This window comes from Suncus etruscus, chromosome 9 (assembly GCF_024139225.1).
Source record: "Suncus etruscus isolate mSunEtr1 chromosome 9, mSunEtr1.pri.cur, whole genome shotgun sequence".
In the NCBI taxonomy this organism is placed as follows: Eukaryota; Metazoa; Chordata; class Mammalia; order Eulipotyphla; family Soricidae; genus Suncus; species Suncus etruscus.
In genome coordinates, this window is record NC_064856.1 from 52838973 (window position 1) to 52911061 (window position 72089).

Here is a 72089-nt window from a genome sequence, read left to right on the forward strand (position 1 = left end):
GGTTCAAATCCCAGCATCCCATATTGTCCCCTGAGCCTGCCAGGGGAGATTTCTGAGCATAGAGCTAGGAGTAACCCCTGAGCACTGCCGGGTGTGACCCCAAGACAAAAAAACATAAAAAACAAACAAACAAAGATGAACCCTGAGGACAAAGCCAGAAGTATGCCCAGAACAGAACTGGGTATGACCTTACATGAAGTACCCATGACTATGCTTAGCTATCAAAATAATCCTACAAGGTTAGAATCCACAGAAGAATAAAATAGTGATTAATGACAATACATAGCCCAATTCATATATGAATTTAATGGTCAAATTATCCCACTGTAAAGTCAAACAAATGAATCAGTGAAGTCTACCAAGAAATTCAACTTGTATTAAGATGGTAGCAATGGTATTCTAGGTGGTCTTTGATAAGATATCTTCATATAATCTCCTGAGGACCTTTTGAGTAATTACTAGGTGTAGAGCTAGGAGTAATCCCTGAGTATCACCTGGTGTGGCCCCCAAACAAAGCAAAACAAATCTGCATATGCCTAAGAAGGGAATTAATCAGACTAATTGGTCATAATATTTTTACTGAAAATAGAACTTTAGGACTGATACTTATCTGATACTATAGAAGTATAGGAAGAGAGTATTAAAGACTTAGAAAAGTTAAGACTGGAATAAAGAAATGAAAGAGTCAGGGTTGGAGCAGTATGGCTGTGGAGTAATGCAGTGTATAAAACAAAATAAATAGGAATATATGAGACAGACAAATGCACAAAAATTATAATATAAAGATTTAATTTTTCCTTTTTCTACCCTGTTTGATTCTTGAAAAAAATCTTTGTTTCAAGGACATCATTTTTCTCTGATACCTCCCCAGAATTCAAGGAAGCATCCTGTTCACCCTCTATCTCCATTTTCAGTTGTTTAAATGACCATTGCTCATTTAAAAACACAAATTCACTTTTGACCATGTAATGCAGATTCTATGATATAACATATATAATTTAAAATCACATTAAAATATGAATGCAATAAATTATTAGTTAACATTTTAGGTATTAACAAATATGAGAAATGACTAGATGTCACTCTATTAGTCCTCTTAGAGTAAAAGTTGGAAATTTATATTATTTAAACTCATAACCTTACAAAGTACATAGAATTAGGGATTTTTGAGGTTATGTATTTTTTCTTGTTGCTATAATAAAAAATAATATTTTCTGAAAGTAAATAATTGAGTTCAGTTGGTTTATTTGTGTTATTTATATCTTGATACTATAAAAGTAAAAATAATCTCATTTTGTCATATTTTCTATTACATGTAATATTTATGTTATGAATGTATACTATATAATATGTGTGTTAATACAAGTTGGAATATCCTTAAAATTCCAAATTAGATGAATATCAAAGTATAACATTAAGAAACAACAAACAAAGCATTATGTTTCCATTATGGTAACTAGAAAAATACAAATGCAAAAGTTGTGTGATACCATTAGAGAACTAAGGAAAGAACAAAGACTAAGGATGTGTCTGTCCCTCCCGTGGGACTCTGAAATGATCCAGCAGGGCAGTAGATTAAGGCCACTTTTTCTCTTAAAAAGGTAAACATAGATTACTAGGAGGGGTTTAGAATCTTTTCTAAAAAGGGGATGATGGGAATGTTGCACTGGTGAAGGGAAGTGTTCTTTAGATGACCGAAACCCAACTATAATCATATTTGTAATCAAGGTGTTTAAATAAAGATATTAATCAAAAAACTGGGGGGGACAATAGATTAAGTACGCTTGTTATTTTTGAGAGAAAGGACGACCATTCAAAAGCAGGACGACAATTATCAAATACTTTTCACTCTTTATTTGCCTGAGTCAAGATGAATCCTGAATACATTTGCAGAATCAGCAAAAAATTTATGAGGGAATGAGAAGTCATCAGAGTTTCGAATGGTCTGGGATGGAGCGGGACTTAAGGGGTAGGACGTTTATGTCTTGCAAGTGCTGACCTAGAACAGACCTCGGTACGATCACCCTCGATGTTCCAATATAGCCCCCCACTCAAGGAGTGATTTCTGAGCTCATAGCCAGGAGTAACTCCTGAGCGTCACCAGGTGTGGCACAAATAACAAAACAAAACAAAACAAAACAAAACAAAAAATAGTTTCAAATGGTCAGGACAAAAACAAAAATGTCAAAACTTGGTTTAGTTCCAAACATCTAGTGCAACTCACCGTATGTAGCAAGTGTCTTGGAAGTCTCCAAATTCATAGGTATTTTTTCCCTTGAACCATTATTTTCCCCAATGAACCATTATTTTTTCTTTGATGTTTTATTTTTTATAAATAAATTCTAATAGAATCACCATAAGTTACACAGTTACAAAGCTGCTCGTGATTGAGTTTCAGTCATATAATGTACAATACTCTTATCCAGTGCACATTTCCCACCACCATTGTTTCCAGTTTCCCTCCTGCCCTGCCCCTGTCCTCTTCCCTGCCTGTCTCTGGGGCAGACATTATTTCCTCTTCCTTTTTCTCTTTCTCTTTCTCTTCTTCTTCCTCTCTCTCTCTCTCTCTCTCTCTCTCTCTCTCTCTCTCTCTCTCTCTCTCTCTCATTCTCTCTTTCTTTTAGACAGGGTGGCTTGCAATAATTTTAGTGAAGGAATGTCATGCATATCATTTTATCTCCTATCCTCACAAAATTCTTTCCAGAGTGATCATTTGCAACTAATATTGTCACAGTAGTCCTTTCTCGCCTTAACTGCACTCCACTATTTCTTACCAAAGAATGGTCCTTCTTGTCTCTATTGTTTTTGGATATTATTACCAAACTGTCTCTTATTTATATATAATAAAAATAAGTGTGATCATTCTATTTCTATCCCTCTCTCTGCAATGAGTCATTTTAGAGGCTAATTTATATTATATCCTGGGTGAGACGGCCTGACTAGTATTCTGAACTCTCATTTGTTATTTTTTCAAACATTTTATTTTCATGTGGTATTCAGAATTAAGTTAAATTGTAAAGAAAACGGTTCTTATCTAAAGAGAACATTTAAAAATAATCAAATAAATTTATCTAAACGATAAAAAACTAGAAAGATAAAAGACTGGAAAAGAGGTTTATAGAAAATTGAGTTAGTTACCCTTCTCATACCATGCACAAAAGTCACTTCAAAATGGATTAAAGAGACTGTTCCTAGCCCCCAAACTCTCAGGGACCCTCTTCACACCATATCCACACCCCACCATAGAGACCTGAGGCAGCCAACTCTAAATCCAATTAGGCGCACTAAGGGAACCTGGGAATCTGCCCTCTGTGTTTTTCCCAGTACTCTGACAATCAGAAGCACAGGGCTGTTTTATTTTACCCTCACCACACTCTATTTTCCACTTCAGCCTTTATAGTCTCAATTTTGTCTGGGCAGAAGTCTCCCTCTAATCATATAAGCAATTGATAGACAAAAACAGCAGCAACAACAACAATACCACCAACAAAACTCAGCTGTATTAGCCATACTTATATAAGACAAAATAGCTTTTAACTTGAAAAAAGTATAAACAGGCTTGGAAACTGGTTAAAGGACAACAGATCAAGCTATACTAACTCTTATCAACATATATACAACAAATGAAGAGTCAAAGTTTATAAGGTGTCTATTCACAAACTAATGAAGTATCCCACTGCTATTGTATTTCCTTCAATGTATTTTTAACCATGGATATATTTTAACATTCCACTAGGCAGAATATATTAGTAAATATTAGGGCTAAAAATTGGGATTAACTGACACATATTGTGCCCTTCATTCCCCAAAAGACAAAAACAAATTCTTTGCTAGTGCATAGGAAACATTCTTCAGGTAAGATCATATACTAGATATAGTTAAAATACTTAATTAGGGGCCGGGAAGGTGGCGCTACTGGGGCCGGGAAGGTGGTGCTACAGGTTAGGTGTCTGCCTTGCAAGCGAATGGACCGAGGTTCGATCCCCCGGTGTCCCATATGGTCCCCCAAGCCAGGGGTAATTTCTGAGCGCATAGCCAGGAGTAACCCCTGAGCGTCAAACGGGTGTGGCCCAAAAACCAAAAAAAAAAAAAAACTTAATTAACAAATATAGAAAACATATCAGGCACCCACTCAGACCACAATGATATGAAAATAGAGTTTCTCCCCCATCTTTCTATAGTTAATTTCTAACATGTTGATCCAATTATTTAATAGTGGTTTGGCCAGCATTCAAGATGAAATCAAGAAAGAAATTAAAAGATACTTGAAACTAATGAGAATGAAGAAATTAAAAAAATCTAAGTACAGGGGCCGGAGAGATAGCATGGAGGTAAGGCGTTTGCCTTTCATGCAGAAGGTCATCAGTTCAAATCCCGGCGTCCCATATGGTCCCCCGTGCCTGCCAGGAGCAATTTCTGAGCATGGAGCCAGGAATAACCCCTGAGCACCGCCGGGTGTGACCCAAAAACCAAAAAAAAAAAAAAAAAAAAAAAAAAATCTAAGTACAGCCTTTGTTGTGTTCCAAAGAGGGAAATTTATAGCAATACAGGGCTACAGTTAGAGAACAACTCTCCAATCACTTCAAGGGGGACATCAAATTAGCATTACATGAAATAATAATGGAAATTATAAAACCACTGGAAGAAGACTTCAGTAAACACAAAGAATTCAGAGTATGAAAAAAATTCATAAAAATAGAATTGAAATAGCTAAAGAAAACAACAGCATGCCACAGTGAGGAAATCAGCCACCTAAACACGAATCTTAACTGGAGAAGGAACAACAGATGATTTTTTTTGTTTTTGTTTTTGTTTTTGGGTCACACCTGGTGGTGCTCAGGGGTTATTCCTGGCTTTGGGCTCAGAAGTCGCCCCTGAAGGGCACGGGGGACCATATGGGCTGCCAGTATTTGAACCGCCTTCGGTCCTGAATCAGCTGCATGCAAGGCAAATGCCCTACCACTGTGCTATCTCTCTGGCCCAACAGATGATTTCTATATTGATTTCTGCTCTAGTTTTTCTTTCCTTTATACTATTTTTGGGATTTAAGAAAAGAAAGTAATTCAGAGTCAATAAAATTAGGAGCTGGTTCTTCAAAAGAATGAAGAGATAATTTTTTAGCTAGATATAATAATAGGAAATAAAGAAAATGCCCAATAATTACTATTGAAAACTTTAGTTGTTAAACTTGGAGAACCTAATGGAAACACGCAAATAGTATTGGATTATTTAAATCATTAATATATAAATTATTAACTAAAATGCTGAGATGAACAAGAACATGAGACAGACAGAAATCATGTTCAAGAAGAAAATTTTCCAAAGCTTATGGGATTTTTCTCAATGTTGGAGTTTCTACATGCCAAGAAGTTTATATGAGAAAAACATACATGGGCACAGTATATTAAGGAAGAATAGTGAAAAATAAAGTGAATTTTAAATATCTAAAGACAACATGGTGGTAGAAAATGTTAATTAACTGCTTTAGAATTTTCAGTTAACTGTAATTTTTTCCAGAACTTTTCAGAAAAGTGAAGACAATATTAAAAGGCAAATATATCTGACAAACAAAACCTGAGATAATTTCTCTCTTGAATCCATACATAGAAGAATATTACTTAAAAACAGGTATCAAATACTCTCAATTATATTTGCTATATAATATATATAGTTATATATAATCTATAGCTTGGCTATTTATATATCTAATATAGTGGTATGAAATATTTAAAAAGTCAAAAGTTTTTTATGATGGTAAGTGACAAATAATCATTCCCAAATATAATTGCAATATCAAAATCATCTATAAGGCAGTGAAGTTGGGTATTAATTTTATATCTAAAACTTGTTTTTACTTGAGCATAAATTACATGATATATAATAGACAATTCAACTAAAATTCTTACCAAATATTTGATGAACATGTGTGTTGAAAGATCTGAGTTAAATATCCATTAATATATAAAATTTCTCGAATTACCTACAAACATATAGGGCAATATTGCATCATGTAAAATAAATTAGACCACATACTAAGAAATGCATACTGTGGGCTTATATCTTTACTGATGAATATGTTGATATATAAAAAATTTAATGCGTATTAGCCAAATATTGTATTATTTAATATATTTATTTTCTTGTTATTAACAATGTAAATGAAAGTGCCACGAACATAGATTTTTGTTCCATTTTGTGTTCCATGAAATAAACTATAATTATATATAAATGTATATATATACATTTATATATATAAATGTTACATATGTATATATTTCATATATAAGATGGGATATTGTAATAATGGCAATAAGAATAACTGCAAAGAAATATTCATATCAAGTATAAATATGCACAGCTCTAATTTAGCTAGTTTCTGAAAGTATATTTTTCTGTTATATTCTAAAATGAGATACTAGTTCCATTTCATATTGTTCCAATAAGAAGTCTTGTGTTTTAGAATGCTTTGTATTTTTATTCAAGATTTGATAGCTATATCAAGTCACTTTAAGTAACTTAAATCTTACTAATGACTGAGCAGAGGTTTTGGAAAAAACAAGAACCAAAACTGTCTCAGAGTGAACAAAGGCACAGCTGGACGGAGCCTCCGCAGGCCAGAGAGCTCAGCTTATTGGACAGCGACCCACAGCCAGAGTTTTACTCACTGGGCAGCTTCAAAATGCAGTTTTTTGGGGGTGCGCTCCCTAGGCCTCTGAGGAGACCTTCAGGTATTCAGAACCACAGACAGGCACAGGAGAAGCAAAACTGTCTCAATGTTATTGGTGTATATGCAGGGGTGTGAACCTTTTTTCCACCCTGACAATAGCCACTTGGATATTTATGGTACATGAGTCAGTGAATATAAGCAAACAAGGCAATATGGAGTCTACAGGGAGCATTAGTATCTCATCCATCACCTATCACAGCCAGATCAAAATGGGTTTTCAGGTCTTAGATGGTTGTTGGCTAGACTTTCCTACCCTGATTAGAAAAATGAACACTTGGGCGAGAAAAATAGCCTGAGCATATTTATTTGAATGGGAGAAGCTCAGGTTCTATCCTATTTATAATGTGGTCCCCAAACCCTACAGTTGGGAGTATTTTCAAAGCACTGCAAATGTGGCCCAAAGAGAAAAATAGATACCAACACCTTTAGTTACTAAAATAGTGTCTCAGCTGTATATTCCCACATTCCAATGATAAATCTTACCTCTAGTATGGAAAGGATTATTGAGAAAAGTATGTTAACTTCTATCATTATATTCATTTTTGTTTCAAAGAGAATATATAAACCACTTGATCCCAGATCTGTTTTGTCTTGATCCCATAAATGATAGGGTTCAGCATAGGTGGAGCCAGAATATAGATATTAGCCAGTAGGACATTAATATGGGGTGAGATATGACGTCCAAACCTCTGAGTAAGGACAGAGAAGATGGCAGGTGCATAAAAGAGAAAGATAACACAAACGTGGGAACCACATGTGTTGAGAGCTTTGTGGCGAGCATCTTTAGATGGAATGTGGAAGACAGCACGGAGAATCAGAACGTAAGAAATAAAAATTAAGATAACATCTACAATCAAAGTTGACATTAGGACAAAAAAACCATACCAGACATTTACTCGGATGTCATTACAGGAAACACGGGCCAAGACAATATGCTTACATGCAGTATTTGGGAGAATATTACTTTTGCAGAAATTCAGTCTTCTCAGAAGAAATATTATGGGAAATATAGTACCGTAACTTCTCAGAAAGATGACCACAGCAATTTTTCCAATTAGCGCATGCGTAAGAATAGTGGTGTATCTCAGTGGGTAGCATATGGCAATGTAGCGGTCAATAGCCATCACTAGTAAGATCCCTGACTCATACACAAAAGTGGAAGAGAGGAAGAATACCTGAGAAATACAACGATCAAGAGAGAGCTCCCCAGCATCGAACCAGAAGATGGCCAAGGCCTGGGGTACAATGCAAGTTGAGAGGACAACATCTGTTCCAGAGAGCATGCAGAGGAAGAGGTACATGGGCTCATGGAGACTTCTCTTTGTGAGGATAATAAAGATGAGAAGGCTATTTCCAATTACAGAAATGACATAGGATATAAAGAAAGGGATGGAAATCCATTTGTGCTGATCCTCAAGGCCAGGGATGCCGAGTAAGCGGAAGACAGTGTGACTAATGCTGGTGTGGTTAAACATAGCCATGGAACTCCTTTATCTATGCTCAAAGAAAGAAAAATTAAGATTACATTCAAAGATTTTTTTTTAAATTTCATCAACTCATTGGGTACCTACCTAATTTTTTGCCACTGAGATGTCAGGACTTTCATAAAAATAAATATGAAGGGCCAAAGCAATAGCAGAGCAGATAGAACATTTGTCTTGCACATAACTGATCCAGGACTAAACCAGGTTTGATACTGACATCCTGTATAGTCCCCCAAACCTGCCAGTAGGGATTTCTGAGCCCAGAGTCAGGAGTCAGCCGTGGGCACCCCTGGGTGTGACTCAAAAACCAAGATAAAAATAAATAAATAAATAAAAATGAACACAATTTATTTGTTGCCAAAATAATATCTTAAGCTCAAATCAGAGTTGAATCTTACATAATTAAACAAAACAAAATGAAATAAAAAATTTGGTACTAATCTAATAAAAAAGGCAGATTTATATATGAACTCATTTCTAATAATTTAGTTTAATAACAATAGGTAGAGTGAGAAACCTCAATTTCTTATGGCGCTTGTGGGATATACAGAAGAGTTAAATTTAAATTTTGTTTGTTAAACCAAGTTACATGTATCCATTGTTTATGAAGCTTTTCAAATATTTCATGAAGATTTTCACAAAGTGATTTTATATTAGGAATTTTTTTTGACATTCAAGCATTTTAATATTAGTAAACCTTAAATCTTAGTGTCTCAAATATGCTTATTTAAAATGTAGCCTTGTTTTTCTCAACAAATTCCTCCCAGATATGCCAAAGAATGGCTTTATCTGTATAATGCTGCATACGACTATAGGTTTTTCATATAGGTATCAATACTTATAGGAATCTTACATACGAATTATTGTACTAGGTTTTTAGGCTGACGTTGATTTCCTGACTTTGACTCAAGGCTTCTAAACAAGGTTTGTGAATAGATTATGAAATGCAGTTGAGTACCATCTTATAAAAATGAATCAGTTATTATAGAGAATATTTCTATTCTAAACTCACTAAAATCAAAACATGAAGCAATACCACTATAGATAGAATTTCTATCAGAATGACAAAGACTCATACTGAATAATTTGACCACATAAACATAAAAGACTGTGTGTGACAAAAATACTATTTGCAAAGTTGAAAGAAAAATGACAGGTTATAAAGACTATTTATTGACCTTCTATATAAAGATTAAATTTCCAATAATTATAAATTAATAAATTAATAAAAACTGAATCTGAGCAAAAAAACCCAGAGACAGTTCATTTCAGAGAAAACTCTGATTGCTCTTAAAAGAGTTAAAATATGTCAACTTAATTTACATAAATAAAACTATAGATTGATACTGTTTCTTACCTATTAAATAACAAAACACCCAAAAGATTGCTAACACAGTATTTGGGAGGCTGTAAAAAAAGTGACTTTCACACATTATTGATAAAAGTACAACTAACAAAATATCTGCAGATGGCAACTTTGTATACCAAAACTATATCTAAAACTATATCAAGACTGATATGAATTTCCTTTTAAACCAGCAATTTATTTTTAAAAATGAATTGCCACAGATCTGTAAAATGACATATATATGTATATAATTAGTAATTGCATTACTTCAGGACCAGTCATATGAACATGTAGTGTAAATAAAAAATGACCAGACTTGGACACCAAACAGAATAGATACCCAACCTATAACAAGCTGTAAGGTGGAGACCAGTTGCACTAGGATTCTGGGGGGGTAAAGGAGGGATATGTGGGAGACATGCTGGGAACAGCAGTGAAGGGAGGACAACGTTGGTGGTGGAAATGCCCTTCATTCATTGTCACTATATACCATAAATAATTCTGTGTAATGAACTTCAGTCAAAATAAAAAAATAGCAATAGAGAACTCAAAGGCCTTAGTATTCTAATATATTAGGCAATCTTGATACAAATATCTTCAGCAGAAAAACAAGAGGATTAAGACTAACTTTAAGGGAGATATGTACTTCAGATTAGATGTGCCCAGAATAAAGGTACTTCTTAGCATCCTAAATTAATCTTGTTCTTGCTTTTACAAGGAATCTAATATGATTCCATCTATGAGACTCACACTGTGACATATGATTACTTTTACCAATCTCCCAATTTCTGTGCTTTAACTAGCATATTTTTAGTTGTGTATTTTCATAATTTAGTAAAACAAAGCAGCACTCAAAATTGAATAGAACAACCCAAAAAAGCACTGGGGGGAAATGATTGATGATCAGAGTAAGGAAATCATGACTGGATTAAATAGCTTTGATGTTTACAGTAGTCAGTAAATATGAGAACATGCTCTCACTATATTGGCCCCAGATCCTACTAAAGAACCCCTTAAATTTAGACTTAACACACTCCATCATGATAGCAGAATTTACCTCTTAGTACATCTTTGGATCACAATAATAGCTATGGTATTTCTGTTAAACTACAAATCAAGCTTTGGCTCATAAAAGGTGAAAAATCAATGAAGGAAAACATTTCTTATACTCTAAAGGTATTTTTATTATTTATTTTTAATTTAAAAATTATTTTGCTTGTTTTTGAGCCATACTTGACAATGATCAGGATCAGGGGTTGCTCCTGTATCTGTGCTCAGGAATTACTCCTGGCAGTGCTTGGGACACTTATGGGATACCTGCAATTGAACTCATGGCAACAAAGTACAAGATACTTGTACCCACTGTACTATATCTCTAGCCCCTCATTATTTAAAAAATATGAACCATTTCCCACTGTATTCAAAATATCAATAACGTATCACAGAATATGGAATTTAAAAAAGGTAAGTAGTATTTTTAAAGGTTAAAGGTAACCTGAAAAAAGGTAACAAGTATTTTTACAGGTTATTAAGAGTTTTGTCCAGCTGCTGCCTCGTAATATCTGTTTAGGGGTATATCTTACCTCAGAGCAAAAGTAATTTAGTCATGGCTTCCACTTCAAATAGAACTCTTATAAGCTAAAATGATATGTGTTACAGCAGGACTCCTAAGAGTAATTGTGGCAGGGAGCTTAGATTTTATATATTTGCCTCAAGCAAGCCCCCAAGGACAAACAAAATTACCCTAGGGAGTGCATACACGGAACTGTTCTCTATTCTCAGTTATAATTTAAAACAAATTATTTATAAATACTTAAAGCATATTTAGTTTCAAATTTAAGCATTGAAATATTATATCAGAAGCCTGAGAGATAGTAAGGAGGTCAAGTACTTGTCTTGTATGCAATTGTCATGGTTACAATCCTGGTTTGAATCTGCATCACTGCAAAAGGTCCCCTGAACAATGTGAGAGGGTCACAAGCACAAAATTAGGAATACACACTACTGCTAGGTATGGCCCCAAACCAAAATATAAAAAATAAGTATGTGTCTTAAAAATCTTTAATTGATGCTAAACAAAAGTGCTAATATTTACATGAGCTATATGGCCTCAACTTTTCTTATATTGTCTATGTGGGTAATGACCTTGACATGGGACAGAGCATGTGCTGCATATGCAGAAGGACCTAATTCATATCCTTGGTACTACATGTATCTCAAGCACTGCAAAAAACCCAAGCACAGAGGCAGAAGTAGCCCTTGAGAACTGCAGGATGTGGCCTCAAATAAAAAATTAACATAATAGATTAACCAATGTATATAACTAATGTTTTTCATTATTTTTCTTTTTATTTTATTCTCTTTTGCTTTGGTTATCTAATGGCTTCCATTTAGTTTTCAGTATTTTTTCCAGTAAAATTTCACTTGAGTGAATTTTCTATTGTATTTAATATCTTGTTCAAATATTTAAAATTTTATTTCTTTAGCTTAAATAGTATAGATTAAAATAAATAAATTGTACATATTAATATTTATGTTTGAGAAATGGTATCTTACTTAAATCATTGTACATGTTTAATATAATCCTCATCAAAAGTCTTATGATATTCTTCAAGGACTTAGAATGAATTCAGTTATTCAGGTGCTTTATGGTTCAATACAAATTTTATCAGTGATTATTTTTAGTAATTAAAAACGATATGTATTGTATTTCTTGTTTTGAAACTAAAACCATAATAATCAAAACAGCATCATAAGGAGTATATTATAAATATAGACTATCAGACCAAAGGTTTAGAACTGAATACCTAATGATAAACCTGTGCTGTTAGGAATGAAAGTAACTTTCATACAGGCTGAGCTAAATATTCCAACCAGCAGTTCATGTAACTAAGATTAGACCTACCATATGACTTTGTGATCCTTCTGCTTGACATCTACCCACAGGTGCAAAAACATTTATTTAAAAAGATACATGCAAAAACATTTATTTAAAAAGATACATTAAAAAAGATACAATATTCATTGTAGCACTAACTAGATTGTTGTTTGTAAGTTATAGAAACAACGTTTGTTCCCAAGGACAGAAGAAAATGGATAATGAAGCTGTGGTATTTGTCCACAATGGAATACTACTTAGCCACAGGAATGAAGAAATCACGCAATTTGCTGCAACAAGAATGGAATTGGAAAATCTTAGGTTAAGTGAACTAAGTCAGAAGGGCTAAGTTAAATAAATACGGAATATTCTTGGTATATAGAATAACATGTTCAGGAAATGGTAATTAGCAAAGGTGGGCTACTGGCTTTAAATTACAGAAATAGGGGCCGGGGAGGTGGCACTAGAGGTAAGGTGTCTGCCTTGCAAGTGCTAGCCAAGGAAGGACTGCAGTTTGATCCCCCAGCATCCCATATGGTCCCCCCGAGCCAGGGGCAATTTCTGAGCGCTTAGCCAGGAGTAACCCCTGAGCATCAAACGGGTGTGGCCTGAAAAATAAAAAAAAAAAAAATTACAGAAATAAAAGCATCATAGAAAGAGAAATGAGGGGCTGGTGAGGTGGCAGTAGAGGTAAGGTGTCTGCCTTGCAAGCACTAGCCAAGGAAGGACCGTGATTCGATCCCCTGGCATCCCATATGATCCCCCCAAGCCAGGGGAGATTTCTGAGTGCTTAGCCAGGAGTAATTGCTGAGCATCAAATGGGTGTGGCCCAAAAACCAAAAACCAAAAAAAAAAAAAAAAAAAAAAGAGAAACGAAGGGGTGATAAATACAAAAAAAGGTCTGGAAATAATAGAGGCAAGAGTCTTTCCTGTACGCAAAGCCAATTAAGTGAGTACTTCGGGGTGTGGGCCAAAATCACACACACACACACACACACACACACACACACACACACGATACTAAAATATACCTTTATCAAATAAAAGAGATCCAACTCTGAAAAGAAAGCATTTTCTATGGAAAGATTAAAGACTCCACTTAAAATGAGACATAATGAACAAATAGTGGAGGCTTGTTTTTGAATATTGACTATTGTAGTCTTTGTATTTATAAATACTTAAAGATGCAAACAAATAGGATTGTTCTTCTAATTCTAATGTAGAAATGAAGAAGGTAAAATGCTTATACACAGATGAAAAAATGCTACATGCTAATGGACTGATTAAATAAATTTATAAATTCCAATTGTATGCTTCAAGGATATAGAATAGCCATTGCTAAACTGTGTATGTAACCAACCACAAACTCCCTGAACTGTTCATAGCAACCTGGAGAAAAAAGAAAGTAGGAGATCTTGCATTTTCTGACTTTAGGCTATTCTGTAAAACTACATTTATTAATCATAAGTGTAATATTATGATAAAATGGGGCACCCAGAATAATGAAATGTGTTCCAGAATTTGCAGACAATTCCTCAGATATATGTGCATTTTCTCACAATGATCAATGTGATTAAAATTGGATCACATTCCTTTACCAGTCAAATGGTACTGGTAAAACAGAACAAACGTTAACTCAAAATATATAAAATAATTAAATTTTAAACTTGAATCCATAAAATACTTTAAATAAAACATAGATAAAACATTCTTTTATATTGTTCTGTGGACAAACTCCACTCTTCTGTGACTCAACTCCAATGTCAAGGAAAACTAAGTAATATATAGCAAACGATGAACTATTTTAAAGTTGATAATCCATTTATGAAGTTTCTTGCCTCCTATCCTCTTCCTCCTTCTTCTTGTTTTTGTGTCACATCAGGTGGTGCTCAGGGGTTATTCCTGACTCTAGGCTCAGAAATCGCTCTTGGCAGGCACTGGGGACCATATGGGATGCTAGGATTCGAATCACTGTCTGTCCTGGGTTGACTGTGTGCAAGGCAATTGCCTACCGCTGTGCAAAATCTCTGGCCCCAAGGATTTCTTTATATTTTGTTAAGGGTCCATGAAAGACTACAGCCTCAAATAAAGACAATGAATCTTCAGAGAATGCAAAAGCAAACAGGTTTATTGATCTCAGCTAGCTGGGGAGCAGGCCTTGCCATGGGGACTGAAACCTGAAGCCCTGGACAATCTAGGGAAATGTCTTTTATAGTTTTAAGGATCTTTAGGAGGAGGGCCGATATGGAAAGTAGGGCTTGTAGAATGCACCAAACCCTAGTTCAGGTTCAAACACAATGCCCAATCAGATGGTGAACTTGTCCTTTTCCAAATAAGGCAAGAACCTTAGAAGGGGCAAGCAGAAGTTCTTTTGCCCAAATATGTCGAATTTCTCTTATGAGGGGTGTTAGCTAATAGTTACCAGGGCAGCAGGCCATTGACATCTCAAGGTGAAATTCCAGAGTGAGAAGAGAGACAAGGTGGGGGTGGATTGTGGCAAAGATTTCCTGCTAAAGGTGAAATTCAAGAGGATCAACAAGGTGGGGGTGAAGAAAAGCTTAACAGGTGTCTATATCTGATCACCTATCTGAATTATTATGAACATCTAACATCTAGTTTCATAAATTTTCCCTTAACAGATTTTTATGAGTAAAACCATTTAGTAATTGTGGCTTTCTTAGTTTTCTTAGCATAAAATTCAGTTTCATTTAGAACATTTCATGCTTTATTTAAGGACAATATTATTTTATTGAGTATATATACCCAGTTTTTTCATCTTGTTGAGACGTGTTGAGACATTTATGTATATCCATATTTTCACTATGAACATATGTGTGCAAATAATTCTTTCAAGTTGTTTTTATATCCTTTAGATAAAACCAGAAATGATGCTTGTTGGATGCCTCCTCTGACATTGTTTCAGAACCACCTGCCTGGAGAGGGATGCCATCTTCCCATAATTACAGTTTCCTAATTGAACTTGACCTTGGGCCATCCCTCCTCCCTCAAAGAGAGCTCTGGTTATAATATCTATTATTTTTGTCTTGCTCCAGGGCACTCTTCAGCCCCTTCGTTCATGCTAAGCTTCTCCCCAATGTCCCACCTATACCCAGAGCTATGTCCTATTATCCTTTAAACCTACCTTTAGGTTCAGTTAGCAATAGATAGGAATTTGTCTGTTATCAGTCCTTTATCCCATTTCTATTATTCCTGAACAATAAATGTCCTATGTGGAGAAAAGTCAGGGCTTTCAGTCCTTGAAGCTGGGAGCCCCTGACCTCCAGGCAATTTTCTTTATTATGTCTGTCTTGTTTTCTTTTCTTTTCTTTTTTTTAATAATATATTTATTTAAGCACCATGATTACAACAATGCTTATAGTTGGGTTTCAGTCATACAAAGAACACCCTTCTTCACCAGTGCAACATTCCCATCACCTATGCCCCCCCCCCATCCCTTTTCCCTCATCCCCTTGCCTGTATTTGAGACAAGCATTCTACTTCTCTCACTTATTAACATTGTCATGATAGTTGTTAGTGTAGTTATTTCTCTAACTGCACTCATTGTTCTTTGTGGTGAGCTTCATATCATGAGCCGGTCCTTCCAGCCCTCATCTCTATTGAAACTGTGGTATATATACACAATGGAATATTATGCAGCCATCAGGAGAGATGAAGTCATGAAATTTTCCTATACATGGATGAATATGGAAACTAGTATGCTGAGTGAAAGAAGTCAGAGGGAGAGAGATCAACACATAATAGTCTCACTCATCTATGGGTTTTAAGAAAAAAATAGACATTATTGTAATAATGCCCAGAGATATTAGAGATGTCTTGTTTTCTTAATTCTTGTGGAACTCCTGCTTCAGGCTCATTCACATGGGGCTGGACTCTGGCAGATACTGTTGGACTTCTCTCACTCATTGACATTGTCATGCTAGCTGTTAGTGTAGTTATTTCCCTAACTGCACTCACCATTATTTGTGGGGAGCTTGATATTGTGAGTCAGTCCTTCTGGCCCTTATCTCTGTTGTCTCTGGGTATTATTACAATAATGTCTTTAATTTCTTAAAACTTATAGATGAGTGAGACTATTCTGTGTCTATCTCTCTCCCTTTGACTTATTTCACTCAGCATAATAGTTTCTCTGTCCATCTACGTATAGGAAAATTTCATGACTTCATCTCTCCTGATGGCTGCATAATATTCTATTGTGTATATGTACCACAGTTTTTTTAGCCATTCATCTGTTGAAGGGTATCTTGGTTGTTTCCAGAGTCTGGCTATTGTAAATAGCACTGCAATGAATATAGGTGTGAGTAAGGGATTTTTGAATTGTATTTTTGTGTTCCTAGGATATATCCTTAGGAGTGGTATAGCTTGATCATATGGAAGCCCAATTTCCAGTTTTCTTTTAAAACAATCTCCATATTGTTTTTCATAAAGGCTGGACTAGAATGCATTCCCACCAGCAGTGAATAAGAGTTTCTTTCTCTCCACATTTCCGCCAACACTGATTGTTCTTGTTCTTTGTGATGTGTAACAATCTCTGGGGTGTGAGGTGGTACCTCATAGTTATTTTGAGTTGCATCTCCCTGATGATGTGATGCGGAGCATTTTTTATGTGCCTTTTGGCCATTTGTATTTCTTCTTTGAGGAAGTGTCTATTTATTTCTTCTCTCCATTTTTTGATAGGGTTAGATTTTTTTTCTTGTTGAGTTCTGTCAGTACCTTGTATATTTTGGATATTATTCCCTTATCTGATGGGTATCAGGTGAATAGTTTCCCCCATCCTGTGGGTGGCTTTTGTATCCTAGGCACTATTTCCTTTGAGGTGCAGAAGCTACTCAGCTTAATATAGTCCCACCTGTTTATCTCTGCTTCCACTTGTTTGGAGAGTGCTATTTCATCCTTGAAGACACCTTTAGTGTCAATGTCATGGAGTGTTTTACCTATGTGTTGTTCTATATACTTTATGGTTTCAGGCTTGATACCAGGGCCTTTAATCCATTTGGATTTGACCTTTGTGCATGGTGTTAGATGGGGATCTGAGTTTGCTTTTTTTTGCAAGTAGCTAACCAGTTGTGCCAACACCACTTGTTGAAGAGATGTTCCTTGCTCCATTTTGCATTTCTGGCCCCTTTATCAAAGATTATTGTATGTCTGGGGAATATACTCTGAATACTCAAGTCTATTACACTGATCTGAGGGTCTGTCTTTATTCCAGTACCATGTTGTTTTAATGACTATTTATTTGTAGTACAATTTAAAGTTGGGGAAAGTGATGCCTCCTATCCTCTTTTTCCTATGTGTTGTTTTAGCTATTCATGAGTGTTTATTTTTTCCAAACTAATTTCAGGAGTACTTGAGTCACTTCTTTGGGATGTTATTCTTATACTTTATTGTAATCCAGTAAAATGAAAAATTTACTTTTCTAAAGACAAGACAAAAGTAAGTATGTATAGAGATGTATATTGTTTGAGGTAGTTATTTCACAATAAATTTACATATTAAAACACCAAGTCATCTCTGAATATACAGTTTTTATTTGTCATTTATACCACATTGAAAACCAAAAAATAACTACAAATTTCTCAATAGTAAACTTCAAACTCTTAAGTTGCTTTTTGGTCCCTATTCTTGTTTCTGTCTATATCCACTCATGAAGAATATGTTAAATTATTTATTATCGAAATAAAATATCACAATTGTTTTGTGGTGTTTAGCATCTTGCTTTTCTCCCCAACTCTTGCTCTGAAAGATCACTAAGCATTCTTGATTATTTGCTTTGTTTCTCCTTACTTTATCTGGAGACACTTTGCCTGGGACAAATGTCAAAGAGCATTACCAGAACCAGTTTGGTTTAGAATACAAATTTAAAATAAAAATAAAAATTCACATGCCTATGCAGAAAGTATGTTTAGATGACAAGAGGGAGAAACAACATATGTCAAAGACATTAGCCACAGAATTACATTTTTGAGTTCAATAGAATGACCCTAGTTCTCACAGGTAATGTTGAGAAGAACCTTATAACACAAAATAAGTGTGGAGAAGACAGGGCAGGCCAAAGCACAACCTTTTGACATTATTGCAGTGGTGACAAACTTATAACCCATATGAAAATCTAAAATCTCATGTGGAGAAAGACAAATAGAAAATGTCTGGGTTGGTTTTTAGACTACAGTAGATTAAACTAAAATCATTAAAGTTGACTGGGACCAAGTCCTACTTCCAATCAAGTTCCAATTACTTTCGTTCCAACAAAGTCCATTATAGATGACACTGAAAAAGCCTGAAAATAGATTATGTTTTTTTACAATTGAGTTTGATTAAGAATTTTAAAATACTAGGATTGTTTAGGTGAATTTAACCTTTTTTTAAATAAAAAAATTTAGTGGATATTACTATAGACTAAATAGTCTAAGTTACATGAGTGGGTATTGGGCAGTCAGGAAGAATAGGAGAACTAGCTCTATTGACATAAATATCTGCAGAGAAGCAAAAAAGGGTGATTGTCTAGAGCTGGCATTATTACATTTATGGATGAGACAACTGGGGTAGTGGACAGAGATAATTCAGAATACATTCTGCATACTGACATTTCTGGAGAATATTTTCAACACTTTAGAGAATTAGATAGAACTTTGGCACTGAAATTATATTAACAGAATATGGCTGTTCCATAATTAGTGAACTTGGGTTTGGCACTGGACTCCAGGATTCCTGATAAAGAGATAAGGGAATGATAATCCCACATCACCCCCAAGCAAAGAAAGATTATTAAGTGTAATCTAAACTTGCTGTAAGAACAGGAAGCTGAAAAAAGAACTTAGAACTAGTAAGGATTTAAGAAAACATTTGTGATATTATGTATTTCCTTTGAATGTTGCTTAAAGGATCTGAAGTTTTATACCAGCTTTGAATTAAATTATATTTTCAAATGCTGTGATTAATTATTTTTACCTAGAGAAATTAATGACTTGTCTTAGCTTTGAAGAATTATAACTTGTACATCTTGTTTCAGAAATCAGCTTTTAGTTTTGATTCTACTGTTTCAGAATTACATGTTCATTTTAGTTTGAATAGGTTTCCTATTCTAAACTTACCATTTTCTACTTAACATTATAAAATCAAAGGGAGCTGAAGTTATTTCAAATTTTGAATATACCATGAGGTCTCTATTATCATTGCCTTTACCCAATTATTCTCTTAATCTTTTCAATATAATGGTTATCTTTCATCTGTCATATTCATTGTAACTGCTACTTTCATATAGATCATTTCAGGGCTTCTATGATAGGGAGAATTATTCAAGAACAAGTGTAAGAATTATCTATCCCCAGTTAATTTTATTATTAGGAAGAAATATGGAATGTTTTGTTCCTTTATTTTAAAATAAGGTTTGATTGAGGATTTTAAATGAGACTTACATAGAAGTTAAAGTCATATCAGATTAGTATTTTTCAGTAATGTGTCTATTCTCAATAGAAACTTTTTCAGAAAGTTTAACAAAGCTGAATTTAAAACTTTATAAAGACAGCATATGTGTTATGCCAGTAAGTATAATGTTTTTCTTCTAGAAGTTGTAAAATATGTTTATCAGAACTAGAAATATGGGGTGGAGGGAATAAAAGAACTAGAAATATTTACCAAAAATGCTAAAAAGTAGGGTACCAGAGTAATAGTACAGAGGTCAGAGTATTTGCTTTGCATGTGGCCTAGCTGGGTTGTATCCCTGTTACCACATATAGTCATATAGTCTTACAACTTACTAGGAGTGATTATTGAGCACAGTGAGCCCTGAGCATCACTGGGTATGGCCCCCAAATAAAAAATAAGTATATACAAAATTTTGTAGACATAAACAAGAAAGGGGTATTGTATAAAAAAAATCTAACCCTTTATTTCCCATTTCCCCCTTTTAAAAAAATACATAATCCTAAAATAGGATATCCTAAAAATAGGATATACTTGAGCATTCTCTTATTTCTGCATTTGAGGCAAATTATTGCATAGTTCTTAATAAATCCAGAAAATGTTCTGGGAAAGTCAAATGCATTAAGTATTTAGATATTCTGGGGTTTCACAGCAATTATTTTGAAGGAGCCCCTAATTTAAGAATGTGGAGAAGCCTCTCTCTAATCTGTTTAGTGCGGACGGCATAGACAACTGGGTTGAGGATGGGTGGGATGAGGAGGTAGAAGTTAGCTAAAAGGATATGAATATGAGGAGGCACATGATGGCCAAAGCGGTGTGTTAAAGAAGAAACAGCAATGGGAATATAGAAAACAAGAATTGCACATATGTGAGAACCACAAGTCCCTAGAGTTTTAAGCCTGGCTTCAGGAGTAGCCAACCCCATTACAGCTCTGAAAATCATCACATAGGAGGCAGCAATGGCTAAAGAATCTAGAATCAGTACCAGAAAACCAATTCCCATTCCATACAAGTTATTAACTTTTGTGTTACCGCATGCCAAGGTGACCACTGCCATGTGCTCACAATAAGAATGTGCAATAACTTGAGTTCGGTAGAGGGGCAACCGCAGGCGAATCAGCAGAGGTAAGGGTCCAATGTAGATTACTCCTCGAAGGAGGGCAGCCAGGCCCAACTGAGTCACTACAGCATTGGTGAGCACTGTGGTGTGACGAAGTGGGTTACAGATGGCCACATAGCGATCATAAGCCATGGCAAGAAAGATGCCTGACTCAACAGTGGCAAAACAGTGAACAAAAAACATCTGGGCTAAGCAAGCATCCGGGTCGATATTGTGGGCACCAAACCAGAAGATCGATAACAATTTGGGCATGGTAGATGTTGACAGGACCAAGTCAATGATAGCCAACATACATAGGAAGAAGTACATGGGCTGGTGCAGGCTGCGTTCCACCTTTACCACTGCCAAAATGGTTAAATTTCCCACTACAGCAACGAAATACATAGAACTGAAAGGTATGGAAAGCCAGATATGTAGGGATTCCAGGTCTGGGATGCCAGTGAGCCAGAAAGAAGTAGGTACCAAGCAGGCATTGTTAGACATAAGCATGCTTGAGCATAAAGGTATCCAGGAGACTGGAACTCTTGTTTTTAAACTTTTATTCTTCTATGAGTGTTTGCTTCTGGAAAGCATAGATCTTTATTTCCATTTAGGACAATTTGTGAAACCTATAATAGAGAAGAATTCTGAATGTATACTTGAAAATTGATATGCATATTTTACAAAAAATATAAAAAATTCTTTGGTAAATTTAGAAACAGGTATGTTCATTATTACCTCATTCCACTGGAGATGTCCTCAAAATTGTTCTTCCTCATTGACTCAATAATTTTGCTTTGAGTAACATGGGCTTTTAGTTACTATACAAAGCATGTTTGTTTTTTTTTCACTTCAAGAAATGTGTTTTGTCCCTTACATGATAAATGTAATTACTATTTATAGTTCCAAAACCACTTTTAAATCACTATTATTAACAACACGAATTTAACTATTAAGTTTTTATTTACTGATTTTATATTAATTAAAAATTAATATTTGTGATAAAGAATTCAAGTTACAGTATCTTTATTAAATTGGTTTTGTTTGACATTTGTATTTACTTACTATAATGTTTACATCATTTTACAGTAAGAGATAGCAGAAGCTACATTATTCTAAGATCACTTTATTAAAATGTGTATTGTAGAAACAAGTCATTAAATATGAAAGTATCTTAATTTTCTTTGTTTTGTATATAGGTCTCTATTTTTTCTTAAAAATAGGCAATGTAGGGGCCAAGGAAATAGCCTGGAAGTAGGGCATTTGCCTTGTATGCAGAAGGACGGTGGTTCGAATCTCGGCACCCCATATGGTCCCCCAAGCCTGTCAGGAACGATTTCTGAGCTTAGAGCCAGGAGTAACCCCTGAGCACTACTGGGTGGCACCCAATGACAGGAAAAAAAAAAAGGCAACGTTCTGGAAAGATAGCTCAAGTGAGAGTATATATACCTAGTCAGTTCAAGGTCCTGAATTCAATCCTCAGCACTGCATGCATCTCTCTCTTCACAGAACTATAGGGTCAAGCCATTAAGCATTGCTATGAATAACTCCTCCTACAAAAAAACTGGGCCAAGAACTTTAGGTTTGTTATTTATCTAAGCCCAACCAGAACCATATGGGTATAATTTACTAGCACAATTTGGGTTTAGATTATCTAATCTAAAGGACTTCTATGGTATGACATAGGATATAATTTCAAAAGAAAAATTAATTATCAAATTTTCATAGAATTCTAGGAAATACATAACAGTTAAGAAAGACTTTAAGGAAGTCTCAGTTTAATAAATTTGAAATGATAGATTCCCTCATAGAAAGACATCACTTCCAGCTGAATGTTTTGTGCATTTGATTGTTTTCTCAATTAGTTCTTTTTTTAATTGTAGTAAATAATCTAGGATGCCTTATCAGCAGAGGCATGACTGTTGAGAAAAGCTCCATTATAAGACTTATTTCTTCATTTTTACCCCCATTTATCTTTTAAGGTATACCCAAATTACTCAGTTGGGGTCTATACCAGAGTGTATGAGTCACCAGGCATGCCTTAATTAAGTTACATAAGTCTTTGCATAGTTCAAATACTCTGGCCCAAAATTATAATTAATAATTGCATTTCTTTAGCAAGCATAAATTATTCTTTCTTTTGTAACCACAGGGATGTACAATTTAAGTACCACCACAGTTAACTTTTAGTTTCTACAAATTTGCTTATTTGTTGGTCAGACATTGGGTGCTAAAAAATAAAGTTTTGTAAACTTTTAAATAGTTTTCAAGTAAATTTTCATCATCAATTTTGTGGCTTGGATACTTTAACATGTCAAGTGATAATAAATGTAAAGTTACTTTCTTGTGTGTAAAATGGAAGATTATGTGGATCACAGAAAGAGGTTCTGATAACATCACAATAGAAGCTCAGGGCACCAGCTTAACCAGATTTCCCCTTTCCAAAACTTTGACTTCCTACAAACAAAGACAGTCTTTCATATGAGCAATGGGGGAGAGTATTAATTATAAAGAATAGATATAGAATAAAACAAAAGTTGAAGGCTCATATCAGATGGCAACAGCTTCATGCAATAGTTTCCTCTGTTTCTGCTGCATAGACATCTTTGAGAATGCCTCCAAAAATAAGATTGTAGAAATTTAAGAGCAACACTGCCAATATAGAATTTCATCCTGATTTCAGAGAATATTTTGGACATTTCTTCACTATTTCTGGTGGGGTTGCTGGGAAAAAGCACTCATTCATTGTTGGTGGAGAAATATCTGATTCAATCTCTATAGATAACACTATTTAGACTTTTCAAGAAAAGTTTGGGTCAAAGAAAAACTCAATTCCTAGTGATTTTCTTTCTTGGTATCTATTATAAGATCCCCCAAAATGATATTTTGAAAAGATATGTGCTCCCATGTACATTTGTTCTGTTCTTAATAGATCAATATGTAAATAATCAAATTCCTAAGGACAGGTCAGTGGACTAATGGACTTGTCTGACTTTAAGAAGAAATTATATCTTGTAATTTGCTACAATATAGTTAAAACTAGAGGGAATCATGTTGTGATAAGTCATGAGGAGAGGAACAAATACAAGATGATAATATATCTGGAATATAAAGAAATATAGTGAGGGATTCAAGAGTGATCAATGGTAACAGTTCTTCAGTCCTGTTCTCATAGTCTAAACTTGTCAAGTGGGTGAAGGGATAATGGGAGAGGATATGGAAACATTCATTGAAGGATGTTGGCATTCTGGTAGTGGGTGTGGTATTGGAACATTAAAAGATATGGTGTCTAAATAAAAAGCTTTTATTTAGGAAAGAAATCTCAAAAGAGCAATGAATTGCTTCTGAAAAGGGACTGAATTTTTTAGTGTTAGGTCAAAGCAATAGCTACTGATCATAGAAGGGTCAGTGTTCATAGAATAAATTAAAACTCATATTCCCAACATTTTTTGTTTTATTCTAGTTTAGCCACTGAATTTATAACTGGGATTGAAGATGGAATGAAAAGAATGTGCACATATACAAGTAATATTTACCACTTAACAAGTTTCAGCTAGGTTGTGTCATCTAAGTTCTGTCACTTATAATATTCCAGAGAAATATTTTGTGTTATCCCACAAACACATAACCTTACCTTGACACTGTTGCCTGAAATTCCATAAAAAGGCATTCTGACAAGTCTGAGATTTCCAAAATATGCTTTGTAGTAAAAATAAACATCAGTTAGAAGACACAGGTTCAAATGCTAATACTGTTTTTGACTGGACTTTAGGAATGTAATCTCTTTTTCCTATTGAAAATATAGAAAGGGAATACCATTTCCTAATCTCAGTCAAAAGGAGCAATAAGACCTTAAGGTTTCTTTATGTATTAATTGCTTATAAGTGTGTGTTGCATACAAAAGATCAAATGTTAGGATGTCTGGTATCTTGAGTAAGTGCCTTATACCCTCATCACCTAGAGTTTAGACTGTCTTAATTTTTTGCCTCCTTCCATAAGATGTGGAAACTATACTATATGTACTTATATGCTATATATGCTTACATACTATAAGCAGGACTCTTTATTAGAGGATAGAGTCACCATTAGAAAGAAATAAAGTTGAGCAGAGAGAAAAACAAGAGGAAAAGTCTTAGGGTAGAAGTCTTTGTTTCTTGTTATTCTCCATGAGCTTGTGAGGGAAAAAATAAGGTGGACTATTTCCACCTGAATTGAGCTCTTGACTCAGAATACACTGAGTATAAATTGGCCTGAATTATGTCTACTTTGACTAGACCAGGAAAGAAAAATCCAGGTTTCAGGAAGGAGTAAAGATTATTCTCAAAAGTTATAGTTTTCTTACAGTGACTTTGCTCTCTTTATTAAATATACATACCATTTGGGGGCTTCTGTATAGAGTCTTAGTCTCTGTCTTATGGTGACTACCACTTTTCTGGGTGCTTGGATAAATTTTGTTCAAAAGGAAGCTTTGAGTTAATCTCTTCACTGTTTTCTCCCGTGTCTCTTCTTTAACTAGGTGCTGAAAATAGCAGTTATTCCATTGGACCCTCGTTGGCTCCCCTTGGGAGCAATCTTTACTCCCCATCACACTTCACCTCCCAAGACTACAACATACTTTGGCTGGCCCCAGATCTCTGTTCTTCCTCAAGGGTTTTCAACAGGAGGGTAGGATTAAAGTGTCTCAGGATGGCAAGAAGTTGTGGGAGAGTTTACTAAAGTAGATTAAAAACCTATTAGATATTCATATAAATAATCTGAAATGGTTTTATTGTTTACCATTTATGTTTTCAAAACTTGACTTTATACTAAAATGTTAAAAATAAAATATAAGTATCTATATATTGTTCATTCTGTTTTTACTTTTTCATGTTTACTTGAATATATATGACTATTGTAATATAATTACAACTTTTCTATTTCTGTGATTACTCTTTTTGTTTTGTGGTTTTTGGGTCACACCTGGCAGTGCTCAGGGGTTACTCCTGGCTCCATGCTCAGAAATTGCTCCTGGTAGGCACGGGGGACCATATGGGACGACGGGATTCGAGCCGATGACTTTCTGCATGAAAGGCAAACGCCTTACCTCCAAGCTATCTCTCTGGCCCCTATTTCTGTGATTACTTTAACCTACACTTTCTAAAGTGATAGAAAGCTAGTTTCAGATTTTCTGTAATACTGAGTGGCACTGACATTTGTTAATCTTTTTTTTCTTTTTTGCTCAATCTTGGGATAGAATCCTACAAGTGTAATTGAACCATTGTGCAGGTCTGAATTTTGCTCAAATCCTTTAAGAGTATTCATTCTATTTGTGGTTCACCCAGAATCAAATGAATTAAAAAGTTCAAGCAATGATATTTATTAAATGTAGTATTATGGATAAAAATACCAAATCCTATTATTTCATAAATTTCTGTATGAACACTCTTCTATATATGTATTAGTTGTGACTATTTTGAATTCATTTTTTATACTGAACACATTTAATATTTTCTTTTTTTTAATATAAATTTTTATTTTGATCATAGTGGCTTACATATTGTTGACAATAATATTTTAGGTACATATTTACATAAAATCAGGGGGGATTCCCATCGCCAAATTGTCATCCCTACGCCTCCGTTTCTATCCTACCTCCCTTTTCCTTTTCCCTCACCCCAGGGCGGCTAGAATATGTGGTCCCCTCTGTATTTAACCCACTACTTAGTAGTCTTGCACCTGTTTGGTCTTGATGCCTCCCTTATTTCCCCCTCTAACTGGAGTCAGGACTAGCTAGTTCAAGTTGCGTGGTTTTGTTTGAAGGAGAAAAAAGTAATAAACTGGGGTAAGAGTCTAATACCCCGAAAATGGGCGGAGTCCTTCTAAAGGCTCTCATCATCAATCTGGGAGATGGAGAAAAAGTAGGTGAAACACTCCACTAGTACCAAAAGAAGTGTCAAATATCCAGTGAGGGCTCCAGCTATATCGATAAGCACCACACAGAGCAGACAAAACAAACAAACAAACAAACAAGTAGAAAAAAAACAAAACAAAAACAGACAAACAAAAATCACGCCATGGTCTTGAATTAAGAAACATGGCATAGCACATAACGAAAGAGAAGAAAGGAAGAGGAAAAAAAATAAGTATAATTGGGGACTACACTTTCAATAATCACACCCAAACAGAGAAATCGACCGAAATAGATTGGTAATTCAAAAATAATAATAACAATAATAAATAAAGGTAATATATATATTTATATCAAAAAATAACCAAGGTTTTGTGCTTTTTGTATTTTTGTTTTTTCCCTCCTGCACTGGCACAGTAAATATTGGGGTCATTCGAAAAAGAATTCACTTGGCCTAAGAGATATGGGATTTCTCCGTCCTTGGAGCATACTGTCATGGGATCAACTCTAGACATTGCTCAGGATCCTTTACTTTCCCGGTGGTGTTTTTTTTTTTTTTTCTTCTTTCTTTTTTTTTTTTCCTTTGGTGTGTGGAAGACTTCTGCTCTGTGTTTAGAGGTCTCAGTATCTGTACAGATCCTGAGGTGGGACTTATGATGAAGTCAGTCTTTGTGGTTCTAGAGGTTCTGTTACCTCAGTGTCATTTTAATCCATCTTCTGTGGTTGATGATCTTGGTCTTTGCACTGAGCCTAGGGTGGCACCTAGGATAGCGTCTTTCTTTGTGTTCCCAAAAGCCCCATTCCGTTACAATTGTTTCTGCCGGATCTTTGGGGCTGGGGATCATGATTCTTGTGCAGGTCATAGTTCAAACCCTAAACTAGGGCTTATTTATTGGTCCCGAGATGTATACAGTCTGGTCGTGGATCAAGCAGCCAGTCATCTGTAAATCCCTATCTTGGGTTTTTGTCCTACCAAAGGGAGCCAAGACTTCTGGTTTTGTCTTGTCGTTAGTTGGTAAGGTAGGCTAATCTGCTCTAAGGTCAAGATGATCGCATTTTCCCCGTTGTCAGGATATCATGTTAGAGCTGGGCCTTGTTGTTGGTCTCGTCGTATTAAGGCCGTCCTGGATGGAGTTTGTTTCCTGCAGCTGTTGTGAAGAGCTGTGCCGTTTCTATGTCGGGGATCCAGGGTTCAAGGCTGGATGAATGGTATCTAATCACCTGAGGTCTAATTTGATTCCACATGACATATTTTCAAGGCAGGAGATATCCCTATATTTTAAATAACTATGAGTTCCTATCTCTAGTAGATAAGAGCTCTATTTTATTTTTTTTAAATGTAAAATTTCCCCTTTACTTAGTGTGCCTTTGTAGGGGGAAGTGGTGCTACATTATAATGTCTGTGTATTCGTGGGTGGACTGATGGGATAACAGTCACAGGTCATATACCAAAAAACGAAGAAAAAAAAAAGGGGGGGGATTGAAACTGTATGTGCTCACAAATATATATGAAGGACAAACATTTAAAAAAAGATAAATAAATAAATTAAAAAAAAAGAAATAAAATGAGTTAGCGAAATTTTTATGGGACCAAAGTGGTGCAAAAGACTACCTTACATTTGGGGGAGGGCAGGTAAAGAGGTGGTGTATTACAGGTCTTATGCCTATGTTGGAAGTACAGTTTTTCCCATTGTCTTTTGGGTTTTTCTTGTGGTGTGTGGGTTCCCAGGCATCTTCCTAACCCACCCCCTGACCTTCTTCAGATTGGTAAATATTTGCGGCAGGGAGGTCTTGGAAGACTTCTTGCATTGGGGATACTTTTGGTTCTAGGCCCGGTTTCAAGGAGCAGTTCGCGTTAGGGGGAGTTGGTCGGGAGGGCCTCGCAGCATGAGTCCATAGGGGAGTTGGCTGTCTTTTCTTTCAGGAGACGAGGTGTGGGTTTATCTGGGTGTCCTCTCGCCTGGGTGCTGGGTACTGGTTCGTTGGGTAGGAGGTCGATCTTGATGCCTAATAGAATAAGGACTGGGGGTGAAGAGTTTTAATATGGTGGGAGATCTGGATGGGATTGAGGGGTGAGGGGATAGTTGGATTTCCGGAGGGGGGAAAGGGGAAGGTGTATGGGAAGGGTTTGAAGGGAGAGAAAAGAGAAAATACCTTAGAGAGAAAAGGGGGGGAGAAAGGGAGAAAAGTAATGAGCAGAATAGAAGAAGAAAAAGAAAAAAAAGTAGTGAGAAGAGGGGAGAGAATAGCAAGGGAATGCTGGTTTGATTGAATGTGTTCGAAGAATAGAGCCTGTAGTTTAAGTCTGTACGTCTCAGGTACTGCTTCAGTGGTCTGACTGGTCACGTGCTTCAATTCCTAAATGAAGGTATTACCTAGAGATAAAGTGTATGTTAAAGAGTTTTCTTGTGGCCATCTCATAGTGCAAGCAAGGTATGGTATCCCGTGTGGTATCCCGAGTTGCCACCTTAGTTTGTCCGCCCTTTGTATCCAAGGGCACCTGTGGGCAGAAAAGCTGAGAGGTTATTTAAAGTATAGTAAGATAAAGGCATTAAAAGGTAGTGTTATGGTATGTTGCCATTGTAGTCCGTGATTTCCCTTGGTGTTCTATACTTGTGTTCCTGTATATGAACTCTAAGGGATTATTGTGGACCTTTGTTGTAGAAGTCTGATTACATACCTGTTCTCTCTATGTTGCTGTTTCTGTTGTTGCTGTTTTCTTTGTGGTATAATGTGTAGTCAAGAGTTTGCATTGTTCCTTTTTCATGTATTTTGGACACTGCTCCCACGTCTATGCTGACTATTACAGTGTTCGGAGTTTCTACCCTGTTATTTGATAGGATTTAGTTGTGTATAAACTATGTGTTCTAGGTGTTTCAGAATAGTGCTACCATTCTGTGTTTATCTTTTGTCTTCTGACTTACTTCGTTTAACATAACATGATCTAGGTCCATCCATGTTGCTGCAAAGTCTGTGATTGTATCGTTTCTGACTGCCATGTAATATTCCATTGTGTATATGTACCACATCTTAATGATCCATTCATCTGTTGTTGGACATCGAGGTTGGTTCCAAGATTTGGCTATTATACTGAGTGCTGCAATAAATAGTGGGGTGCATATATATTTTGGAATGAATGTCCTTCCATCTTGTGGGTATATGCCTAGTAGAGCAATTGCTGGGTCAAATGGCAGCTCAATTCTGAGTTCTTTGAGCACTCTCCAGACTTTTCTCCATAGATGTTGGACTAGGGGGCATTCCCACCAGCAGTGGATGAGAGTTCCTTTCATACCGCATCCTCGCCAACAAAGGTTGTTTCCATTATTTTTGATGTGAGCCAACCTCACTGGTGTAAGGTGGTATCTCATTGTTGTCTTGATTTGGATCTCCCTGATGATGAGTGAAGGTGAGCATGTTTTCATGTGTTTGTTGGCCATCCTTCTGTCTTCCTCAGAGAAGTGTCTATTCATTTCATCTCCCCATTTTTCTATGGCTTTATTTGGTTTTGAGGGGCTCAGCTTTCTGAGTGCTTTGTATGTTCTAGATATCAGCCCTTTATCTGATATGTCAAGTGAAAAGATTTTTTTCCCATTCTGTTAGCTGTCTTCTTGCGTTAAGTAGGGTTTCTTTTGCCATGCAGAAGCTTTTTAGTTTGATGTAGTCCCATTTGTTTATATTTGATGCTAACGTTCTTGCCATTGGTGCTCCGTTCTCAAAGACCTTTTTGATATATAGGTCTTCGAGTGTTCTGCCTATTTTATTCTCGATAAACTTTATAGATTCAGGTCTGATTTCAAGGTCTTTGATCCATTTTGAGTTGACTTTTGTATAAGGAGTGAGGTATGGGTCAATTTTCACTTTCGTACATGTGGTTTTCCAGTTGTACCAACACCATTTGTTGAATAGGCTTTCTTTGTTCCATTTCAGATTCTTGCCTCTTTTATCAAATATTAGTTGGCTGTATATCTGGGGGTTTATGTCTGGGAATTCTGTTCTGATCCACTGGTCTGAGTTCCTGTCTCTGTTCCAGTACCATGCTGTTTTAATTACTATGGCTTTATAGTATAGTTTCAAGTTAGGTAAGGAGATGCCTCCCAGCTTCTTGTTTTTCAGTATGTGTTTGGCTATCCTGGGTCTTTTATGGTTCCAGATGAATTTTGTGATTGATTGTTCTATTTCTTTAAAGAATTGTGTCTGAATTTGGATAGGGATTGCATTAAATCTATATAGAAGTTTGGGTAAGATAGTCATTTTGACTATGATAATTCTACCTATCCATGTGCATGGGATGTTCTTCCATTTCTTTAGATCTTCTTCAATTTCTTTCTGAAGTGTTTTGAAGTTTCCCTGGTATAGGTCTTTCACTTCTCTTGTAAGGTTTATTCCTAGATACTTGATATTTTTTGATACTATCTTAAATGGGATTGTATTTTTAATCTCTCTCTCCTCAACTTCATTATTTGTATATAGAAACGCTACTGTCTTTTGTGTATTGACTTTGTATCCAGCCACTTTGCTGTATTGGTTGATTGTTTCTAGGAGTTTTACTGTGGACTCTTTAGGGTTTTTGATGTATATCATCATATCGTGGGCAAATAGAGCTAGCTTGTGTTCATCTTTCCCTACTTGAATTCCTTTGATTCCCTTCTCTTGTCGGATTGCTATTGCTAGGACTTCTAAGGTTATATTGAATAAGAGTGGAGAGAGTGGACAGCCTTGCCTAGTTCCTGACCTTAGTGGGAATGCTTCTAGTTTCTCGCCATTAAGTATAATGTTGGCTGTAGGCTTTTCATAAATAGCTGTAACTATCTTGAGGAAGGTTCCTTCTAACCCTATTTTGCTGAGTGTCTTTAACATGAAAGGATGTTGGATTTTGTCAAACGCCTTCTCGGCATCGATTGATATGATCATGTGGTTTTTGTCTTTCATGTTGTTGATGTGATGTATCATGTTTATTGATTTGCGTATGTTGAACCAACCTTGCATTCCTGGTATGAAACCCACTTGGTCGTGATGTATGATCTTTTTGATGAAGTGTTGGATTCGGTTTGCTAAGATTTTGTTGAGTATCTTTGCATCTATGTTCATTAGTGAGATTGGTCTGTAGTTTTCTTTTTTGGTGGTGTCTTTGCCTTCTTTGGGAATGAGTGTGATATTAGCCTCATAAAAGGAGTTGGGGAGGATTCCTGTTTTTTCTATGGTTTGGAAAAGCCTTTGGAACAGTGGTAATAGGTCTTCTTTAAATGTTTGATAGAATTCACCTATAAATCCATCTGGGCCTGGGCATTTGTTCTTAGGGAGTTTTTTAATTACCTCTTCAATTTCCTCTGAAGTGATTGGTCTGTTTAGACTTTCTAGATCTTCCTTTTCCAGTCTTGGAGGAGGGTGTTTGTCCAAGAATCTGTCGATTTCTACTGGGTTCTCTAGCCTACTTGAGTATAGTTGTTCATAATATGATCTCATGATATGTTGTATTTCTTGGGGTTCTGTTGTAATCCCTCCCCTTTCATTTGTGATCCTAGTGATTTGGGTGTTTTCCCTCTTTTTTTTGGTGAGTCTTGCCAATGGTTTGTCTATCTTGTTTATTTTTTCGAAAAACCAACTCCTGGTCTCATTGATTTTTTGTATTGTTTTCTTAGTTTCGATGTTGTTTATTTCTGCTCTGGTTTTTATTATTTCTTGCCTTCTGGTTGTGGTTGGATTTCTCTGTTGCTGTTGTTCCAATTCTTTGAGGTGATCTTTTAAACTGTTGGTTTTGTTGTTTTCCTGTTTCTTGACATAGGCCTGTATTGCTATGAGTTTCCCCCTAATTACTGCTTTTGCTGTGTCCCATAGATTTTGACATGTTGTCTCTTCATTGTCATTTGTCTCAAGGAATCTTTTTATTTCTTCCTTGAGTTGTTCTTTGATCCAGCTGTTGTTAAGCAGCATGTTGTTTAGTCTCCAGGTATTAGTTTTCCTCCATTGCTTCTTCTTGACATCAATTTTAAGCTCTGTTGCATAGTGATCTGAAATGGTACTTCTAATGATCCTTACCTTTGTGATCTTATATAGGTTGGCTTTGTATCCTAAGACATGGTCTATTCTGGAGAAGGTTCCATGTGGGTTTGAGAAGAATGTGTATTCTGCTTTCTGGGGATGGAGGTCTCTATATAAGTCTATTAGCCCTAAATCTTCTAATTTTTCATTTAGAGCTCTTATTTCTTTGCTATTTTTCTGCTTGGAGGATCTGTCCAGTGGTGATAGTGGAGTATTGAGGTCCCCTACTATTATCACAATTCCCTTCATGTGTTTCTCCAGGTTTGCCAGTAGTTGCCTCACATATTTTGGTGACTCTGCATTAGGTGCATAGATATTGACCAGGGTTAGTGTTTCTTGATCTAATGTTCCCCTGACCAGTAAGTAGTGACCCTCTTTGTCTCTGATCACTTTCTTGAGGTTGAATACAATTTGGTCTGATATAAGAATGGCTGTCCCTGCTCTTTTTTGTTTTCCATTGGCCTGAATAATTACTTTCCATCCTTTTATTCTAAGCCTGTGCTTATCCTGTAGCTGTAGGTGTGTTTCTTGCAGACAGCAGAAGTCCGGTTTATTTTTCCTAACCCAGTTCTCTACTATGTGTCTTTTAATTGGAGAGTTTAGTCCATTCACATTTAGGGAAATTATTGATAGAGAGGACTGTTGTGCAGTTGTATTGTGTGGAGTGGTTGTTGTTACAATCGGGGGTTTGGATTGTGTAATTCTTCTCTGAGTAAGTCGCTTAGGATCAGCTTAATTTGCACAAATAGTTCAAGTTCATTCATTCATGTTTGAGAATGTTTTTAGTCTGCCCTCCCATATGAATGATAGTTTTGTTGGGTATTGGACCCTGGGTTGGAAATTTCTTTCATTCAGTCGTTTAAATATGTCATTCCACTGTCTTCTTGCTTGAATTATTTCAAATGGGAGATCTGGTTTGATTCTTATGTCCTTTTCTTTGTACTTGAGGTTTTTTTTCTCCCTTATTGCTTTCAGGAGTTCCTCTTTCTCTTTGTTTTTTGCCATTTGGATTATTATGTGTCTTGGTGTGGGTTTATTGGGGTCTATTTTATTAGGGACTCTCTTGACTTCTTGGATTTGTCCTGAATTGTCTTTCCAGAGGGTGGGAAAGTTCTCTGTTATTATCTCCCTGACTACCTGTTCTACCCCCTTCCCTATTTCCTCCCCTTCTGGTATACCCACAATTCTTAGATTGTTTCTTTTGTCCTTGTTCATTAGATATTGGATTTTTCCTTCCAGTGCTTTGCCTTTTATTTCTTTGTTGGTTTCTTGATCATTTTTTGATTGCAGTTTTCCTTCGAGTTCTTCTATGTGCTTCTCCAACTCTGTGTTTCTGCTCGTAAGGCTTGTTACCTTGTCTTTTAATTCCTTCACTTCTTTTTGTATGGACTCTCTCATGTTCTTTGACATTTCTTCTTTAATTTGGCTGATTCGTTCGTCCATGGATTTTTTATATTCGGTTGTTAGGGTTTCTTTTAATTCTTTTAGTAATTCTTGCATTTCCTTCCTCATGACCACTTTTAGGTCTTCTTCCCGTGGATCTGTGCGTTTTGGTGGGCTTGGAAATTTGATAGGGTTTGTCATGGTGTCTCCAGTTATTAGCGATTTCCTTGCTTTACACATTGTTCTTTGTATTTAATGGTGTATTTTGGAGTGCTGTGGCTTCTAATTTTGGCCTGCTTTGGTCCCCTTCCTGAAGGTGTTTCTAGAGGGGCCTGTTGGGTGAGTTTGTTGAGCCTAGCCCTTTCTCCTCCCCTTTGCTACCTAGAGTGCAGCCTTCCTGCTGTGGGTCTTGTCCCTTTCTGCTCCTTATTTGTGTCAGCGGTGCAGTTCCACTCCTGGCCACAATGGTTACTGGCGCTGTTGAGCCTAGCTCTCAATCCCCTCTCCTTTCTCTGGGAGTCACTGGGGCTCCGCCCCCTCCACGCCTCCCTTGAAGGGTTCCCTCAGTCTAACAGTTTGGGTTCTGTCCTCACCCTTGGGGAGTCCCTGGTCCACTCCAGGGTCCAGGGGGGTGGACTGTTCTAGGTCACCTGCGAGTCCAGATGGCTGGCCCTATCTCTCCTGTCTATTCGGGTAGCTCAACTTGCCTTTCTAGGCACCTACCTGGGGGAAGGGAGTCACTGGACCCTCTCCGGCTGGCACGCAGGGGTCCCTGGGGGGGGGGGGCAGCCCAAACCGCGCAAAGGGGCTGAAATTCACTCAGGTCTCTCCTCACTCACGCCTCCCTCCTGCACGCCGGAGCCCCTGGGGGGAGGTGCCGACCCAAGCCGCGCAAAGGGGCCGAAATTCACTCACGCTTCTCCTCACTCACGCCTCCCGCCTGCACGCCAGAGCCCCTGGGGGGAGGTGCCGACCCAAGCCGCGCAAAGGGGCTGAAATTCACTCCGACCTCTCCTCACTCACGCCTCCACATTTAATATTTTCTGTGGAATTTTTTGTTTCATTTACATAAAGAGGTTCTTTTAACTTAGATGATAGGGCAGATTAGAATCTTCTTTTCCTTTATTTTTTTATCTGATCTATCCAGTGGTAAAAGAGATGTTAAGCGATATTACACAGTAATATGACTATTTGCTAAGTTGCTTTGTAAGTTTTAATACATATATTGTTCGATACATATATTGAGTGCTAACTATTGATATCTAACCCCTTGATAATATTCATCTAATTTTAAAATATTTTATAAATGTAAGTTTAAGTTATCTGATGTGAATATAGCTTCTCACTCTATTTTAGTATGTAAGATGGTTTTCTAGTCTTTTATTTTGAATCTGTATTTATCATGACTTTTCAGATGTGTCATATGCAGCAGCAACTTAGGTTCAATTTATGATTCACCCATCCACTCTGTCCTTTGATAGGTATTAGGCTATTTGAAGTAAGATTACTGAAAGAATTTATTGGCAATATTTTACTGAAGTTTGTCTTACCTTTTTAATGTTGACCACTTAAAGCTTCATGTGAATCTAATTTAGTGCTCATGATCTTTAGTTACTGCTTTTCTGTAAAGCTTTATATAACTCCTTATACTTTGCACAATTAACAACTCAAAAGTTGTCTGCCCAGCTAAATTATTTTATTTAACTAGTTTGCTGTATATAACCATTCTCTTACATTCTGTAAAGATTCATAGACTATATACCTAGATGTTACTGTGATATAGGAATCTTATACATATGTTTCTTCTTTGATATTAAAACTCTCAGGATCATTTTTGATTTATCATTTTCACACATTAATTCTGGTGTTCTAATTTATATTCAGTATAAGCCATTCAACTATACGCCAATTCAAGTATAAACCACTGGCTATTTATTTAGGTGTCGATGTGTTAACTCCAATGTGTCTTGGAGTTCTTTTGTCTTGGAGTACTTTCTGTGCTGAACTTCTTGAATCTGAGTGTATAACTATAAACATACAGTCAGATAGACCCCTAATCTGATGTTGGAGTCAATTCTCAGATTGCAGAAGTTCTCATTTATATTTTTTTTGTTTGAAGGGATTGAGCCATACATGTCAGTGCTCAGGGAAACATTAGTGCCAGAAATTGAACTGAGATTTGCTGAATACCAACTATAATTTGGCTTACCCAGGTCATGCCATTATACACTGATAGAACTACTTTCACTTATTAAGAAAAATAATCACGTTTTGGCCTCTTTTAAAAATTAATTATCAATTCTCTACACTCTGGTAGCCTCAAACATCAAGAAAGGTGGAAAAATTTAATCACACCCTAAAATGATTAGGAAAGTTATGTCAAAAACCTTGAGTTGTGGTTTTAACTCTTTTTTACAGGTTTTTTTAGTTGCAGAATAAAACCTAAGGTCAAACTTTAACTTACCCCCTTTGAGCTATTTTATGATAGACACTTTTAAACCATAAATTTCTTCTTGACCTCAGAAAGTCTAGAACTATGTAATTAATCTAGGGCAGATTAATGCATGCAGTTCAATATTATGAAAATGTTATTTTACATAGCCCAAATTGATAATTATTCCAACTAAAATTCAGCCTGATAGTTTTTGTGTCACACCTGGTAGTGCTAAGGGCTCACTACTGGCTGGGGATCTAACCCAAGTCAGTCACTTGCAAATCAAGCATCCTATCCATTGTATTATCACTTTGGTTCTGGTAGTTGGGCCTTAATAAAACCCTGGACAAGTAGATTACCTTGTGAAACAACTATTGCCCAATGGGAAGGGACAGTCCAAGGTAGAGAAATCAGCGTAGGTCCCAATGTCTTTGGTCAAAAGGCAGCACGTGCCTTTACTCTACCTAGTACTTGAATTATGACTGCTACTATTTATACTATCTCCATATGCTTTCCTGTAGTTATATTATGGAGTGGAGGGGCAGTGAGCCCTTTCTCAATTAAAAGGCAGTTAGTCAAAAGAGATAATGGAATGACCAAGTAGAAGATATAAGCAGATAAGAGAAGCTCTTAGTCTTTGCCCCCAAGATAGATGGCAGAATGAGATTTTAGGTATTATCCATGGACATATGGCTATGCTGGAGCCCAGCATGAAAAAACACTGAGGGGATAGGAGTCCTTTGGAGCACAGCTCTGTAGAGAACAAGAGACAGGTTACAGAGCAGTAATTCCTACAAGGAGACAGAGATAATTACAGCTATAGATTCAGAAAATGTAGATTTGGACAAATATGGCATTGAGAAAAGATTAGTCCATTTTACTTTGGAGAGGAATAGATGGGACATAGAACATTCATAAGGTGGACTGGGCATCAGGAATGGAATGAGTGATATGAGAAGAATGAGAGGCCTGAACATTAGAGAGGAACCCAGACCCATCTACTTGAACTGTACTATAAAACTTCTTAATCTTTTGAGTTTTGTATGCAAGTCTTTTAATCAGTTCAAGAACCCATGAGCTCAGGATTAAATTTATTTTCTCTCTAACAATAGCATGTAGCCATTTAGAAGCAAAGAGGTATGCTCACTTCAAGCAATAACATCAGCATGGATCTTAGATTGTCACCTGGGGGGCTGTTCAATCCCAAGAGGCACCAGAGGCTGAATGATAAAATGTCTCAGATTAGTGAGGTGGCCTTTAGAACACTAAGAGACAACAATTAAGGTTTCTTAAAGATTGGTCTAAATCTTTTGTATTTAATTGTATTGAATTGGAGAAAAATATAGGCCGTGATCAAATTTATGTTTTCTCCAGTCCCTGAGCTATGGAAGAGATGCTAGGTCTCTTAAACTCTAACAGGCCTGGATATAAATAACTTTTCAGATGGTTATTTCTGCCAGTTTAATTTCTCTAAAAGAAAGAAAAAAATCTATGTGTAGGGAAGGGTTCCCAACTGAGCAATGATTGGCAAGTAGACTTGAATGCCAGAGTCATGAGTGTGTATAGTTTCTCAGATGGACAGAGGCCTCTCTGGCTAGAACAGAGCACTATAATAGTCAAGCCCTTTATAAATCATACCCCATCTTGGCATCCACTCTTCATTTCAAAGAAATTATATAGATTTTATTTTTAAAGTTACACATCAAATCTTCTATTTCCTGGAGACTTGAAAAATAACTTTTCTTGAAGACCTCAATCTCTGGAAAAGCTGAGGATGGAAAAACTGTCTAGGTTACCCTGGTTAAGTTTTGCTAAGAAACTCAACTTTAGATGAGTTACCCATTGCTTTTGTGCAAGTTTGGTTAGAGTCCTGAGAATTTTAGGTAGACCATTCTTTTTTTTTTTGGTTTTTGAATCACACCCAACATCACTCAGGGTTTACTCCTGGCACTATGCTCAGAAATTGCTCCCGGCAGGCTCGGGGGACCATAGGAGATGCCAGGATTCGAACCACCTTCCTTCTGCATGCAAATCAAATGCCCTACCTCCATGCTATCTCTTCGACTCCCTAGACAGACCATTCTTTAGAGTTCTCAGGGTAAAAATAATAAATTTTGTGAAATGCTTGCTAAGCATCTTTCAATTTTACATAAATGATTTTATATAGGGACCAAACGAGACTGCCCAATGTTACCAAGAGGAACTTTTCTTCAGACATAATTACTGCTGGTTCTATTCACATTGTTTAGATTTTATCTGATCCAGTCCTCACATTTAAAAGGCGAATTTTGCACATGCCAAGGAATGAACTAAGTGGAAAACTTGGTTGGAAACTGCCAATCATCAGAATGCAAGTCAAAGTCTCCTTGGCTTTTATAGATATAAAAATGAGTAAATAGATTTGTTCTAAGAATGCTTGGACTTTTGTTATATGATTGTACAATTATGCTTGTGTGAGCATGCCTTTGATTCCAGGTGGTGTAAAAAAAAAAAGCAGCACAGCTTTCAATAAACCATGTTCCACTCCTATGGTAAATCCAAGGCTCCTTGATTATGTTCTCATTGATCTCCTCAGGTTGTAGCTTGATCAGAATGCTTTATGACTAAAAGTTACACATAGTAACTTTCTTATTCAAATAACCACTTCTTGGTTGCAACTGATGGGTGCATCCTGCTGACTGATCAGATTATTCCCCCAAAAGCAAATGAACTTTCCTGTAAAAGCACACACCTTGCAGCCCACGTTGAGCAAGGACCTACCCACACTTGTGCACGTGCTTTAATCTTTTGCTTATGACGTTGGTAGATTCCTTCACTTATTCCTGTAGCTCTGCCAAAAAATGATAATTACATAAGGAAATTGTGAATCTATGTAGTTTCTAAGTATTGTCTAAGTTTGCATCTGACTACTAGACACAACCTGCTATTCATTCATTTCATGTAGAAATTAAGTTGTTATGAAAAACTTATTGGTTTTTGTGACGTCAGGCTGGGAAAATCCATGAAACTACGCCTGCCCTCTGGGGCCTGACTGTGAAAAACTAAGCCAGGTCCCCTGTTTGGGACGTCAGGCTGGGAAAAATCCACGAAACTTCTCCTGCCCAGTGGGGCCCGACTGTGAAAAACTGTGAGTGCTGCATGTGTGTGTCTGTCTTCTATACTGTTTCATGAACCTCTTGGGAGTGGGCCAACAAGAGGCTCCAGCAGAACACTTTGGCTCTACTTCGCTACGTGGCCTTGCACTCTTTCTTCGCAACAAGAAGAAAAAAATTACACTAAGAACTGTGCTGGATCACAGAAGCAAGCATTTCTCTCTGGACTGTCTTCTCTGCTGTGTGCTCAGGCCTAAGATTTGATCCTGTGTGAGGCTTCATCCACGGAGGACTCCCCTCCTTTAGAGGCAAGTTGGCCCATCCAGAAAGAGCGGAGCCAGAGGAGTGTGCTGCCTGCATCATTTAGCCAATGAATACCACCACAACACGTAGAAAAACCCACAATACAAGTGTGACAATGGGGAAACAACGCAGGCCAGCATCAGACATAGAGAATGAAGATGACAATTCTGATGACCAGATAATGACCAACCAACCAATCAACCTCTCAGATAAGGACTTTAGACTAGCAATATGGAAGATGCTCAACGAACTCATAGAAAACATGGATCGAGTTGAACAGAACACTAATAAAGAACCAAGAAAATATGAAGACAGAAATCACAAAACTCCAAACTGAAATAATATGTCAACTAACAGGCCTGAAAAACTCAGTAAACGAAGTGAATGACAAAATGGATAAGCTCGGGACAGGGTATCAGAAACTGAGAATAGACTTGGTGCTGTGGAAGATGAGATACATAACAATTCCATACAGCAGGAGAGATTGAAAAAAAACTTAAAGCAAATGAACAGACAATGGAAAAATTAGTCAGAGAATGGGAACAGATGAAAATAGAAGTCTATGATAAGCTCAACAGAAACAACTTAAGAATCATTGGAGTCCCAGAGACCCAGGAAGAATCAATGGTCAAGAACATCATTAAAGAGAAATTTCCAGAGCTAAAGAATATGTGATCAAATCCTGCATGCTCGAAGAGTACCAACCAAAAGAGACCCCAGAAAAACCACCCCAAGACACATCCTAGTCACAATGGCAAATCCCACAGATAGAGACAGAATTCTAAAAACAGCAAGATCAAAAGGTGAAATTACGTTCAAGCAAGCACCCTTGAGATTTACAGAAACACTCGATGCCAGAAAGCAGTGGTAGGATATTGTGACAAGACTGAATAAAATGAATGCTTCACCTAGAATACTGTACCCAGCAAAACTCACTTTCCAGTTTGACTGAAGAATACATGGTTTCACAGACAAAAAACAGCTCAGAAACTTTACAGACTCAAAACCAGTCTAAGAGAAAAACTGAAAGACCTAATTTAAGACAAGACTAACCAAAAGACACACCAAATTTCAATATAAAGATGGCATTAAATCCCAGGACAATTCTTTCTCTCAATGTCAATGGACAAAATGCACCAGTTAAGAGACACAGTGTGGCTAAATTAATCAAAAACTCAATCCAACCTTCTGCTGCCTACAAGAAATGCACCTGAATAGTCAGAACAAACATAGACTCAAAATAAAAGGCTGGAGAAAAATTATCCAAGCAAACAACACCCATTAAAAAAGCTGGAGTGGCCATACTAATATCAGATAATGCAAACTTTATACTCAGGAAGATTGTAAGGGACAAAGATGGACATTTTATATTAATCAAGGGATAGAGCAAGAAGAAATAACTCTTTAAAACATACATGCACCAAATGAGGGGCCAGCAAAATATTCAATACAACTGTTGACAAATCTGAAAAATAATATCAAGAACAACACAATAATTGTGGGACCTCAACACGACTTTGTCAACACTGGATAGGTCAACAAGACAGAAACCCAACAAGAATATACTAGACCTGAAAAGAGAAATGGAAGAAAGAGGCCTAGTGGATATATATAGGACACTCCATCCCCAGAAACCTGGATACACATTCTTCTCCAATGTACATGGGACATTCTCCAGGATAGACTACATGCTGGCACATGAAACATACCTCCATAATATCAATAGACTACATGCTGGCACATAAAACATACCTCCGGGCCCGGAGAGATAGCACAGCGGCATTTGCCTTGCAAGCAGCCGATCAGGACCAAAGGTGGTTGGTTCAAATCCCGGTGTCCCATATGGTCCCCCGTGCTTGCCAGGAGCTATTTCTGAGCAGACAGCCAGGACTAACCCTTGAGCACCGCCGGGTATGGCCCAAAAACCAAAAAAAAAAAAAAAAAAAAAAAAAAAATAAAACATACCTCCATAATATCATTTGAATATAAAAGTGTTTTCAGTTCTTTACATAGAGGCTTTTTTGAGACTAAAGGGAAAGACTAAGAATGTATATGTGTGGAAATCATTATACTTTGTGCTTGATTGCATGTTTTGAGAAAAAGTTAAAATAAAATGAAAAAAGATACCTGGTAACTGTAAAAGTGTGTCTATATAGCTAATGAAATGTATATGAAATATACAGATCATTTTATATTTTATTGCATGGGTGTTTTCCATTGCTAAAAATATAATGTATACAATTGTTTTATAAAACATTACATCAAAGTTTTGCATATATCTCCCTATTAAAATATTCTAAAATATATACTTGGCTGCCTTATATTAAAGTTGTTCTACAATAACTGTTTGGTTCTATTTTTTTCAGCTTATTATGGTTTTTTTTTGGGGGGGGGATCCCAGACAAGTGTTTATTTTCAAACTGTTTTGTTGAAATGTGTCAAGAGTACGTGAGCAGCACAAATGTATGAACAAGGGGGAAAAATCACATGTACAATAATTTCCAAAAGTGAAGTTTAATCTGGGAGTTCTCAGTTCCCCTTCCCCTCCCCCTCTTGACTTTTAGCATTTCCATTATGGTTAAAACCCTCTAACCTAGCATTTAAAAAAAAAGGAATACAGGAACTTTTGCAGAAAGGGAAAAAATAACCAGCATCAAGGAAAAGCAATGTTTTCCTGCTCGAATGGGAACTACTTCCTAGGTATCCAGTTAGGAGGCGTGCTGAGCAGTGGAGAAACAGAACTTCAGGGTGTACGGGTATGGGCCATTTGGGTTTTTCATCAGGTAATGGTTCAGGAAGCCCAAAGTTTCCAGGGCATCGCTCTTGGATTCCCACTCCAGCAGCCCTGAGGAGCTGCGTTCACTTTTGCGGGAGAAGACTTTTACAGACTATGGTCGCTTTACTCCCAGCTCATCACAGATCTCAAAGAAGTTCTCAGTCACTTGCAGGGGGGCATTGAAGAAGGCAGCAGGTTGCTCGGGTGCTGGATACGATTCTTGGCCGCCTGCTCTGGAGTGGAAAAGCGGTTGTTTCTCGACTCACTAAAGTCTTTGTAATTGCAGGAACCGTCTTCCAGTCCATATTACTGGCCGGGCGTGATGGCAGGCTGCTTGGAGACACACACGTTCAGCTTCTGCCAGAACATGAAGTTGTTGTTGAGGTGAGTGATGGCATGGTCCACAGCGTAGCCATCAGCCATCTCCACCATGGCAGTCCCAGACTTGCTTTTCATGAATTTGACCTTCTGCACATTGCCATACAGGCAGAAGACTTTGAAGACTCGGTCACAGTTCATCTTAGACTGGTCCAAGCCATAGACCATGAGCACAGGGCTGTCGGTGTGAGGGCCATACTCGGGTGGTGGGGGAGGGGGTGAGGGTGCCCATACTGGTGGCCGTAGCGACCCCCCACAGGTGGGCCCATCCTTCATCCTTCGTAGTGAGGGGGGGGGCGTAGCCCTCATCATGGTAACGGCTGTGGTACCCACCGTGGGGCCCTCCATATTCCGCAGGATGATCTCCCAGGAGAGGGGGCTGTCTCTGGCGTTTGTTGGGGTTGCTGCTTGGGTCACCTTGTCCACTGAGATTGGGGTTAGTGTAGTCCCAAGTATCCTGATCATTCTTGAACACATTCAAGCGTGTAGGCTTTGCATATTCAATCTTCAGAGTGCAGCAGCCCGAGTAGATGTCAGCCCCGTTGAGGGAGGCCTTGGCCGTTGGGCACTCTGCATGGAGTCAAATTCCACCATGGCCTGGACTCCATTCTTGTGGAAAATGACGATTCTCTGGACAGGGCCACAAGGGTTACAGATAGTGTAGAGAACATACGAAGTGATGGAGTAGATGGGGTTTAAGATGGTGAAGAGAAGCACACTGTTGACACTCCTGGAATCTTCCGAGTCTCCAGGGCGGAAGATCTTCTGGCTGTTCGAGTAATTCACAAAAGCAGGGTGACCAGCGATGTAGATTTGGTTGTCGGCTGCGTAGTTCATGGTGTTGCAAGCCCCCAACAATCTTTAAACTCCACCAATGCTTGTCTTATTTTAGGCATCACCACCACATAGCTGATGGGTCCAAATTCCTGCAAGGCCTCTACAAGTGATCTTCTACCACACCATCAACCAGGCCCCTGATGTGGACGACTGGGGAAGCGGGGGTTTTGTGCGGGTCATCCTAGTTCTCCCCGCCTCCGCCACCCGCTGCCCTGGCTCCTCAGCTGCCACAGCCGCCTCCGTGCTGGTCGCCAGAGTTGTCAGTCTTGAGCCGCTTAGGGGCTCAGCCGCCCTCGCTGCAGCCGCCGGAATAGCGGCTGCCACCGCCTCCACTGCCTGCTGCCACCATCTTCACCATTGCTCAGGACCACCTCCGCTGCTCGTCCTGCTGCTGCCTCTGCTCCAGCCACCAACACCATTTCTCCATCTTATTATGGTTTTACAGTGGCTGAAGAAATAAGGATGAGAAGCATAGAATTGATCAGTTAGGCACAATTTTGTGTATGTTATTACTATAATAGTACTCTAACAATTATGATTTATATCATATATATAATAACAAATCCAAGGAAAGTTAAGATGGATCACTTTCCCCAACTTTAAACTGTATTACAACACTATGTTCATTAACACAGCATGGTACTGGAACAAAGGCAGACCCTCAGAGCAGTGAAATAGACTTGAGTGTTCAGAGAAAGCTTCCCAGACATACAATCAATTAATATTTGATAAAGGGGGCAAGACATGCAGAATGGAGCAAGGAAAGCCTCTTCAACAAGTGGTGTTGACACAACTGGTCAGACACTTGCAAAAAAGTGAACTCAGATCTCCTTCTAGCATCATGCACAAAGGTCAAATCCTAATTGATTAAGTACCTTGACCACAGGCCTGAAACCATAAGGTATATAGAAAAACATGTAGGTAAGACACTCCATGACATTTATACTAAGGGCATCTTCAGGGAGGAAACAGCACTCTCCAAACAAGTGGAAGCAGAGATAAACACATGGGACTATATTAAGCTGAGAAACTTCTGTACATCAAAGAAAATAGCCCCTAGTATACAAAAGCCAGCCACAGAATGGGAGAAACTGTTCACCCTATACTCATCAGATAAGGGTCTACTATAAAAATATACAAGATACTGACACAACTTACCACGAAATAAACTTCTAACCCATCAAAAAATGGGGAGAAGAAATGAACAATTTCTCAAAAAAGAAATACAAATGGCCACAAGGCACATGAAAGTAAAACGCTCCACTTCGCTAATCATTTGGAAAATACCAATTAAAACAAAAATTGGGTAGCCTCTCAAGCATCAGAGACTGGCACACATCACAAAGAACAAGAAGATCCAATGCAGGGGGTGGGGAAAGGTGTGAGAGAAAGGAACTCGTATTCACTGCTGGTGGGAATGCCATCTAGTCCAGACTTTATGGAAAACAATATGAAGATTCCTAAAAAAACAAAAACAAAAACAAAAACAAAAAAACCTGAAAATTGAGCTCCCATATGGTCCAGCTATTCCACTCCTACGAATATACCCTAGGAACACAAAAATGCAATTCAAAAATGTCTTCCTCATGCCTATATTCATTGCAGCACTATTTATTATAGTCAGACTCTGGAAACAACCAAGATGCCCTTCAACAGATGAGCAGCTAAAGAAACGTGGTACATATACACAATGGAATATTATGCAGCCTTCAGGAGAGATGAAGTCATGAAATTTTCCTATACATGGATGTACATGGAATCTATTATGCTGAGTGAAATAAGTCAGAGGGAGAGAGATAGACTCAGAATAGTCTCACTCATCTATGTGTTTTCAGAAAATTAAGGACATTATTGTAATCATCCATAGAGACAATAGAGATGAGGGCCGAAGGACCAGTTCACAATCTGAAGCGAACCACATAGAGTGGTGAGTGTAGTTTGGGAAATAACTACACTAACAACAATCATAACCATCTTAATGAGTCAGTGAAGTAGAATGCCTTTCTTGAATACAGGCAGGGGTTGGGTAGGAGGGGGTGGGGGCATTGGTGGTGGGAATGTTGCCCTTTTCCCTAATAAAGTGGGTGTTCTGCTTATGACTGAAACCCAACTACAATCATGCTTGTAAGCATGGTGCTTAAAGAAATATTTTATATAAAATGTAATATTCATAGAACTGCTTCATTAAAAATATTGAAAATAAAAGTGTCTAAAAGAAAAAGGTGAGAGAGGGAGGGAGAAAGAGAGTCAGAGAGACAGACAGAAATCATACGGAGTGCCTGGAATCCAGTTGTAGTCACGTGCTAAAGGTATCTTAACCTTTTAATTATTAATCTGACCCAACATCATAGAAAGTTTATGCCTGTCCTATGAATTATTCTTTTTAGCTGTGGGAAAATCAAGAAACAAAGGAAGAAGCATTTTATTACTTCTGCTTCTAGATATTGATTGCTGTAACTCAGGGGTCTCAAACTCGAAGCTCACGGGCCATTTGCAGCCCTCAGTATAACATTTTGTGGCCTGCGGCCAGCCTTCAAATATCACAGTATTCTCGGTTATTCGCTTACCAAATAATCGCAATAAAAATAGCATTAGTAAGAAAAACATGGCATTAAACATTCGCATACCCCGAGCAGTTCCATTCGGGGTATGCAAATATTTAATGTGATTTTTTGCAATGTTTTTTCTTACTAATGCTATTCTTATTGCAATTATTCGGTAAGCCAAATCCCTTTTGAGGCTTTCCCTCATCCCGCCTTTGCCTCCTGCGGCCCCCAGGTAAATTGAGTTTGAGACCCCCGCTTTCACTCATCAGTTTTGAAAGAAAAGTAATTTTCTAAAGTGCCACTAGGTGACAGTCAAAGGTTGTTGTATGATTCTGTAAACCCCGACTGGCTAGCAGGGGGCGCAGTCCATAAGGTTTGGGAAGAGGCAGGCTTAGACAGAGTACTGGAAGCTAGAGATATTTGGGGTTATCTGCAGGTGGTTGTGAAGAGTTACTCTACCAGAGTAGGGAACAGTCCAGTGAATCAAGTCTTTGGGACAGTCCTGGCCTGGAGTCCTGGATGTCGTGAATTTTTCACTGATTCGTACTGACCCTTACTGATTGCTTCACCTCCTTAGCCCTGTTTCCAAGGGGTTTCTGCGTGAGAGCTATTGCTAAGTTCTCAGAGATGTATGGAACATGGCATAATGATCACTGTCAAGAACAGAACACGATCATCCTCATCTTCATCCTTCTCTCTTTTCCTCCCTCCTCTTCCTTCTCCTACTTTTGATTTGTCCTTTACTTTCCTGTTTGCAATAAGACCTCTGAAGCTTAATCCTGAAACTTAACCTTTCCAATCAACTAGGGCTGAAAGTCCCAGCACATGTCAGTGAGTCTTTGGACACATCCCAGGAGAAATCTAGCTCTTCCAGTCGCTGCTCTATGAAGGAAGGTGACCTAGATTCCACCCTTTTCCTGATGATCCTTTTGTAACTGGAAAAATCCCATAATAATGTAAAGATCCCTACATCTGGCACAGCTCCCTCAACTCCACAGGGTCGTTTTCAGGAGGAATGAATAGGGCAGCTCTTCTTTTTCTCTCTTTACTCTTTACTGTCACCCTCCTATTCCCAATTTCTTTAAGTTTTGGCTGACACTGGGGAGGCCGGCCAGGCAGGTTTTCTGTCAGAGTTTGGCCAGGGCATGACAGGGCAAGGAGTATCCAGGGGTGCTGGCAGCCAGGATTAGTGATAGAGAATGTGAGCATCAGGGACCACTGTAGAGGAACAGAAGCCTACGAACAATGTGGGCAACCGGACTTGTGCCCACATTGCAAATACCTTTACAGTATGGGAGAACAGAGGGCAAGAATTGATTAAAGCAGCTTAAAGTCCAGAATAAGAGTCCTGTAGAGTATCTACTTTATGGGCCTTTGAAATACCAAGCTGCCCATACAACCAAGTCTTGAATATGAAGGCCTCCCATCCTGTGCTTTTCTTTTCCTAGGCTTTCTGGTATCCCCTTGTAACTTTCAGTTCTAGTCAATTCCCCCTTTGAGACTATGTCCCAGTGACTTGACTACTTTGAGGGAACCCAGTAGTCATGTGCTCTCTGCCCTTATGACTCACTCAATTTGACACTGATATGGAGGTTCTGACGAGATAGTACAAGGTGAACGCATTAGCATAGCATATGTCTGTGCTGGCCAAGACCCTCACTGAAATCCCCACCAGTGCCAGGAGTGATGCTTTAACAGCCAGTGGTTGTACCTGGGTACCACCATGCATGACCCCAAAATACAAAATCCAAATACAAAGTAACATAACAGTATGCTGATATGGAGGAGTATGTCCTCAAGTTGAAAACCTCTTCCCCCAACTTTAAATTCTATTACAGAGCGATGTTGCAAGCAGTAAGTCATCTGCCTTGTCTATGCTAGCCTAGGATGGACCATGGATCCTTCTGGAATTCCATATGGTCCCCCCGCCAGGATTGACTTCTGAGTGTATAGCCAGGTGTAAACACTGAGCGTCACTGGGTGTGGTCCAAAGACCAAAAAAAATTGTATTACAAAGCAATAGTCATTAAAATAGCATGTTATTGTAATAGAGACAGACTCTCAGATCAAGTGAATAGATGAGTATCCAAGTAATGTTATCCAGACATTCAATCAATTAATCTTTGATAAAAAAGCAAAAACTGCAAAATGGAGCAAGGAAAGCCTCTTCAACAAATGGTGTTGGGACATCTGGTCAGCCACATATTAAAAAACCTCAAATACCCATCTAACACCATGCACAAAAGTCAACTAAGCATAGGTTAAAGACCATGATATCATACCCCAAACCATAAGGTATATAGAAGAAAATATAGCCATATATGTTTTATGACATGGGACTAAAGGCATCTTCAAGGAGGAAACAACACACTCTAAACAAGTGGAAGCAGAGATAAGCAAATGGGACTACATTAAATTAAGAAATATTTGATCTCAAAGGAAACTGACTAGGACTCAAATTCCACCCACAGAATGGAAGAAACTATTCACCCAATACCTGTCAGATAAAGACGATCTATGATATACAAGGGACTAACCGAACTTAACAAGAAAAAAAATCTAACCACATCATAAAATGGGAAGAAGAAAGGAACACATATTTCCTCAGAGATGAAATGCAGAGGAACAAAATGCACATAAAAATGTACTACATTATTAATCATCAGGGAGATGCAAATCAAAACAACAATGAGATATTATCCCATACCATAGACACTGACAAACATCAAAAAGAACAAGAACAGCTAGTGCTGGCATGAATGCAGGGAGAAAGGAACTCTCATTCACTGCTGATTTTGAAATGCCATCTAGTCAAGCCTTCCTGGGAAACGATATGGATATTCCTTTAAAAACTGGAAAGTGAGCTCCCATATGATCCAGCAATACCACTATTGGGAATATACCCTAGGAACACAAAAACATAATACAAAAATGCCCTCTACACACCTCTGTTCATTGCAGCTCTGTTTACAATAACAAAATCTAAAACAATCCAGATACCGACAACAGATGAGTGGCTAAGGAAACTGTGGTACACATATACAATGGAATTCTACTCAGCTGTTAGTAAAAATGAAGTCATGACATGTGCCTATACATGGATTAACATGGAAACTATTGTGTTGAGTGAAATGAGTCAGAGGGAGAGAGAGAGATTAGTCTTAGCCATCTGTGGGATTTAAGAGAAATGAAAGACAGTATGATAATAATACCCAGAGATAATAGAGATTAGGGTTGTAAAGACTAGCCCATGAAATAAGGCTTAGAACAAAGAGTAGTGAGCACAATTAGAGAAATATCTATACTAAGGTTCTTATTTGTGACGTATAAGTGGTATAAGTGAACTAGAAATAGAATGTCTGTCTCAAAGACAAAAAGGGGGTGGGAGAGGAGGGAAATGACGGGACACTGGTGGCAGGAAAGTTTCACTGGCGAAGTGTGGTGTACATTTTATAAATGAAACCCAACTATGCATTGTTTAGAACCATAGTGCTTAAATGAAGATATTATTTTAAAAATAAGGAAAGAAAAGAATATTCTAAGGGTAGGAACTATGGTTCTCTTTTTAGGAAAATTTTAGTCGTTTTATTGGGGGCACACAAAGTGGTACTTAGGGGCTATACCTGGTTCTGTGCCCAAGAACCACTCCTGAAAGCATCTTGTTCATGGCTGTCCTTGGTTCTTTCCCTCTGCCTTCACCACGAGAGCGCATCCATCTCTGTCTCCCAACAGGGAAGGCAGTTAGGTGACGTTGCAGTACCATATACGTCCCGCAGAGGGCGGCACTCCGTTTCTATTTCAATTTAAAAAAATTTTTTTTCTTCATTTAAGCGCCATGATTACATACATGATTGTAGCTGGGTTTTGATTAATAATAAAAGCTAACAGATCTTTAATATAATAAAAAGAAAATTATGTTTATCCTAAAAGCTCCATGCACAATCTAACCCCCAAATCTTTATTTAGCAAAGTTTATCTCCGTCATTGATGAGGAGCCTAGAAATTGGAATAATTTAACATGTGGATGGGATTATTGATTATTGATATTGATTATAAGCACTATGACCTATCCCATTAAGGTCAGGCCAAAAGTACAACCTTTCAATAGGTTAAATAGGTTGATGGTATGAGTGCAATTGGGGACATTGTTGTTAAGAAAGTGTGTACTTGGGGGATACCTGATCTATATTCCTAGATAGACACTCAATCATAAAACCCATTTTCACAAAATAATTGTCCCACAGAAAATAATAATGTGTAACCACCTTGCTTAAAAGAAGACAATACATTTTTAAATAAATTAAAAAAGTTCTTCCAAGTAATACCCTGGTAATGCCAGTAAAAGACCTGTAGCAGTCACTCTCACTGAAAGTCCCCCGTTCTCTGGAATATTTCTGGGTGTCTCTCTCTTGTGTCAAGTTCTAGTTACATCTTGCAAGATACAATCAGTGCCCCCCAGTACTTGAATCATGTGATAAGACCTAACTCCATTTATATGAAGCTTCTTACTTGTGACGTTGTGTGCCTCTGCTGGTGCCTCAGACATCTGTGGACACTAATTTACAGAGGGAAGAGAAACGTGTACTGAGTAACTCTCAAACAGAGCCAAGGCTCAGTTTTTCTAGTACGCTAGTTTTATCTAGTACTATAAATGTGAAATCTGTTTATCCCAAACATGCTCCACGCAGAATTTAATCCCGAAATTTATATATAGCAAACTTTATCCCCACCATTGATAAAGAGCCTAGATATTGGAATAACATTACATGGAATGTTGCAGCCCCATTTTAATTTGAAGCGCTAGGACCCATGTCAATCGTGTCAGGCCTAATGCTAAAACATGTCAAAAGATCTCCAAAGTCTGTCTATGAGTGGGGTTCACTGGTTAGGTGGTGGTTCCTCTCTCTATTTCTAATCTGTTTTGTTCATAATGTCAACCAATACTGTGTTTAGTCCTATTTTATATTAAGCCTCTTTACCACACCCCGTTCACCACCTTACAAAATCCCTTCTATCCTCTTCCCCACAACTCTGATCCCATAGCTCTCCTAATATATATTGTAAAAAGTGAATGGATATATAGGATCAAACCTGTCGCCAGGCCTTAGGGCCTCAATGGGTCCAGATTGGCTTTATCTGCAGACATTGCCCAATGGCGGATGCATGGCCAGAAGTTTGTGGGTGATTCTCGGGGTGGGGTGAGGCAGAGAGTACATGCATCTTGGACTCAAGTTCTCTACCATTCGAGTCCATTGCCCATCACCGGACCTCCAACTTGAGCCCCTGCCGGAGTCCAGAGATCCGAGAAGGCCAACATCCATTATTGTCTATGCTGTTGTGGAAACTGCCCATCCAGAGCTCTCCAGCTAACCCCCCTGTCTGAGGCCTTAGGGCCTAGAAAGCCCTAGGTTGAAGGCAAAAATCCACCCTGCCAGAACTGACTTCGATGATCTCCTACACAGATTAATTTTTATAATTTAATTTGAAATGAATCTCATACAGTTTCTATACCACTTCATTACACACAATCGTTTAGCTAAATACCTTTTTTCTTCTATGAGGCTGCCTGGGTTGGTGTCCAGGAGGAGGACGAGGCCCAGGAGGAGGCTGCGGCAGGAATCTGCCCTGCCGCGGGGGCCTTGGCTGTAGGGTTATTGCCTTGCACACTGGCATAAATTTTGGTGTTTCAAGCTCCTTTTTGGGCCCCGGGGGACAGGACGGGGGTGGTCGGGGAAGATGGGAGGGTACCTGGGGGAAGAATGGAGACGGGGTAGGGTGGCGGCAGGATAGGGAAGAGGGATCAAAAGGAGTTGTTTGGGGAGGGCCAATTAGGGAAGGGGTGGTGAGGAAGTGGTTTGCTATCTGAGGGAAGTGGGTAATAAAACTAAGGGTACGGGATATATCAGGAGGGGTAGGGGCAAGGGTAGTCGTGGGGATCTGGGGGAAGTGGACTCGGAATGTTCGCGGCATCTCTAGCCAAATGAGCCTGAGGTTCGGCTGAAGTGCGTTTACTTCCCAGTGACATCATACATCATATTGTGACGATGATGCCCCTTATGACGTCCCCTTGCACTCACAGGACAAGCATGTCTAGCCAGTTATTTTAGGAGTTTCTGATCAGAATGGTCATGCAAAAGAAATAAGGTGGAATGTGGGAGCGGTAATGGCACCAAGCTTTCTTTTCCTATTGGGTCTGGGAAATAGATTATCCTAAATAGATTCCTGTTTGAGAGATGTTTCTAGTTAGATACATTAAGCATGGACCTCTCTGCTCATCTCTAGATGATAATTACTAGAAAATTAATGATATAATGTGGAGTAGATGAATTATTGATATTCCATGTAATTTTTTAACCTTTTATGGTGGTGTGTCCATTCATCTGCCCATTGGGGGCATGCAACTGATACCATGTCTTAGTATGTGTTGAGAGAACCCAATTTTGGTTGCCTCACTGTTATGTTTTGAAGCATTTTCTCGTTCAACTGGTCTTTTATCGAGAAGGCGCAAGTGTGTGAATTTTAGCACACCCTGCAGTTACTTGGAGGGATAAATATATATATATATATTGGGTTTCTAACTGGGGTCATACTTATGCAAGTCAAAGTCTTTACTCTTTTTCTTCAAATGCCCTTATCTTCATTTTTATCTCCTCTAGTGGTTTCAAAATTTTAGAAAGAGCTAATTCCTTAGTTTACACTCTGATAACAGAACCTATCACTGTACTTCACTGTTGCAGCCAATATCACTAACGGAAAACACTTCACTGCCACGATTGTCCTCGCACAAACTACCAGTGTCCTTGGGATCCACTGACCCTTGCTTGTCTCTTAGGATGCCTGCTGAAACTTTTGGCTCAATTTTCTGTGTCTGGAGGAGAATAGGATTGATTTGGACCGATTCAGAGAATGAGTCTGACAGAAGATTACTACTAATTATTACTGCTCTGGCAGATCTCAAAGCTGCATACTGATGACCGCACTTACCTTGCAAGAGCCCAACCCTATTCCTATCCCCAGCACAACACAGTCCTTCTAGTGACCCTCTGAGTAGAGTCAATAAAAACAAGTGAGCCCCCTCACTTGCACCATCTCTAAATGTAGTAATTTTAGTCAGTGATATTTGATACTAAAGACTATGCATTATGGTATTCTAGTCTAAGATGTCCAATGTACATGGTTTATTTTTTTGTTTTAATTGCCAAGAGAGGGCCGTGGAAACTTCAACATAGTATTGACCATTGCCACTTGTCCTATAATTAACTCTGTTTTTACTTGAGTTCCATTTGATCATTAGAATTCTATCATGATTTATCATTGCATGTCACAGGTGAAGTATCCCTAAAGTATTTCTTTTACCCTTTTCTTCGAAATAAATCTCATACCCTTCATTATATTACTTTCACCTTTCTCTGCCTCCACTCCCATTTTCTTTTGACAGCTTCATTTTGTATTCCTGTCCACTCACTTCTATTTTTTGAATTATTCCATTTTTGTGTCCTGTGTTACATACTGGGTGAAATAAGAAAATAAATTGATTCCTTTTCATTCACGAATAAATCGACTTCCTTTATGGAAATGTTAAAATTTTGTCTCTTACTATAGATGAGCTATATTTTGTTATGTATTCATATGTATCTCTAATCTGTTCAAATTGGTATTCCCACATGTTTGCTATTGTAAACAATATTGCAAAAACATTGTGTTGAACGTGTTTTGCTTTTTATGTATTCAACTTATTTGTATAGACACTCTATAGTGAAATTGTCACATGTTACGTTGGTTAGCTCTGTTCATAGCTTCTTGAGATAGTTCCATGCTATTTTCAAATGGATGTGCCAGCAAACATCACCATCAAATGAAAAAGGTTTAGAGTATCCCTTTCTATCCATTATCCATTTTTAACCAATATTTATTGTTTCATAATGTAAATTATTATGATAAGTATTAGACATTCACTGTAGGTTTTATTTTAAATTCTCTAAAAATCAGTGATGGCTAACATTTTTCTGATCCATTTTTGGTATCAGTATGTGCACATAGGTGAAGAAGAGTCTATTTTAAATTTTTGACATTTTTATATTATTTCCACTTTTCTTATCATTGCACTTTTTATTTCTCTACATATAAGAATAGTAACTGCTTAACATATTTATAATGTGCTAATTCCTTTTCCCTTCAATATTTTTCTACGGCTGTTTATATATTTTTCAGTACAAAGGCTTTTCAGTGTAATGTAGTTAAATGCATCTCATTCTTTTCATTTCCTTTGTGTTTAATGCCCAAAGAAATAAGGAATTTTACAACAATTTATTTAACTTATATTTTTAGATCTTTCTTTCATCCTTTCAACCATTCTGACTCAGGGAGTGGATCTTGGAAGAGTTCTGTTTGACACTTTTGTATGTGACTGTGTGACTTTTCTAAAATAATTCTATTGAAGAAATTGTTTTCTACCCCAATGGTTAGAATTGTTTTCCAATGGTTTTCTTTCCCTTGGCTTCATTTATAGATAAAATTTCAAAAAGAGTGTGTGTGTGTGTGAGTGTGTGTGTTTCTCGTCATTGAGTTCTAATCCAATGATTTATATATCTATTTTATTTCCTAACCATACAGTTTTTATTGCTATAATCTTGTAATGTACCTAAAATGATCTAACATGGCACACGTCTTTTTCATGATGGATTTCTTAAATTATGGAGTTCACTGTTGGTGGAAGTGTGCACTGGTGAAGTTATTTTTGTGAGTGAAACCCAACTACAGTCCTGTTTGTAATCATGGTGTCTACCTAAAGATATAAAATATTTATGTTATTTATTTTCTCTCCTTTAACATTGTAAATTGATTTGGGATCTATTTAAATCTGTATTTTGATTTATATATTAGATATATTTTTTGCTAATTTGGGGGGTCATTTTGGCTACACTTAGGGGTTTCCCCTGACTCTGTGCTCAGAAATCGCTCCTGGCAGGTTCTGGGGACATTCTGGGATGCAGGGTTTGAACGTGGGTTCATCCCAGGAAAGGAGCTGGCAAGGCCAACGCCCTACAGCTATTCTATCGCTCAGGCCCCTAACAAAGACCTTTTGACTAAATTAATACAACCTATCCATATAAAATAGAATTCCTGACAGTCACTTATTGTTTTAATCTATGTCTTTCACAATGCTGTTTTCACCAAATATATTTTAAATCTTTAGTTGTCCTTAAACCATTTTTTTTCATAGACAGTTATTTTTGAAATAAAAAATCAGAAAATTCTACCCTCTCCAATGAGGTTATTTTTTATTTTGAGGGGGGGGTCACACCCAGTAATGCTCAGGGGTTACTCCTGATTTTATTCTCAGAAATCGCTCCTGACAGGCTCAGGGGACTACAGAGGATGCCGGGATTCGAACCACGGACCTTCTGCATGCTAGGTAAATGCCTTACCTCCATGCTATCTCTCTGGCACCTCCAATGAGCTTTTGTTTGTTCTTTTCTGTAAATTTTCTGGCAATTCAAATGAAAAGTTTTATTGAAGGAAAAAACAATTTTAAATAATTGAATTACTTTTTAAGCCCTTTTTAATATTTTTTGTTGTTTTAGGTAACATATTTATGATAGGATTAAATTGTCCAATTTTGGAGTATTGAGTTCATCTCACCATTTACAAAAGTCTAATACCTTCTGGTGATATTAATTCTAGTCTACTTATTCATCCTCTTACAAATTCTCTCATCTATTAAAATGCTGATTAAGATAAAAAACTGCAAGCTACGTTACTATGATATTAGAATGCCCATGCTGTCAGTTTCCTTTGAGGAAATGACACTCAATACACAAGTCACATCGATGATACTACCTGGGGTAGACTACACTTATAGTGCTCACAACCTATTTTAGTACTCTAGAAGTGAAAATTATGTTTATCCGAAAATGCTCCATGAACAATCTAACCCTGAAAGCTCTATTTAGCAAAGTTTATGACCCCCCCCCAGTATTGATGATGTGCCTAAAAATTGGAATAACGTTACATCCTGATGTGCAGACCCTACATTTTAAGCACTATGACTCATCCTATGAAAGTCAGGCCCAAAACTACAATCTTTAAATAGACCTCCAATGTCTGCCTATGAGTGGGTGTCAGTGGGTAGGTGATGAACATCTCTATATTTGTCTAATCTATTGTTAATATTCCTACCTATAATGATATAGTCCTATTATATGTTAGCCCTTCTCCCCGACCCTGTTCACCACCTAAGAAATCCCTTCTATCTTCTCACCCCCTCATCCCTGATTTTTTTGCTCTGCTGATCTATATTTTAAACAATCCATGCTTATATTGTCTAGAGCCCCTATTATATATAATCCTCCGTCCTTCTGGATTCCTTCTATCCTCTCAGCCCCTCAATCCTGATCCTTTATCTCTCCCTATTGAATTCTTTACCCTCAGTTCTTAACTCCCTAGGAACCCGACCTTCCCCCTGCACCAACAAGCTGCATCTAGGCTCCCAAACTAAAGGACATTCTCCCTTCCCCCATCTCTAGTACCTGCAAGAAACTGCAGCTATGGCTCCTGCTGACTAATTCTATGTGGCCCTTATTCTCCCAGTTCCCCTCAATGTGCACTGTTGCTTGCTACATGATCCTGGGGTACTCCCATTTAGAGGACACTTCCTCATCCTCTCAGACTTCCCAAGACTTCTGTTTGATTAAAATATACCCTGAATCTTAGTTCCACTCAGACAATCTCAAATGACTTAATGGACAACTTTATTTTCTTTATATTTTTCTATTGATGCATATCCTTTATAGTTATAACTCAGTGATATTTTCCATATGTAGAAGTAACCTCTCCATTGATTTTTTAGCTTCTTCTGTTTGTACATAGTAGCAAATTCTAGTAGAAAAATTTTTTGCCCAGAGACTATACAGCATGTTGTTTTTACGCACAAGTGCACCAATAGTACAATATGGCAGCGTTTCTCTTTGCATAATCACACTACAATAGGGAAAACTTATGTTTTTATAAGAAATAAGTTCTTATATAATAGGGATAGAACTCATAAATTTTATTGTGGAGGGGGGCATTCCAAGTTGAACATTTGTCATGGGAATTTAGTACTCAATCAGACATTGATCGTCCAATCCCAGACTTTCGATCCCAACCTTAGAACTTGCACAGTTCCTTGCCACAGCACCAGGAATCAAACTCTTCCTGCTGGAGGTCCTAATACTGTTCTGGCACCAAATTGCTCCAGAGTAGGTTCAGAAGACACCCTAATCACAAGAAAATAGCTGCAACTTGATCTAAGGGCAAAATGAAATCACAAGACACTCCATCTTAGGATCTGAGGAAAACCAAGATCTCTAATTACAGAAGACTGACTCTGACAACCTTTATCAGGTGTCCTTGATTTGGGGGTTTTCAGCTTTTTGAACTGTGAGAAATAAAGTTGCCTAGACTGTGTTATTTTTTTCTTTAAATAATCTTTGTTTTAACCAAAGTGGACCACAAATTCCTCACAGCAACATTCCAGGCACTTAGTGACATTGTATCAGGGGCACTCCCCCACCAATGCCATCCTCCTTCCACCCCTGCTCCCAGTCTACACCCAAAATGCCCTTCCTTGCTCCTTGGCTGCCAGCACAAGTGGTCCCCTCTGCATCCAGCTTGCTACACACCGGGTACCAACTCTGCTGTCACTGTCCTTGGACTTGGTGTTAAATCTGAACATTTTTTATTTTCACTGAACATTCATATGACTGTTCTTGGTACCATTCACTATCTCACCCTCAATCAGTGAGGAAGAACAAGATAGTTCAATTTGTAATTTTGTTTGAAGGAAAAAAAGAGGGAGGGGCAAAATCAAACCAGCATAAAACTGGAGGAGTCCATCTAGAAGAGGCTATAAATATGAATTTAAGAGAAGAATGTGAAAAAGGGGGAAAACATAATAACAATACAAAAAATCAAACAAAGAGACAATTAAAAATAGAATGAAAAGCAACACAGCAACAAAGACAATAACCAAACAATAATCATGGTCCTGAAATAAAAAGAAAACAAAGGGCATAAAAAAGAAAGAAAGAAAAACAAGCAACAATAACAACAACAACAAATCTATTTGTGCTTTTATTGTTTCTGCATAAGTACAGTACATATTGAGGAGATTAGAAAGGGAATACCCCTGGCCCGAGGGACTCTCCTCCCTTGAAGCATACTGTTATGGAAATAAACTCAGGCTCCATCCATGCCTCATCAGTCTCCTCTAGTCCTTTGTGATAGACTATGTTATTTTTTTAATTAAGAACCTGGACAGAGTAAGACAAGTACCATTCTTTCATGAGAGACAGTTCTGTAGACAGTTCAAAAATAATATGCAGGGGCTAGATAGAAAACATGGAGGCAGGGCATTTGCCTTGCATGCAGAAGGCCAGCGGTTCAAATCCTGGTATGCTCGATGGCCCCCCAGCTGCCAGGAGCGAAAAATTAATTATCAATTCTCTACACTCTGGTAGCCTGAAACATCAAGAAGGGTGGAAAAATTTAATCACACCCTAAAATGATTAGGAAAATTATGTCAAAAACCTCGAGTTGTGGTTTTAACTCTTTTTTACAGGTTTTTTTAGTTGCAGAGTAAAACCTAAGGTCAAACTTTTACTTACCCCCTTTGAGCTATTTTATGATAGACACTTTTAAACCATAAAATTCTTCTTGACCTCAGAAAGTCTAGAACTATGTAATTAATCTAGGGCAGATTAATGCATGCAGTTCAATATTATGAAAATTTTATTTTACATGGCCCAAATTGATAATTATTCCAACTAAAATTCAGCCTGATAGTTTTTGTGTCACACCTGGTAGTGCTAAGGGCTCACTACTGGCTGGGGATCTAACCCAAGTCAGTCACTTGCAAATCAAGCATCCTATCCATTGTATTATCACTTTGGTTCTGGTAGTTGGGCCTTAATAAAACCCTGGACAAGTAGATTACCTTGTGAAACAACTATTGCCCAATGGGAAGGGACAGTCCAAGGTAGAGAAATCAGCGTAGGTCCCAATGTCTTTGGTCAAAAGGCAGCACGTGCCTTTACTCTACCTAGTACTTGAATTATGACTGCTACTATTTATACTATTTCCATATGCTTTCCTGTAGTTATATTATGGAGTGGAGGGGCAGTGAGCCCTTTCTCAATTAAAAGGCAGTTAGTCAAAAGAGATAATGGGATGACCAAGTAGAAGATATAAGCAGATAAGAGAAGCTCTTAGTCTTTGCCCCCAAGATAGATGGCAGAATGAGATTTTAGGTATTATCCATGGACATATGGCTATGCTGGAGCCCAGCATGAAAAAACACTGAGGGGATAGGAGTCCTTTGGAGCGCAGCTCTGTAGAGAACAAGAGACAGGTTACAGAGCAGTAATTCCTACAAAGAGACAGAGAGAATTACAGCTATAGATTCAGAAAATGTAGATTTGGACAAAAATGGCATTGAGACAAGATTAGTCCATTTTACTTTGGAGAGGAATAGATGGGACATAGAACATTCATAAGGTGGACTGGGCATCAGGAATGGAATGAGTGATATGAGAAGAATGAGAGGCCTGAACATTAGAGAGGAACCCAGACCCATCTACTTGAACTGTACTATAAAACTTCTTAATCTTTTGAGTTTTGTATGCAAGTCTTTTAATCAGTTCAAGAACCCATGAGCTCAGGATTAAATTCATTTTCTCTCTAACAATAGCATGTAGCCATTTAGAAGCAAAGAGGTATGCTCACTTCAAGCAATAACATCAGCATGGATCTTAGATTGTCACCTGGGGGGCTGTTTAATCCCAAGAGGCACCAGAGGCTGAATGATAAAATGTCTCAGATTAGTGAGGTGGCCTTTAGAACACTAAGAGACAACAATTAAGGTTTCTTAAAGATTGGTATAAATCTTTTGTATTTAATTGTACTTAATTGGAGAAAAATATAGGCCGTGGATTTGATCAAATTTCTGTTTTCTCCAGTCCCTGAGCTATGGAAGAGATGCTAGGTCTCTTAAACTCTAACAGGCCTGGATATAAATAACTTTTCAGAATGTTATTTCTGCCTGTTTAATTTCTCTAAAAGAAAGAAAAAAAATCTATGTGTAGGGAAGGGTTCCCAACTGAGCAATGATTGGCAAGTAGACTTAAATGCCAGAGTCATGAGTGTGGATAGTTTCTCAGATGGACAGAGGCCTCTCTGGCTAGAACAGAGCACTATAATAGTCAAGCCCTTTATAAATCATACCCCATCTTGGCATCCACTCTTCATTTCAAAGAAATTATATAGATTTTATTTTTAAAGTTACACATCAAATCTTCTATTTCCTGGAGACTTGAAAAATAATTTCTCTTGAAGACCTCAATCTCTGGAAAAGCTGAGGATGGAAAAACTGTCTAGGTTTCCCTGGTTAAGTTTTGCTAAGAAACTCAACTTTAGATGAGGTACCCATTGCTTTTGTGCAAGTTTGGTTAGAGTCCTGAGAATTTTAGGTAGACCGTAGTGCTTACTCCTGGTTCTGTGCTCAGAAATTGCTCTCGGCAGGCTCAGGGGACCATAGGAGATGCCAGGATTCGAACCACTTTCCTTCTGCATGCAAAGCAAATGCCCTATCTCCATGCTATCTCTCCGACTTTCTAGACAGACCATTCTTTAGAGTTCTCAGGGTAAAAATAATAAATTTTGTGAAATGCTTGCTAAGCATCTTTCAATTTTACATAAATGATTTTATATAGGGACCAAGTGAGACTGCACAATGTTACCAAGAGGAACTTTTCTTCAGACATAATTACTGCTGGCTCTATTCACATTGTTTAGATTTTATCTGATCCAGTCCTCACGTTTAAAAGGCGAATTTTGCACATGCCAAGGAATGAACTAAGTGGAAAACTTGGTTGGAAACTGCCAATCATCAGAATGCAAGTCAAAGTCTCCTTGGCTTTTATAGATATAAAAATGAGTAAATAGATTTGTTCTCAGAATGCTTGGACTTTTGTTATATGATTGTACTATTATGCTTGTGTGAGCATGCCTTTGATTCCAGGTGGTGTAAAAAAAAAGCAGCACAGCTTTCAATAAACCATGTTCCACTCCTATGGTAAATCCAAGGCTCCTTGATTATGTTCTCATTGATCTCCTCAGGTTGTAGCTTGATCACAATGCTTTATGACTAAAAGTTACACATAGTAGCTTTCTTATTCAAATAACCACTTCTTTGTTGCAACTGATGGGTGCATCCTGCTTACTGATCAGATTATTCCCCCAAATGCAAATGAACTTTCCTGTAAAAGCACACACCTTGCAGCCCACGTTGAGCAAGGACCTACCCACACTTGTGCACATGCTTTAATCTTTTGCTTATGACTTTGGTAGATTCCTTCACTTATTCCTGTAGCTCTGCCAAAACAATGATAATTACATAAGAAAATTGTGAATCTATGTAGTTTCTAAGTATTGTCTAAGTTTGCATCTGACTTCTAGACACAACCTGCTATTCATTCATTTCATGTAGAAATTAAGTTGTTATGAAAAACTTATCGTTTTTTGTGACATCATGCTGGAAAAATCCATGAAACCACGCCTGCCCAGTGGGGCCCGACTGTGAAAAACTAAGCCAGGTCCCCTGTTTGTGATGTCAGGCTGGGAAAATCCACAAAACTACTCCTGCCCAGTGGGGCCCGACTGTGAAAAACTGTGAGTGCTTCCTGTGTGTGTCTGTCTACTATACTGTTGCGTGAACCTCTTGGGAGTGGGCCGACAAGAGGCTCCAGCAGAACACTTTGGCTCCACTTCGCTACATGGCCGTGCGGTCTTTGTAAGAAAAGAAAATCATCGCAACAAGAAGAAAAAAAATCACACTAAGAACTGTGCTGGATCACAGAAGCAAGCATTTCTCTCTGGACTGTCTTCTCTGCTGCGTGCTCAGGCCTAAGATTTGATCCTGTGTGAGGCTTCATTCACGGAGGACTCCCCTCCCTTAGAGGCAAGTTGGCCCATCCAGAAAGAGCAGAGCCAGAGGAGTGTGCTGCCTGCATCATTTAGCCAATGAATACCACCACAACGCGTAGAAAAACCCACAATACAAGTGTGACAATGGGGAAACAACGCAGGCCAGCATCAGACATAGAGAATGAAGATGACAATTCTGATGACCAGATAATGACCAACCAACTAATCAACCTCTCAGATAAGGACTTTAGACTAGCAACATGGAAGATGCTCAACGAACTTAAAGAAACCATGGATCGAGTTGAACAGAACACTAATAAGAACCAAGAAAATATGAAGACAGAAATCACAAAACTCCAAACTGAAATAATATGTCAACTAACAGGCCTGAAAAACTCAGTAAACGAAGTGAATGACAAAATGGATAAGCTCTGGGACAGAGTATCAGAAGCTGAGAATAGACTTGGTGCTGTGGAAGTTGAGATAGATAACAATTCCATACAGCAGGAGAGATTGAAAAAAAACTTAAAGCAAATGAACAGACAATGGAAAAATTAGTCAAAGAATGGGAACAGATGAAAATAGAAGTCTATGATAAGCTCAATAAAAACAACTTAAGAATCATTGGAGTCCCAGAGACCCAGAAAGAAAATTTCCAGGAAGAATCAATGGTCAAGAACATCATTAAAGAGAAATTTCCAGAGCTAAAGAATATATCTGATCAAATCCTGCATGCTCGAAGAGTACCAACCAAAACAGACCCCAGAAAAACCACCCCAAGACACATCCTAGTCACAATGACGAATCCCACAGATAGAGACAGAATTCTGAAAACAGCAAGATCAAAAGGGGAAATTATGTTCAAGCAAGCACCCTTGAGATTTACAGCAGACCTGTCACCAGAAACACTCAATGCAGAAAGCAGTGGTAGGATATTGTGACAAGACTGAATGAAATGAATGCTTCACCTAGAATACTGTACCCAGCAAAACTCACTTTCTGGTTTGACTGAAGAATACATGGTTTCACAGACAAAAAACAGCTCAGAAACTTTACAGACTCAAAACCAGTCTTAAGAGAAAAACTGAAAGACTTAATTTAAGACAAGACTAACCAAAAGACACACCAAATTTTGATATAAAGATGGCATTAAATCCCAGGACAATTCTTTCTCTCAATGTCAATGAACTAAATGCACCAGTTAAGAGACACAGTGTGGCTAAATGGATCAAAAAACTCAATCCAACCTTCTGCTGCCTACAAGAAATGCACCTGAATATTCAGAACAAACATAGACTCAAAATAAAAGGCTGGAGAAAAATTATCCAAGCAAACAACACCCATTAAAAAAGCTGGAGTGGCCATACTAATATCAGATAATGCAAACTTTATACTCAGGAAGGTTGTAAGGGACAAAGATGGACATGTTATATTAATCAAGGGGTAGAGCAGGAAGAAATAACTCTCCAAAACATACATGCACCAAATGCGGGGCCAGCAAAATATTTAATACAACTGTTGACAAATCTGAAAAATAATATCAAGAACAACACAATAATTGTGGGACCTCAACACAGCTTTGTCAACACTGGATAGGTCAACAAGACAGAAACCCAACAAGAATATACTAGACCTGAGGAGAGAAATGGAAGAAAGAGGCCTAGTGGATATATATAGGACACTCCATCCCCAGAAACCTGGATACACATTCTTCTCCAATGTACATGGGACATTCTCCAGGATAGACTACATGCTGGCACATAAAACATACCTCCATAATATCAAGAGGATAGAAATTTTGCAGACTACTTTCGCTGACCACAAGGCTCTGAAATTATTTGTGAATTCCAAAGGGACTCAGAAGAAAAACTTTAACACCTGGAAGTTAAACAGCCTCATACTCAATAACCAGTGGGTCTGAGATGAAATCAAGTAGGAAATCAAAAGGTTCCTGGAAACAAATGACAATAAAGACACAAACTATCAGAACTTATGGGACACAGCAAAAGCAGTACTAAGAGGAAAATTTATAGACTTGCAAGCACACATCAGGAAGGAAGAAGGAGCTTACCTGAGTAGCTTAATGACACAGCTAATAGAACTAGAAAGTGCTCAACAAAAGGACCCAAAAATAGGGAGACAGAAGGAAATAACAAAGCTGAGAGCAGAAATCAACGAAGTGGAAACCCAAAAAACAATCGAAAGATCAAGGAAAGCAGAAGTTGGTTCTTTGAAAAAATAAACAAGATTGATAGACAACTGGCAAACCTAACCAAGAAAGAGAGAGAAACTTGATAACTCGTATTAGGAATGAAAAAGGAGAGATCACTACTGATATGACAGAGATTCAAAGGGTAATCAGAAACTATTTTGAGAAACTCTACGTCACTAAAAATGAGAACCTGGAAGAAGAAATGGATAAATTCTTGGACTCTTATAATCTTCCACGGTTGAAGGAAGAGGAGGTAGCATATCTAAACACCCCCATCACCATTCATGAAATTAAAACGGTAATCAAATGTCTGCCAAAAAACAAAAGCCCAGGCTCAGATGGATTCACTAATGAATTCTTTCAAACTTTCCAAGAGGAACTACTACCAATCCTGGCAAGACTCTTTCATGAAATTGAACACCTAATCCCATCAAAAAATGGGGAGAAGAAATGGACAGACACTTTGACAAAGAAGAAATACAAATGGCCAAAAGATACATGAAAAAATGCTCCACATCACTTATCATCAGGGAGAGGCAAATCAAAACAACTATGAGGTAATACCTCAAACCTCAGTGATTGGCACACATCACAAAGAATGAGAACAAGCAGTGTTGGCGGGGATGTGGAGAGAAAGGAACTCTTATCCACTGCTGGTGGGAATGCCATCTAGTTCAACCTTTATGGAAAGCAATATGGAGATTCTTCCAAAAACTAGAAATCGAGCTCCCATACGACCCAGCTATACCACATCTAGAGATATACCCTAGGAACACAAAAATTCAAAACAAAAATCCCTTCCTTACACCTATATTCATTGCAGCATTATTTACCATAGCAAGACTCTGGAAACAGCCAAGATACCCTTCAACAGACGAATGGCTAAAGAAACAGTGGTACATATATACAATGGAATATTATGCATCTGTCAGGAGAGATGAAGTCATGAAATTTTCCTATACATTGATGTACGTGGAATCTATTATGCTGAGTGAAATAAGTCAGAGAGAGAGAGAGAGAGAAAGACGCAGAATGGTCTCACTCATCTATGGGTTTTAAGAAAAATGAAAGACATTTTTGCAGTAATAACTTTCAGACACAAAAGAGAAAAGAGCTGGAAGTTACAGCTCACCTCATGAAGCACACCACAAACAGCGATGAGTTTAGTTAGAGAAATAACTACATTTTGAACTATCCTAATAATGAGAATGTACGAGGGAAATAAAAACTTGTCTAGAGTACAGGTGGGGGTTGGGTGGAGAGGAGGGAGATTTGGGACATTGGTGATGGGAACGTTGCACTGGTGATGGGTGGTGTTCTTTACATGACTGAAACCCAAACACAATCATGTATGTAATAAAGTTTTTTAAATAAAAAAATCAAAAAATAATTGATCATTTACTTATTAGCAATAACTTCCATATATCTTTACATTCTACACATTCTAGATATATGCATGCATATTATGTAATAGAGGACATGAGAAATAGTTGTGTTTCCATCTTTTATTTCGGGGGGCACATCTGGTGTCGCTCATGGGTTACTCCTGACTATGCGCTCAGAAATCCCTTCTGGCTTGGGGAACCATATGGGATGCTGGGAATCCAACCAAGGTCCTTCCTGGGTGAGCTGCATGCAAGACAAGAGGCCTACCACTGTGCTACTACTCTGGTCCTCCATCTCCTTTTCTTAGATTTCATTATGATGTACTGAGTTCCTGCTTGTTCAAGACTATCATTTAGTTACAGTTTGAAATGATTTGAGGACAATTCCATTTGCCTCTCAAAACCCAGGACTTCTAGGATTACCTTTTATTGTTTACTGTACAGTTATAATATAGTAAATGATGTGTTTTGTTTACATATTATTCTTTGAAATGGTTGAATACTTCTCATAATAGAATAGTGCATTTGATTTTTTCTGAGACTTGTCTTAAAACAGAGGCGCTATTTTATTCAGATGATTTTAATTTGAATATAAAAGTGTTTTCAGTTCTTTACATAGAGGCTTTTTTGAGACTAAAGGGAAAGACTAAGAATGTATATGTGTGGAAATCATTATACTTTGTGCTTGATTGCATGTTTTGAGAAAAAGTTAAAATAAAATGAAAAAAGATACCTGGTAACTGTAAAAGTGTGTCTATATAGCGAATGAAATGTATATGAAATATACAGATCATTTTATATTTTATTGTATGGGTGTTTTCCATTGCTAAAAATATAAAGTATACAATTGTTTTATAAAACATTACATCAAAGTTTTGCATATATCTCCCTATTAAAATATTCTAAAATATATACTTGGCTGCCTTATATTAAAGTTGTTCTACAATAACTGTTTGGTTCCATATTTTCAGCTTATTATGTTTTTTTTTGGGGGGGATCCCAGACAAGTGTTTATTTTCAAACTCTTTTATTGAAATGTGCCAAGAGTACGTGAGCAGCACAAATGTATGAACAAGGGGGAAAAAATCACATGTACAATAATTTCCAAAAGTGAAGTTTAATCTGGGGGTTCTCAGTTCCCCTTCCCCTCCCCCTCTTGACTTTTAGCATTTCCATTATGGTTAAAAGCCTCTAACCTAGCATTTAAAAAAAAAAGGAATACAGGAACTTTTGCAGAAAGGGAAAAAATAACCAGCATCAAGGAAAAGCAATGTTTTCCTGCTCGAATGGGAACTACTTCCTAGGTATCCAGTTAGGAGGCGTGCTGAGCAGTGGAGAAACAGAACTTCAGGGTGTACGGGTATGGGCCATTTGGGTTTTTCATCAGGTAATGGTTCAGGAAGCCCAAAGTTTCCAGGGCATCGCTCTTGGATTCCCACTCTAGCAGCCCTGAGGAGCTGCGTTCACTTTTGCGGGAGAAGACTTTTACAGACTATGGTCGCTTTATTCCCAGCTCATCACAGATCTCAAAGAAGTTCTCAGTCACTTCCAGGGGGGCATTGAAGAAGTGCAGCAGGTTGCTCGGGTGCTGGATACGATTCTTGGCCGCCTGCTCTGGGGTGGAAAAGCGGTTGTTTCTCGACTCACTAAAGTCTTTGTAATTGCAGGAACCGTCTTCCAGTCCATACGACTGGCCGGGCGTGATGGCAGGCTGCTTGGGGACACACACGTTCAGCTTCTGCCAGAACATGAAGTTGTTGAGGTGAGTGATGGCATGGTCCACAGCGTAGCCATCAGCCATCTCCACCATGACAGCCCCAGACTTGCTTTTCATGAATTTGACCTTCTCCACATTGCCATACAGGCAGAAGACATTGAAGACTCAGTCACAGTTCATCTTAGACTGGTCCAAGCCATAGAACATTAGCACGGGGCTGTCGGTGTGAGGGCCATACTCGGGTGGTGGGGGAAGGGTGCCCACACTGGTGGCTGTAGCGACCCCCCACAGGTGGGCCCATCCTTCACCCTTCGTAGTGAGGGGGTGCGTAGCCCTCATCATGGTAATGGCTGTGGTACCCACCGTGGGGCCCTCCATATTCCGCAGGATGATCTCTCAGGAGAGGGGGCTGTCTCTGGCGTTTTTGGGGTTGCTGCTTGGGTCACCTTGTCCACTGAGATTGGGGTTCGTGTAGTCCCAAGTATCCTGATCATTCTTGAACACATTCAAGCGTGTAGGCTTTGCATATTCAATCTACAGAGTGCAGCAGCCCGAGTAGATGTCAGCCCCTTTGAGGGAGGCCATGGCCGTTGGGCACTCTGCACGGAGTCAAATTCCACCATGGCCTGGACTCCATTCTTGTGGAAAATGACGATTCTCTGGACAGGGCCACAAGGGTTACAGATAGTGTACAGAACATACGAAGTGATGGAGTAGATGGGGTTCAAGATGGTGAAGAGAAGCACGCTGTTGACACTCCTGGAATCATCCGAGTCTCCAGGGCAGGAGATCTTCTGGCACAAAAGCAGGGTGACCAGCGATGTAGATTTGGTTGTCGGCTGCGTAGTTCATGGTGTTGCAAGCACCCAACTATCTTTAAACTCCACCAATGCTTGTCTTATTTTAGGCATCACCACCACATAGCTGATGGGTCCAAATTCCTGCAAGGCCTCTACAAGTGATCTTCTACCACACCATCAACCAGGCCCCTGATATGGACGACTGGGGAAGCGGGGGTTTTGTGCGGGTCATCCTAGTTCTCCCCGCCTCTGCCACCCACTGCCCTGGCTCCTCAGCTGCCACATCCGCCTCCTTGCTGGTCGCCAGAGTTGTCAGTCTTGAGCCGCTTAGGGGCTCAGCCGCCCTCGCTGCAGCCGCTGGAATAGCGGCTGCCACCGCCTCCACTGCCCGCTGCCACCATCTTCACCCTCGCTCAGGACCACCTCCGCTGCTCGTCCTGCTGCTGCCTCTGCTCCAGCCACCAACACCATTTCTCCATCTTATTATGGTTTTACAGTGGCTGAAGAAATAAGGATGAGAAGCATAGAATTGATCAGTTAGGCACAATTTTGTGTATGTTATTACTATAATAGTACTCTAACAATTCTGATTTATATCATATATATAATAACAAATCCAAGGAAAGTTAAGATGGATCACTTTCCCCAACTTTAAACTGTATTACAACACTATGTTCATTAACACAGCATGGTACTGGAATAAAGACAGACCCTCAGAGCTGTGAAATAGACTTGAGTGTTCAGAGAAAGCTTCCCAGACATACAATCAATTAATATTTGATAGAGGGGCAAGACATGCAGAATGGAGCAAGGAAAGCGTCTTCAACAAATGGTGTTGACACAACTGGTCAGACACTTGCAAAAAAGTGAACTCAGATCTCCTTCTAGCATCATGCACAAAGGTCAAATCCTAATTGATTAAGTACCTTGACCACAGGCCTGAAACCATAAGGTAAATAGAAAAACATGTAGGTAAGAGTCTCCATGACATTTATACTAAGGGCATCTTCAGGGAGGAAATAGTACTCTCCAAACAAGTGGAAGCAGAGATAAACATATGGGACTATATTAAGCTGAGAAACTTCTGTACATCAAAGAAAATAGCCCCTAGTATACAAAAGCCAGCCACAGAATGGGAGAAACTGTTCACCCTATACTCATCAGATAAGGGTCGCCTATAAAAATATACAAGATACTGACACAACTTACCACGAAATAAACTTCTAACCCATCAAAAAATGGGGAGAAGAAATGAACAATTTCTCAAAAAAGAAATACAAATGGCCACAAGGCACATGAAAGTAAAATGCTCCACATTGCTAATCATTAGGAAAATACCAATTAAAACAAAAATTGGGTAGCCTCTCAAGCATCAGAGACTGGCACACATCACAAAGAACAAGAAGATTCAATGCAGGGGTTGGGGAAAGGTGTGAGAGAAAGGAACTCGTATTCACTGCTGGTGGGAATGCCATCTAGTCCAGACTTTATGGAAAACAATATGAAGATTCCTAAAAAAAAAAAAAACAAAAACAAAAACAAAAAAACCTGAAAATTGAGCTCCCATATGGTCCAGCTATTCTACTCCTAGGAATATACCCTAGGAACACAAAAATGCAATTCAAAAATGTCTTCCTCATGCCTATATTCATTGCAGCACTATTTATTATAGTCAGACTCTGGAAACAACCAAGATGCCCTTCAACAGATGAGCAGCTAAAGAAACGTGGTACATATACACAATGGAATATTATGCAGCCTTCAGGAGAGATGAAGTCATGAAATTTTCCTATACATGGATGTACATGGAATCTATTATGCTGAGTGAAATAAGTCAGAGGGAGAGAGATAGACACAGAATAGTCTCACTCATCTATGTGTTTTCAGAAAATTAAGGACATTATTGTAATCATCCATAGAGACAATAGAGATGAGGGCCGAAGGACCAGTTCACAATCTGAAGCGAACCACATAGAGTGGTGAGTGTAGTTTGGGAAATAACTACACTAACAACTATCATAACCATCTTAATGAGTCAGTGAAGTAGAATGCCTTTCTTGAGTACAGGCAGGGGTTGGGTAGGAGGGGGTGGGGGCATTGGTGGTGGGAATGTTGCCCTTTTCCCTAATGAAGTGGGTGTTCTGCTTATGACTGAAACCCAACTACAATCATGCTTGTAAGCATGGTGCTTAAAGAAATATTTTATATAAAATGTAATATTCATAGAACTGCTTCATTAAAAATATTGAAAATAAAAGTGTCTAAAAGAAAAAAGTGAGAGAGGGAGGGAGAAAGAGAGACAGAGAGACAGACAGAAATCATACGGAGTGCCTGGAATCCAGTTGTAGTCACGTGCTAAAGGTATCTTAAACTTAATTATTAATCTGACCCAACATCATAGAAAGTTTAGGAAAAGGAAAGTTTATGCCTGTTCCATGAATTATTCTTTTTAGCTGTGGAAAAATCAAGAAACAAAGGAAGAAGCATTTTATTACTTCTGCTTCTAGATATTGATTGCTGTAACTCAGGGGTCTCAAACTCGAGGCCCACTGGCCGTTTGCAGCCCTCCGTACAACATTTTATGGCCTGCGGCCAGCCTTCAAGTATCGCAGTATTCTCGGTTATTCGCTTACCAAATAATTGCAATAAAAATAGCATTAGTAAGAAAAACATGGCATTAAACATTCGCATACCCCAAGCAGTTCCATTCGGGGTATGCAAATATTTAATGCGATTTTTTGCAATGTTTTTTCTTACTAATGCTATTCTTATTGCAAATATTCGGTAAGCCAAATCCCTTTTGAGGCTTTCCCTCATGCCGACTTTTCCTCCTGCGGCCCCCAGGTAAATTGAGTTTGAGACCCCCGCTTTCACTCATCAGTTTTGAAAGAAAAGTAATTTCCTAAAGTGCCACTAGGTGACAGTCAAAGGTTATTGTATGATTCTGTAAAGCCCGACTGGCTAGAAGGGGGCGCAGTCCATAAGGTTTGGGAAGAGGTAGGCTTAGACAGAGTACTGGAAGCTAGAGATATTTGGGGTTATCTGCAGGTGGTTGTGAAAAGTTACTCTACCAGAGTAGGGAACAGTCCAGTGAATCAAGTCTTTGGGACAGTCCTGGCCTGGAGTCCTGGATGTCGTGAATTTTTCAGTGATTCGTACTGACCCTTACTGATTGCTTCACCTCCTTAGCCCTGTTTCCAAGGGGTGTCTGCGTGAGAGCTATTGCTAAATTCTCAGAGATGTATGGAACATGGCATAATGATCACTGTCAAGAACAGAACACGATCATCCTCATCTTTATCCTTCTCCCTCTTCCTCCCTCCTCTTCCTTCTCCTACTTTTGATTTGTCCTTTACTTTCC

The 72089-nt window shown here is 38.1% G+C and overlaps 2 protein-coding genes and 2 pseudogenes across 2 annotated transcripts; all 4 read right to left on the reverse strand.

The window, feature by feature from the left end:
- Positions 1 to 7263: 7263 nt before the first annotated feature.
- LOC126018244 (olfactory receptor 52B4-like) lies at positions 7264 to 8208 on the reverse strand. The gene has a single exon (XM_049780387.1). The coding sequence runs from the start codon at positions 8206 to 8208 to the stop codon at positions 7264 to 7266; it is 945 nt and encodes a 314-aa protein (XP_049636344.1).
- Positions 8209 to 20532: 12324 nt separating this feature from the next.
- On the reverse strand, positions 20533 to 21486 carry LOC126018210 (olfactory receptor 52M1-like). The gene has a single exon (XM_049780355.1). The coding sequence runs from the start codon at positions 21484 to 21486 to the stop codon at positions 20533 to 20535; it is 954 nt and encodes a 317-aa protein (XP_049636312.1).
- Positions 21487 to 42722: 21236 nt separating this feature from the next.
- Positions 42723 to 44478, reverse strand: LOC126018172 (heterogeneous nuclear ribonucleoprotein L-like; annotated as a pseudogene).
- Positions 44479 to 67221: 22743 nt separating this feature from the next.
- LOC126018164 (heterogeneous nuclear ribonucleoprotein L-like) lies at positions 67222 to 68881 on the reverse strand (annotated as a pseudogene).
- Positions 68882 to 72089: the final 3208 nt, after the last annotated feature.

Bases quoted from the DNA above. Each gene is read 5' to 3' on its own strand.
- LOC126018244 (XM_049780387.1), bottom strand. From the start codon at position 8,208: ATGGCTATGTTTAACCACACCAGCATTAGTCACACTGTCTTCCGCTTA.
- LOC126018210 (XM_049780355.1), bottom strand. From the start codon at position 21,486: ATGCTTATGTCTAACAATGCCTGCTTGGTACCTACTTCTTTCTGGCTC.